The 69385-nt window shown below is 38.0% G+C and overlaps 1 pseudogene; it reads right to left on the bottom strand.

The window, feature by feature from the left end:
- Window positions 1-9250: 9250 nt before the first annotated feature.
- Window positions 9251-68223, bottom strand: LOC149144942 (uncharacterized; annotated as a pseudogene).
- Between the last annotated feature and the right edge of the window lie 1162 nt (window positions 68224-69385).

Here is a 69385-nt window from a genome sequence, read left to right as displayed (position 1 = left end):
TCTTAAGATATTTTCTTGGAATTGAAGTAGAAAAAAGTGAAAATGGTGTTTTCATTTCTCAAGATAAATATGTAGAAGCAGTGTTGAAGAGATTTAACATGCAGAACAGCAAGGCAGTTGTGACTCAGCCTGTAATGGGGTTGAAATTGACCAAAGAAAACAACAACAAGGATTTTGATCCAAAACTGTACAAGAGCATAGTTGGCAGCCTTATGTACTTGACTGCAACTAGGCCGAACGTTATGCACGTTGTGAGTTTAATCTCCAGATTTATGGAAAGATCAAAAGAGACTTATTGGTAGGCAGCCAAGAGGATTCTAAGGTATGTGAATGGAACGAAGGGGGTTGGTATTTTATACTCCTCTTATGAAAATTTCATGTTGACAGGTTACACTGACAGTGATTGGGCTGGAAATGTTGATGATAGGAAAAGCACATCGGGATATGTGTTTCATATGGGATCGGGAGCCGTCTCATGGGCTTCCAAGAAGCAACCAGTTATGTCTTTGTCAACAACAGAGGCAAAGTATGTGGTAGCAACAACAGCAACATGCCAAGCAGTGTGGCTGAGAAGAGTTCTCAAAGATTTGTGTCATGAATAAGAAAAGGGCACAACCATTTACTGTGACAATAGCTCCGCAATAGCATTGTCTAAAAACTTTGTTTTTCGTAAAAGGACAAAGCACATAGAAACCAAATTTCACTTCATACATGAATTGGTTAACAATGGTGAGATTGTCTTGCATCACTGCAGAACAGAGGATCAGTTCGTTGACATCTTGAGAAAAGCATTGGGAAAGAAAAGTTTTGATCATTTCAGGAAATGCCTGGGTATGCAGAAAAACCCAGCAGTTGAAATTAAGGGGGAGTGTTGGAATTTAATTCCAACTGCAACATAAACAGCTGGACAGAAATCTAATTTGCTATAGATATTCCAGACCGTTGGATGTCTCAAAGTCGTGCTTGATATTTTCCACATTAATGTGCATTAAATTTTCAGCATTAAATTCCCCTGCAATAGTCGACTTCATTTCTTCAAAAGGCATCATTGCTTGCTGCATTCAATACGCAGATAAGCTTTAGAAGATATTTGTATTATTTTATTGTTTAAAGCCAAATATGTTTTAACATATAAATGTAATGAACAACAGTTCTATTTTAAGTGAGAACAATGATAGAGAGTCTTTTCTGTAATGCACAGCAGTGTTGAAACTGTAATTTTCTGAGATAGTAGAAATTGGTTTGTGGAACTGAAGCGTTCCTGATGTAATCCCTCTATCAGGAGGAAGATGCTCTTCAGCATAATCTTTTGTGAAAATCCCTCTATGTGAGGAAGACGAATGTGTATCAGTTGTTTTATTGTTTATAAATAGAAGTTTTATTTGCGCATTGTTGTTACACCGTAACCATAAAATAGTCTTGATGTCAAAATAGAGTGTTGTTGTTACACCAATTTCAGCATTGCTGAAACACCGATGCTGTTACACTGCAAACAGCAACTGACAAAACTGAATTGCTGAAACACCTTATTCCGCAAACGATTTTTATTTCCGCTGTGTTAAAACAGAGTATTGTTATGTTTTTCAGTTTTGTTTAGAATTATCAGAAATTCCAACAATAATTTGGTAATCTCTAATGTGTGAAAAGCTTTAGTGAAAGAACATGACCAACATGCCAATTAGTTTTTATTCAGTGTATATCATTTTTTTTTGGTGTTTCCTGATTAACTTTCATTAATATATTAAATAAACTGGTTTGGTTGAGTGTTTTAATGTAAATGCTTTCGCATGCATTGGCTTGCATGTTTCCCTAATGATGCCAAACTCCTAACAGATATGGAGATTAGATCGGATCGGCATTACTAAGGTTAAATTGATGTATTCTTCCTCAAGATTTTGCCTCTATTTTAATAGATTATGGTCCTGCCTCTATTCTCTGTTTCCAATTCCCAAATCTATTTACTCATCTATCCCATTCATGTTTTAGGGCATCTGCATGTGTTGGTTGATGTAATAACCTGTAGAGATATGAAAAGTAAGAATTGTCCAAAAGGCGTTACTGCATTATCTCTAAATTGATGCAATATTTAACCGCATTGTCATATTGATGCAATATATTGCATGGGTTGGGTCGGGTTACCTTCTGCGAAATATATGACAATCATATTCGTTATTAATAAAGTTAGAAAATTTCTTCTGTTGTCTCTACTCACACAGACCAAATCTATTTTTCCTTGTCTATACGAGGGATTTGCTTAACCAACATTTTGAAACATTTCCTTAAGTTCTGTTTTTCATCCCTACCTGCCTTAATCTCAAAGGTATGGTCACTATCAGTCCTTTCTTAATTACTTCCAAGTTTTCTTCTATCATCCTAATGTGCATAGCTCGTGGTTGTGAGGACAACTTGGTTTCTTTTATCTTCTCTAAAGTCCTGTTTTACCATTAGGAAGCCCACCTTTAAGCTCGATTCCACGGTTTACCTTTCACTTAAATGACAATAAAAGGTAATTATTATAACCATATTTCTATAATTCTACCATCAACAAACAAGTTTATGAAACTGTTTCAGAGGTCCTTTCATCTATTCTAAAATCTACTGACCAATTCATGTGAGTAAACAAGCATGGAAGCCAGCTACTTAGGCATTTTTGTAATAAGTTATTTTCACAGACCAAACTGAATATGCTTTATTATGCTATTTAGATAAGTTATGGTGAGAAATTGTGGGTGTGTTTCTCGTTATTTTGGATATCACTGGAGTAGGTAAATAAAGTGGAGACCTCTTGGTCTCGGGTTAAACTCAACTTTGGAATACTATATGTTCACCTTCAATTAGTTATTCTCATGTATAGTTTCCAAATTTGTTGTATAGTTGTTACAATTTTCATGTGTTCTAGAGCTACCATAATCGATTACTAGCTTCCTTTCAAGCAACCTTGTTATGAACTTATGTTTTGCAAGAATAAGACTAGGAAACACATTGGACAGCTAGTAAAGGACACATCACATCTGCTAAACTGAAAGCTGCCAGTGAAACTAATCAACATACAGAAGTCAATGTAAGCATCATATGTTAGTCAAAAACTAATTTCATTATCAAATGCAGAGTATGACTCTTTAATTTCATTGGTTTGACAGTATATTTTCACTAATTCTATTAATTTTGGCTTTAAATGAAAACTTGTAACAATCATTTTATATAAAACCCTTATCGAAGTCCTGCACTTTCTATGACGTTGTCTTTTTTATATTTTATCTTTCTTCTGGCAAATACAATTGATAGTATGAAGTCTTATCAACATATATTTTTTTTTTCATTTAAAATTTTCCCAATCTATGCATAATAGTGTTGGTTTGAAATTCTACCCATTATCCATAATAGTGTTGGTTAGAAATTTTATCCATTTTTCGAAATTTATTTCTGATGTCATTTTCATTTCCCACGGTTGCTTTCTCTCAGTTTCATTTTGTATTTATGATCTGATTTTTATCTTGAAAAATAGCACTATATTGTTTTTGAACTGTACACAGAGACCTAAATATCAATTCTTATGTACTCGTTGATTATATCGATTTCTATTTGGACATTTTGGATTTTAACATAATTGTGCAAAATACAAATATAATTTTCCTAGTGGTTTACTTCCCTCTTTCTCTACCTTCCAAACATATCTATATTCCTTATATATTAGGTCTTGTTTGTTAAATCAGTTATAGAAATATATCACTTAAAGTTTATGATAAACTATAGGATAGGCCTTCTAAACATATCTATATTCCTTATAGATTGTGTCTTGTTTGTTAAATCAGTTACAGAAATATATCACTTAAAGTTTACGATAAATTATAGGATAAGAAGAAGATAGAAAATGCAAAACTCACAAAAGATTTACAAGTTGTTCTAAAGGAGTTTCAGGAAGCCCAACGGCTTGCCGTTGAACATGAGAATAATGACAGCCTATACATCTTTTGTTCCCCAAGCAGGTTTTCCTTCACGGCGATTATGAACTGTATTAGTGTTGGTTTCTCCATGTAGTCTAATGTTGTTTCTTAATTTCCTACATTGTATATGTTTTTAGCAATGTCATACCATGCTCCTTTTTGAAATCGATACATTGTTTCTTGGTTTAGCTTTTCCATAATTATGCTAATTTGAAATTTGCTATCGACAAAGCAAATTTTATAGTGTGAATCATTTTCAAGCATCGGGTTTTTCTTATTGTATATGCTAAAGCTTTTAATTGTTTGTTTATTTTTCTTTTGCGGGGACTCTTTTTGCAGCTATGTTGCAAGTGAGCTAGATTTAATTACAAACAAAACTCAGTAGCGGCAGGTTCTTCTCATAGAATTTAGGAGGTAAGCTAGTGTTAGAAGTTGTATTCTTTAACATCAATGCTTCTTTCTGGACATCCTTTTTGAAATCGATATGTTGTTTCTTGGTTTAGCTTTTCCATAATTATGCTAATTTGAAATTTTCTGCCCAAAAAGGAAATTTTATAGTGGGAATACTTTCAAGCATCGGGTTTTTCTTATTGTATATGCTTCTTCTTTTAATTGTTTCCTAATTTCTCTGGTACTTCTGTAATTCAGGTTGGCTTGGAGAACATTACAATCTTTCTAGTTTGTAACAGTTGAAAACAATGTCCCATTTATCTCAATTAGCTTGATTAAGATATAAGAGAATTATTTTTATCAATAAAATTTTGACTTGGAAAGCCGAAGAATGAACACACCATTTCATCAATGACCTGATAAAACTAAACAATTCAAACAATTAAGAATTTAATTTAAATATGAAAACATGAATTATATTTTGAAATAAAATAAGGAAATATCAACTAATGTGATTTAATTGTAAATGTGATAATCGATTAATTATATTACCAACTTAAATAAATCTTGATTTCTAATCATTTATCTAAAATAAAGAGAGATTTGATAATAAGTTTATAGGTGAAAAAACAATTTAAATGCCATACCTAGTCTTCAACTGTCTTAGAATATCCAATCCTCCTCTTCTTTAATTTGTCATTGGCATCTCTGAAATTTCATGTAGAGTGCACACAATCAACATTGAATAGGGTTTTATAGAACATTTTATTTCTAGAATTGAGTTGACAAAAAATTTGAATTACCTGACTCGGTTCAACTAATGGATCCAAGAATTGAACTTTATATGTTTTGTATTTTTTCTTTTCCTCCACAAATATACTATATAATGTATTTGTTAAAATTATTTTGTTTCTTGAATGGTGTGTTGATGTTCAACTATCCAAAAGTTGATGTTTACAACATCTAAATCTATTTCATTTACAATCTGGAAAGGGTTTAATAGTGAATTAGACTCAATGATACCAAATGGAATTATAAGTGCATCATGCACTGATGCTCGAAATATATATAAGAATAATTTGAATAATAATTTAACATTTGGATAATCTTGTGACCTCAATTTAAACACTTTGGGGGGTTCTATACATAATTGAACTTCCACTTTTCTACTAAAAAGTTTTGAAAATATTTAACAATGTTTGAATTTTTCATGAATTTCATCACATTGATTTGCCAGCTTCATTATCTCAAATTTAACTTTCATGAATTTTAGAAATTTTAGAGTAGGTTTGAAATCACTTTCTGAAATTATCTCTTTTAGATCATTTAAATATATTCTCTTCAATGCAAGTAATTAAACATTGAGTCTATCATATAATATTTTATTAGACTTTTGACCTCTTTGTTGCAAATAAATAAGTATAGATGATGTCTTTTTACATCTCACACAACGGTATTATAAAACTTTGGTGATAGATTATAAAATATTTCTACAACTCTTTACACCAAATTTAGTGAAACTTTCATAGTTAACCATCTTAACCATTGAATTATTTATTGTATTTGATGAGTCATTATTCGATTATTCAATCAACTTTGTTCTAAATTTAGACCAGATTTGATTGAAACATCAAATAATGATTCACTAGATATAATAAAGAATACAATATTTAAGTTGCATAACCGAGAGAGCTTCACTAAATATGGTATAAAGAGTTGCATAATTTTTTTTAGAATGTATCACTAATCTTCTAAAATATCATTGTGTAAGATGTAAAAAAAACATAAACTATAATTATTTATTTGCAAAAAAGAAGTAAAAGTTTGGATAAAATTCTAGATTATCAACTCAATGCTTAATTACTATTTTTGAGGAGAGTATATTTAATGAGCTGGAAGAGGGCATTGCAAAAGGTGATTTCAAACCTACTGTAATAATTCAAAAATCTAGGAAAGTTGAATTTGAGATGACAAAACTTGCAGTTCAATGCCATAAAATTCATGAAAACTTAAGTGTTGTTATTTATTTCCAATTTTTTACAGTAGAAATGTGGATGTTCAAATATGTAAAGAAGTTCCAAAAGTGGTTAAATAGAGTTCATATGATGATTTAAATGTTAATGTATTGGTCAAATTATTCCTAGTGAAATTTCAACCATCATTACTGGGTGGACTTCTATTTCCATTTGATATCATTGAGTCTGGTTCATTAATTAAATCTTTCAAGATTGTAAATTAAACAAATTTAGTTGCTGAAAACATCAACTTTTAGATAGTTAATGGTTAAAAAACATTCAAGCAATGAATTTAGTTATAACAACTCTAATATATAGTGTATTTGTGGCGGAGAAGAAAAATATGAAATACATAATGCTCAATTTTTGGATCTATTAGTTGAACCCAATGAGACAATTCAATATTTTGTCAAATAATCTTTGAAAATAAAGTGTTTTATAAAACTCCACTTGTTGATTGTGTGCACTTTGAATGACATTTCTTAAGTGGCAATGAGAAATTAAGGAAAATGAGGATTGAATATTCCAAGATAGTTGAAGACAAGGTACACAATTTTATTTTGGCACCTATAAACTTATTGTCATGTCTATTTTAGATAAATGATTAAATATCATGATTTATTTAAGTTAATAATATAAATAATATACTATCATGTTTACAATTAATTCGAATTATTTTGTATTTCCTTATATTATTTCGAGATATAATTCATATTTTCATATCTACATTCAATTCTTACTAGTTTGAATTTTTATTTTTCTCAGACCAATGATTAAATGTTGTGCTCCTTTTTTGACTATCCAAGTTCATATTTTGGTGATAATAAGATCCTCTTATATCTTGATCAAGCTACTTGGGATAAATGGGACATTACTTTCAATTGTTATAAACTAGGAAAATTGCAATGTTATCCTAGCCAACCTAAATTAGAAAAGTACATGACAAATAGTATACATAGTTTGATAGTTTATTCCCTTTTCCCTGTTAGGGACTAATGACATAACCAATTTCTTCAGCAACAAATAAATTACTTGACAAAACTATTTTTTTTTTTTGTTCTACCTAAGCATCCAACAAATGTCATAAAATAAAAAATTATTGTAATAAATTGAAAACCAACTAAAAATATTATATTGAATGGTTACATATTGTAAAATTAATGATGAGAAATTGAGTTGTATGACTCTTACGACATCCAATATTCTCGAGCATTATGAAATTAGTGATATTGCATTTTCCAACTTCTAATAAATGAATTGAATTGATTTACAATGAGAAATGAAGCTCAATAAATAATACAATTGTATTTACAGAAACAACAAGTTGCTACTAAGAAATAGAAATAACAAGTTTCTAATAAGAAACTGCTAATAATATCACACAAATACATAAATGAGCATTAAACACTAAAATAGAATTATTCTAATACCCTCCCTTGATGCTCAATCTATTTACAACACCTATATAACCTCTGAATCTTACAAACTTATCAAGACCAAGGGGTTGGTGAAGATGTCTGTTGACTACTCCATTGTAGGAACATACAGCAACTGGATGGATCTGTCTTCAACAAGCTATCAACTGTAGTGACAATGGGTTTCCACATGCTTCATTAGTTCACGGAAGACTGGATTCTTAGCGAGTTTAACCACTCCCTGATTATCATAGAATAGGGTAGTAGGACCTGCCTGGGAAACATGCATATCCACAAGCATACGTCGAAGCCACAATGCCTCACAAGATGCCTTAACTACACCCCGATACACTACTTTTGTCGAGGAGAGAGCCACTGCCTGCTGCTTCTTATTAGCCCATGTCACAGCACCAAATCCCAGGCTAAACACATACCCAGTTGTAGATTTATGTTCATCAACCAAACTTGGCTAGTCAGAATCTGTGTGACCACTAAGTGTAGGATCTGTAATCCAAGTGTACAGAAGTCCATAATCAGGAGTGCCACTGACATACCGCAACACACACTTCGCTGCTAGCCAACGATCAGCCTTAGGAGATGTCATGAAGCATGAAATGTTGCTCACTACAAAACTGATATCAGGTCTAGTGGCAGTAAGGTAGATGAGGTTGCCCACTAATTGCCTAAATAAATATTCATCCAAAACTGGTGAGGATGATTGAGTTGAAATTTTGTTCCCTGGTTCCATAGGAGTCGTGGCAGGTTCGTAATCCTGCATTCTGAAGTTGTCGACAAGACTTCTGGCATACTTGGACTGAGAGAGAAGGATGTTTTTCTCAATCTGCTAGACTTCAACCCAAAAACAGTAATCAAGAAGTCCCAAATATGTCATATCAAAAGTGATGCATAAATCCTGTTTGATCCCATGGATCAAATGTGTTGAACTGCCAGTAATGGTAAGGTCATCCACATAGACAACCATAAACGAAATATCATCACCAATATGCTTGATATATAGGTTTGCATCAGATGGACTTCGCTGAAAGCCATGATCTATTAGGTACTTATCAATTTTCATGTACCAAGACCAAGGGGTTTGTTTCAGACCATAGAGCGCTTTGACTAATCTACAGACTTTGTGTTCTTGATTGGCAACCTTGAATCCTGGAGGTTGTGTCATGTAGACTTCTTCTTGTGAGTCACCATTTAGAAAAGCACTCTTTACATCCATCTGATGGACTTTCTGACCTAACTGAGCTTCTAAGGCAAGAACGAGCCATATGGTACTCATCTTGCCTGTAGGAGCAATGGTCTCCTCATAGTTTATGCCTTCCTTTTGTGAGAACCCTCGACAAACGAGGAGAGCCTTATACTTGTCTAGGGTTATGTTAGCTTTGTATTTCTCTTTACACACCCATTTGCATTTAATGGGCTTCTTCCCTACAGGAAGATCATAAAGGGTCCAAGTGTGATTCTTTTGAAGACTCTAGAATTTAGCTTCCATAGCATGTTCCCACTGAGATATACCCTTAGCCTCTGAATAGGTTTGAGGCTCAAAAACACTGTGCAGGTTAGCCATTAGAGCAAAATTTACTATAGGCTGTTGTTTGCTCTTATTTCTGGAAGTTCTGACTTCAAGGAGCTCATTATGCTGGAGATCACCAATAGTTTTAGCCCACCATTTAGGCCGGAGAGTAGAAGAAACAATATCTGGAGTAGGTGGAGGAGGCTCAGGAACAACAGGAACAATTAGAGGCAAATTATTTTCTGGAGGGAACTCAGGTAGTGCATCATTAAATACTAATGCTACATCATCCCTCCCATCAGGTGGACCTAATAGAAGAAGAACACTATGAGATTGATCCTTAGAACACTGCTCAGAAGGAGAAGACTGAAAGAACATTCTGTCTTCATCAAATACTACGTCCTGACTGAAGATAAGATGATCAGTGTCTATATCTATCAACCTGTAGGCCTTTTGGTGATCACTGTACCCTATCATCATGAGTTTCTAGCTTTTGGAATTCAACTTAGAGTGCTTAGTAGCTGGAATCCAAACATATGCAACCGAGCCAAACACTTTGAGGTGACTGATCTTAGGCTTACAGCCAGACCAAACCTATTCTGGAGTCTTCCCCTTAACAGCCTGAGTAGTTGATTGGTTAAGAAGATAGACAATAGTAAACATTGCTTCAGCCCAAAATTTGTTTAGAACACTCTTGTGTTGTAACATGGAATGAGCCATTTCAACAACCGTACAGTTGCGACATTCGACAACACTATTCTGCTGAGGAGTGTAGGGTGTAGTTAATTGGCGTTTGATGCCATGGGTATCACAGAAGTTGGAGAAAGCAGAAGAACAAGATTGGCCCCCACCGTTATCTGTCCTAAGAGTTGTGCTATTACAGCCAGACTCTTTTTCAACTAAGGACTTAAACTTCTTAAAGATACTAAATACATCAGATTTATGTTTTAGAAAGTACACCCACATCTTTCTACTGAAATCATCTACAATAAGCAAAAAATATTTGCAACTAGTAACTGAAGATGTATTCATAGGACCACAAATATCAACATGAATTAACTGGAGTACCTTAGATGCATGCCAAGATTCTTCATCCTTGATGAAGACCGATCTTGCTTGCCAGCTTGACAGGTGCCACACACTCCCAAATGCTGAGTTTGAATATTAGGTAACCTTGAAACAAGTCCCTCCTGAGATAGTTGAGAGAGATACTAAATGTTTAGATGCCCATATCTCTGATGCCACAGAGTGCTCATGGGAGAAACACGAGCTTCTAGAGCCACTTCTGGAGAATCACCAGTGTAAAGAAGCCTGTATAGTCCATGATCCTCTAGGCCAACAACAACCATAAGACAAGTTTCCCTGTCAATAATGGAGCACTTGTGTGCACTGAACACCACATCGAGTTGAGGAGAGTTCCTCATAATCTGGCTGATAGACAATAGATTAAGTTCCATACCAGGAACATAGTACACATTCAGGAATATGAGTGTGTGCCCATCAGACTGGATCTGAACTGTACCTCCGCCAACCACTGTGTACTCCTCACCTCTGCCCAATACAACGAAATCACTGAAAGATGAGAAGTCAGTAAACCAGTCATGCATGTGAGAGAAATGACGTGATGCACCAGAGTCAATGTACCAGTTAGAAGAAGGGGCATGATCTGAGGACCTCTTAGCCACAAAGGCATAAAAGGAAGATTCCTTCTGCTCGAAATGTTTTGCAACATTTGCTTTCTGATGAGACCCTCCCTACTTCTTTTGTTCAGAAGCAATCCTCTGTCGGCAATCTTTCTTCATGTCGCCGAACTTGTGACAGTAATTACACTTGCACATTTTTCTCAAAATAGTAGATTAGCAATGTGTGGATTATAAGACCACATTCTGTCACAACACGAGCCTTTGGAGGAAGAAGCGCTAGGCCTGGAATCACCATGGCGAGCACAACACTTGCAATGATGAACTTGAAAATGGACCTGAGTGCCATACAACTAACCAAATATTGAGATCCTAGTAGTTGTGCACAACAAACCATACAATTGGCAAGCTTGTTGAGACAACAAATATGAAATAAGATGACAGGTTCTTCTTAATGAAAAACTATGATATATAAAAACCATCAATAATTGGTGCGAGCAATAACTTGAGTGGCATGCCGATGACAATCGACCCGGTTGAAGCCACCAAAATTGACAAGCCATTAAATGCAGCCAAGCCAAAAGAATCGTTAACTAGACCAATCCCATAACCTCCTACTGGAAATGCTCCTCCTAGCATGATAATTGTCACCAGCACATAGTTCCAGGGAGGGAAACATGCAAATATCCCCCGAAGGAATAAAGGACAACCCTGATTTCCAGACACACAATCAAAACCAATAGTGCAATTGCACCATTAATGATTCGAATCTGTTGAAGCAAAGGAGGATCCTTTGAAATTTACCACAATGCGACAAAAGCCGACACATATAATTGAAACAGCAAGGGCATAAAAAAAAGCAGGAAGAGGTCGTAGACAGTGGCCATGGAAGAAAAAATGATGGAATGGTGGGATCTGATGTAAAGCAACAGAGGAAAACACAACAGAGTTAGGGTATGAAGTGTGCATTTGAGTGGACCAAGAATCAGGGCTTTGTCTGCAAGCTGACCACCTTATCATTTTGTGGCATTGGTCATGAAAGACGACTGTTGTGGTAGAGAATACAGCCAGTAGAAGACGCATAGAATTGTCATAAAATAATAGGGCGCATGATCCATTCCCACGGTCGCCACAGCCCCCCACGTCTAGATTACCGACGCTGTGAATGGAATACAGGCGAACAAGAGCCACTTTAGGGTTACGACTATGGATGGATTCTCGAGCTGGAGCCACTGGAATTGAAGCGAATCCCACACAGCTATCATAAAATTCACCTCAGAGCACACGAGCACGACAAGTATGTACATAGTCCAGGAATCTATGGCAGAGAGAGTCGAACCCCTGAGCATGAATGCCAATTGTGAGACTAGCAGGGTTGACCAGATGCTAAAGAAGGTGCCTTTCTTGAGCTGCAAGGAGTCAAGGATGTAGGAGACCATAAGCCCAACCGTCAAAGTCTCCATTACTGGAATACCGCCCATTTCTACCAGGAGGGTTGTGCAGGGACCTAGGGCAATGGTGATTCGGGCATTGTAGGCAAAGGAGGCCAAGGGGGAGAAGTGATGCTGACCAGTCGAGTAAACACAAAAAATTCCGTCGCTGCTGTCTCAGATTTTAGCTAGATGGGTCTGCAGCCTTGCAGCCCCAAATTCCTCGAAATATCTTCCAATTGGGCTGTAAATCCAATAAATCAATCTGTCTCCAACGAAACTACAAATAGATTGCTTCAAATTTTCCTTAGGTAATGCCAAACTACCTCAGGAAATACCCTCTGAAGTTGCCCAGATGTTTCTGGGAAAACTAGTATTCCTAAAGAATGCTAGCTCTCTAGGTTTGGCATCTACCCTAGAAACAATAGTTTAAATAAATTCAATGATTTATTCTATGTGTAATAGGTAGCAGAAATATAATGGAACCAACCTGGAACTTGTACTTGATCGCTTGCTTGATCTCTCTCCTCTTTGACAGATGTTGCAACTCCTCCCTGTACTTAACATGCTTGGAGAGTACCTGCACAAGTAAAACAAGAACTATCAAAGCATCATGATCTATTACAACATAAACATTACAGAATCATAGATATAAAGAACAAATGATAGCATTCGCAAATGATAACATTCACAATTGCACAATCATATGGAAGAAAACTTGAACAGTTTTATTGATAGAAGGGAGAATTACAACCCAGTTGTCTGATCCAGCATCATCCTCCCAGCTTCAATCCTTCTTCACATCATGAAATAGCAAGATCACTCCAACAAGAATACAATGCTCTCTCCTCACTTACAAACTACCAGTGATTCCTTGCAATTCAACAAATTTCAACCCCTAGATCTCTTGGATGAGGAATCCATTTATAGATGTGTGCAAGGGTTGAGTCATCCATGGGGTTTGATTACTGCCATTCCACTTGTTACAATTGGTTCCATCAGAGAAGGGATAACAGATGGTTTTAGATCCCTTATTCATCCTTGGGCGAATTCGGAGAGGCAAGTGGCACAGGCAAAGTTTCTGGAAGATTCCATGAGCATCCACTTAGCAAACTGTCCTAGACATTTGTCCACCCTCACCCATCACAAGCTTAGAGATGTAATTCTAATAGTTTGTGGGCCCCGTTGGGGTTAGCTGGGTAGCTAACTTCTCGGGGTCATAACTTGGTCATATTATCTCTATTTGGTGCATATGATACCTTGCTAGAAAGGTCTCTCTGAGTATTACATGTTTTTTCTTACTCCCCTCCCTATGGTTATGGGCCTACAATGGACATAAAAAATTTCCTTTGTGGGGTCAAAACTGCTCCATAATTTCAAGAGATGAAAAACTGCTAAAAATAATAAATGTTGAAATAAAGAATGAAACAAATGAAGTTGACTTGAGGTCTAGGTGGGATAGGTGGATGGCAACCAATAACTACCAAGATGATTCCTCCCCCCTTAGAAAGCAATGGTCACCATTACATGTAGAGCCTCCAGGAGGTGAGGAGATTTCTGTTGAACATGGTCCCTAGAGAGCCACTTGCCTTAGTGTAGGAGCTGGCCAACTTTGACAACCCGATATAGTTGGATATTTTGCTAGCAAGTGTTCTTGATCTGTATGTCCATAATCCAACTACTTGTGGCTTGTTCCATGTAGTCTAGGTTTAACTCTATTGGTGTAAGTTGTTCTACAATGTCTAATATGTCCAACAATGGTGGGAAGTATGGTCGAAGGTGGTCCACATTGAATACTAGGTGCTGGCCAAGAAATGGGCGAATGTTGAGCTCAGAGGAATTGTCTCTCAAAACCTTGGTAATGGTGTAAGGACCATATCAGAGTGGCTGGAGCTTCCGATGGGCTCTGGTAAAGAAATTTCTCTGTAAATGTAAGAAAAATTTGTCGCCCACCTGTTATAGACATTTTTGTGCCTTGCAGCTCCAAGCATGAAATGTCCATAAACCAAGGGTTCCTAAGTCCCTAAAAGTGTTGTTCCAACCCCTAAAGGAACAAGGTCAACAAATTACAGCTTCTCCCAGAAGTTCTCCACCAGAAACTGCTCAGAATAAGTCAAAACAGGATCATTTCAGCTGCTCCACTGGCTAGCTGTGTTGCATAGCACCTAAACACACTAGCTAGGTGCATTGCAATGCACCTAAATGCACTATGAGGGTGCGTTGAGCGGGAAATGACAAATGGCAGTGCCATTCCACGAGGTGGAAAGACAATGGAAGCTTCCAGAATCTTCTCCTATGACACTTGCCTCACTGAATTCGACCAAGGATGAGTAAGAGGCTCAGTCTCCAAGCGGAAGCAAGAACTGACAGAGAGAAGACACTAATCAAATCACAGGCTGACTCATCCTCCTTGCATACATCTATATATGGATCCCTCATCCCAGAGACCCGGAGGCTGGAATTTTGCACATTGTAAGGAATTGTTGTTGGTTTTGAGATAGATATCAGAGTATTGGGTGATTTATGCTTTGTTGGAGGTGAAGAGGGGCTTCTTTGCTGGGAGGTTGATGCTGGATCAGGAATCATCGGTTGTAACTCCTCCTGGATCTTCTTGTATATCAATAAAAACTATTTGAGTTCTCCTCCATGCTTTTGTATCATTGATGCTTGTTACATTTGTATGGTTAGCTTAAATCTGATCCTAAGCTATTTATGAATATAGATCCATGTCTTTGTATAGTTTTCTTCTTCTATGATCTTACAGGTACTTAGTGAAGCTGTGCAAGTAAGGGAGCAAGTAGCTGGAAGCTGTCAAAGAAGAGAGGGATTGGATCAAAGGACTAGCGCAAGACACAGGTCGGTTCTTTCTATCCCCCTCTATCTTTAATTCATAAAGGAAATAGAAAAGTAGTTTTTGTCTGTTTGTTTCTAAGGCAGCTGTCACACCTTAGTGGGATAGAGCAGTTCTAAATAGACACTTTTCTCGGTAAAAAAATGCCGACTCCACTGGGGAGAATGTCTAATTAGTTTGTTTGTGTATCTTGTTGTTGTTTGTTTCATAAACGTATAAGTAGCATTCGAACTGCATTTGCCACAACAAATGCAAAGTAGACATTTGTTGCTTCAATCCATTCACTAGATCTATTTATGATTTGAACAGCTGATTCACAAATGATCTGATTGCCCTTGTGATAGCTCTTAGACCCTCCATAGGTCTACCCCTGATTGTGCATTACTGATTACTTTTACTCGGCCAAAAAACAAAGACTGAACTGTAAACCGTGACCCAGAACCCGGACAGATTCTCGTTTCTGGCCCAGCGTAGGCACTGTTAAGAGTTCCTGCATTTCAGCGCACTTCCCGAAAGGGCAACCTGTGCTGCAATCCAGTTTCTCTGTGTTACAGGTGCGCTGATCAGACTAGCCCTGTGCAGCTAAGGTTCTTGTGCTTCATTCTTTCCAGTTTTGTCACTGAATTTTGCAGCCTGTGATCAGTATATGTCTGTTTAAAAACCCCTTTACCTTACAGTTATTTCGCCTCCTTTGTACAAAAGAACTGTAGATGTTTTTGTGTGTTTTTTGAGTCATTTACAGTTTTCCATTGCAAAAGTAGAATAGTCGTACTGTCGTCCTTTGATTTAGATCTATCGCAAGTGTTGATTTCGATCATAGGAGAAAGTTTGATTACTGTTGATGGTCGATTATACTTTTACTATTGCCTTTGGTCTGAATTTGTTAGTTTCTAGTGTCAAAAACGAGTGTTCATTTCAAAATCATAAAGTGTCGTAATCGTCTTTATCTTTTGATTTCGAAAAAAAGCTTGTTTGTGTTTGTCGCTTGAAAGCAAATTCAGATTTGTACATCAACTTTCTTTTTAGCATCAATACTAAGAAAGTCGAAAACAAATACATGCATGTACATTTGCATATTGACAGTCTGTTTGGCTTGATTTAGGAAAGTGCATTTACAGTGTGCTCTTTGCTCTTTGTGAAAAGATTGTGTCTTTCTTTTCCCCTAGTAGCTAGGATTTTCATTGCAGAAAACAGATAAAAGTTTGTTTATCATCTTTAGATTGCATTTTAGGAATTACATCTACATCTCGTGGTGAACCCAAAAGGAAAACTTCATAAGAAAGGTCAACTTAAAATAAATTCAATGAATCTAACAACGCTTTGGAACTTAACACACAACATTTAGAGGTCTAGGCTAGAGACGTATTCCGGCGTCGTAAAGCCTGGTAACTGTTGTCCTCACTGATGGTTGGGTGATTCCTCCACTTTGAGGTGATAAGTGCCAGTACGGACTTGTGCTTCCACGCACCATCGAGTATATTTTGGGAGACCCCTATAGGCTTAAATCCTTTAACCATAGGAAGCAGTGTTTGTCGCCCTATCGATCGCAATGCACTGAAGACAGCATTCGGGAAGATTGACTGCCGTACCGTAAAAAGTATTCTGCAGTTTTGTGATTGGTTTGGTACTCCGTCTACCTAGATCTCCAGAGTAGTCCCTTTCGTTCCTTTCCAGAATCCTTAACGAAAAAGGTCCATCTGAGCACTTGTCACTTTAGGCTCATTAAAAATCGAAGGCGACTAGAGTCATCTTTTGTTTTTCCTCGACTCTTAAAAATTGAAAAAACAAGTTGTGTGAAAGTGTCTAAAATTTATTTTAATCGGAATAACGTCACTGTTCCCTCGTTGGTCTTAGAAGTTAGTCTCCCTTCATTGCAAAGTTCTTGTAGAATCGCTAGAAAATATTTTGGATAGACTAGATATGTCTGAACGACCATCGACATCTAGGACTGTGTCGTCTGACACAGCAGCAGTAGAACCTCCTGTTGCTACTCCAACAATGTTCGCCGGTATACCATCTGTCCTGGCAAGTTATCAACAACAAGCCGGAGTCCAATCAGGTACTATTTCGACGACATGGTCTGTTCCTATTTCTTCATCCGGATTATCATCTGGTATTTCTTATGTTGAAACTCAACAAACTGATCCAATGTGTCTTCAAATGCCAATTTACCCTTTAAGTACTGGATTTCCACCATATGGAGGGAAGTATGCCTTTTCATTGTTCCCTCCCAGAGAACAACCATATGGGAGTTTACAACAAAGTTCAGGTCAAACTGGAATTACATCCAGCGGTTGGGTACCAATACTGCCTCAGCAACCAAGGGTTGTATATTCAATGCAACCAGTCCACCCTGTGTCGAATACTCCCACTATACCTACTATGGTGACTGTGTCGCAAGTACAAGCACTACCTGTTTTATGTCAACCCCAAGTTTCTTAGTTTGCAATACAACAGCCTCTTGTCTCAACGACTCAATCACAACCTCAGGTTAGTGCCTCCCTATCTGGAGCGACTCAGGCTCAAACAAGTACTATGACTCCTCATCTTGGTCAATCATCCAGTATTGGACAACAGCAAATGGTCCAACAACCAGGGCTGGTTCAATCCCAACAACTGCAATTCCAACAATCATATCAAGGACCTGAGCAACAAGTCTTTGTAAGTAATGGGCAACTGCATTTCCAAAATGGTTATCAACAACCATATTATAATGGTTATGCCCATCAACCTTGTCAAAGTTGCCAGCATCAAATACATTATGCTGGTATGCAAAGACCCACTGCTCAGGCGATTCCATCTTATCCTGGGTATGCTTCGCCTAACCTGAATCAATAGTTGCCCTTTGTAGCAACATTATAATTACCAGATCTAAACCGGCTGACGAATGATCCAATTGCTTATGCCCCTTGGTGGCCAGCGATTCCGCATAAACTTCCGTCAGATATTCCTAAATTTAATAGAAATCTGGGTGAAGATCTGTCGAATCATGTGATGACATTTCATCTATGGTGTTCATCAAGCACCCTGAATGATGATTCGATAAGACTTCACCTTTTTCAGAGGACGTTAACTGGTCCGGTGGCAAAATGGTACATCGAATTTCCTAGAGCTTCATTCGACAACTTCAGTACCCTAGCCATAACCTTTTTAACCCATTTTCAATTACTGATAAGTTACGAAACGGGAACGGAACTCCTTACCAACTTCAAACAGACGATGGCCACTCACATATCTGATCATATACACGAATGGCAACGTCGTCATAGAATGGTGAAAACGTATGTTCCCGATCAGCTATTAGCTGAATGGTTTATTAAGTCATTACTGCCTTCCATCACGGAAGATGTGGCAAAAGGGGGAGTCGTCACAGAAGAGCAAGTTATAGCTCGTGCGCAATATTTGGACTTGATTTACACTCAGTCCGGCACGCTCTACGATAAAATACCTGACGCCCCTAGACCGGAATTCTCAGTTCCTCCTCCTCCTAAATCAAGCAATGACTCTCATGCCGGCGATGGCGTGATTGGTGCAACAGACACGAAATCGACAAAGGCTACATCTAAAAAGTCCCATAAGATTTCTAGTCAAAATGCAAATGAGGAACTTCTTGCCTTGGAAGCAAATGCGGTGTCGACTGACAAGGGAAAACAACTGAAGCAACCAGGGGGCAAGAAGAAAAAGAAAGGGAGAAAAAAGAAGCAGGATGAGTCATCTCCTGAAAAACCTTCTACAAACCCTTCTGGGCAAAGGAAACCGATGAGGATCATTGGACGAGAGATTGTCCACATAAAGCTAAAGTTAACAAACTATTTAATAGTTCAAAAACCTCAGCAGTATTGACTGATCCGTTCCAAACCCGGGAACCAAACTGGTTGCTAATCAAAATGCTTCTCGATCCCAAATTCTTATGTTGTCTATCTCAGAGCAACAAAATGATGCTTTGACAAGGAATAAAGATTACGAGAATCCACAGCTATCGAATAACAAGGCGAATGAACAACCTGGTAGTTCGACAACAACTTTGACTGAAGTTGTGCCACCCATCATTCCTGAACCAATGATAAAGTCACCAAAGGGAGTAGTACACAAATCGATATTTAATCCTCGTGCAAAAGTAGCACAGAATTATAATATAGTAGAGGACCTGGCCCAATCGCCATTCGCTATGTCGACACTTGAGGTACCGCAAAATTGCCCCTCCCAAAGGCAAGCTTTATTATCAGCAATAGGTGGGATTGGCCCAATGGATTCCAATCTTGTGGCCTTTGATCATAAAGGATATGACCCTCAATTACCAGCTCAACTAGCTTTCCTTATTCAAGTGAAAGCCCTCAACAAAACTATTCATCGAACAATTGTTGATGAGGGGGCATCCACATGTATTATGTCGATGAGTTTCTGGAAAAATTTAGGCTCACCACCCTTGTCGCGATCTTCAACAATGTTAAAAGCATTTGATGGACGATCATACACTCCATACGGGATTTTAAGTAACTTGAAAGTTGAACTAGGGGGCAAAACAGTAGAAATTGATGTTGAAGTAATTGACGGAAACCTCGATTACAACATCCTACTGGGAAGGCCCTGGATATATGCCATGGCCGCAGTTGTGTCGACCTACTTCAGGAAGATTGCATTTCCCTTCCAAGGAGGAATTACAATCGTCGACCAACAAACATTTCTCCCCAACAGTGCACAAGTTACGGGAAGCATTCCAATGATCCATGGAAGCAACCATTCGCTTCAAAATATTGGAGTAGGCCTCCTAAAAGACCCTGCCTTAATGGGTACTTTTTCCCTACCGCCTCCGAGTAATTTGGCAGAAGTGGCCACGGTGGAAACCTACAATATGAAATCTTCTATATCTAATGGATTCGGAAGATTCCTGAACATTTTGTCAGCATGGATCATCGCCATAGAAATATTGTAGCAATCAATTTTCTTGGCCTGGGGGGCAACCCCAAATCAACGCTCATCGAGTGTTTGGATAGATAGGTCTAAGGAATATGGCACCTCTTCAAATCCTTGGTCACATGTACATTCTACAAACGAAGGAATAATTCAATCAATGATGAAAGAAGAGGCACCATGGGAAGATTACCACCATCACTCCCATCTTCCGGATTACCACGAAGATTATTCCAGCAACCTTAATCATCCTTCAGTTTTTTATTTTCTATCAAATACTGTAAATACAGTGGATGCCGAGGACGGTTCTTATCTCGTGTCGACCTCGTTAAAAAATGAAATGACTCCCTTTCCAAATCGAGTCTTTGATTACGATCTCGTAAAATCAAAGTCGAGTCTTTCGAAGATCTCCAAGGTAAACCTTCATTCCAACCAACGAGTTGAATGCAATGATGCTTGGGGGGCATGCACCTCGATTTGCATTATTATGCTGGGGGCATGCAAACTTATCACGAGCAGTGTTACTGCAGGGTTCAAGCTCATTAAAAAAAATAAACCCGCCACGAGCAGTGTTACTGCAGGGTTCAAGCTCGTTAAAAAATAAACCCGCATCGAGCAGTTTTAGCACATAGTTCAAGCTCGTTAAAAAATAAACATAAGACATGAGCAAATGTTTCCAACCTGTTTAAGCTCATTAAAAAAAGAACTATTCCCCGGTAAATAACCACCATGAATGTAGTACTTCAGCCATTAAAGCCTTGGTTGTGTTTGCACCGTCACCTCCACTTTTACATTTGCCGATCATTCACCTCCATTTGATTGTTTACCCATTTTGAGGAACAGCTGCGAAGAGTGATTTCACTAGCCATCCTTGTGACACTACCGTGATTGGAAAATTCAAAACCTTACCTGGAATCAGCTGCTACCCGTTTTATCACTCGTTCCTCAGAAGACGAGTCTTCTTTAAGCTCTTTTCAACTGACTCGTAAAATATGAAAAGATTGCCAAGTCCTTGGCCTTCCATCTCGTTAAAGGGATAGGAAGTGCTATCCCTCCTCTAGATTTTAATCTTTTTGGACCTGAGGGATTATTGCACAAAAAGATCGAGCGCTTGTTTTGTTCGGCTCGTTAAAACTATCGAAAATTCATCCCTTCTGTATTGTTTTATACTTTTTCGGGCTTAAGGGATTAGATGACGAAAAAGGAATTTTGGAGTTACCTTTACGTACCTTTTCAGACTCTCTAAAAATGAAAAGGACTGAGTTATCTTTGTCGTTAAACTCGTTAAAAAGATTAATAGCGACAAACTTGTCTTTAGACGAGAACGAGTTTCACTATCGCTAGGCTCGTTAAAACATAGCGATGGGTTTGCCTGAAGGGAAAATTATAGAACAAGCATATGTTATCCCCCTCAAGCTTGACAAAAATAAAGAGGTACTAGTCAGCAATGACTGGGGAAAAATTGGGAACAAAACTCAAAGAATCTTTATTGCTAGCAAGTCGCTCTTGAACATGACACTTCCACTCCGTGTCCGAGTCGGGTTGTGTTGCTTCATTCAGCAGTCACATCGCCATGGTCACACCATACCATCCACATTTGGGGTTAATGCTACCAATCCATCACATCAGTGTCGCCGACATGTTCAAGAGAAGTCATCCAGAGAAGTCACCTGTGTCCCACCCACTACCATACATTATACTCCATTCTTTCATGACCACCACCCTGAACCATATATCATCATATCGTTTTCACCTCCATCAAAATCATTTGCTCCATTCCATATGATTGATGTGGGATTCATTAAGGCCCTCCTTTGGCGAATCACTTCTTGTCGACATCAGCTCATTATCCAAGAAGTTGGTCTAGGAACACCCCATTCAGTACTTTGAAACTTGCATGCCTTAATGGCAAGTTTCTCACTTCCGGCGACAGGTTTACATCAATGGCCTTCGACCGAAAGATTTTTTGTGGTGTTCGATGCCAAGTCCTTTATTCACACCACGTGAATTGTACTGCAGTACCTTGAGGATCATTATCATTATCGGTGATTCCTCTCGCGCTTGTTAACAGTTTACATCATTGACTGGTAATCAAGTGATGTTTGTCCATGTTCGACTTCAGAACATTTCTCACATGGATCGACTTGTACTTCGAGTGAAGATCGAACGAGATTGAAGACCCCGGATCTAGTTTCATCCATCTGGGCTGCGATATATATCCAGGGAAATAAAGACATTAAATGTACATCATTGCAGCACAGATAATCATCCTACCAAAAGGATGATGGCTCTATCAGAATCATCAGTCTACACTCAGACAATTGTCTATCCTACGTACATGAAAATGAATTTATAACGCTGAGCATGGGAATGCCCGCCTCAGCTAGATCATGAAAAACAGTATGAAGATAATGTATTTTATTGTATCTTATTACAGGTCTCCTCCCAGCATTGAAAGAACTTTGGATCCTCATAATAAAGCATTTCACCCGATTAATGGCCTCATACTTTAGGGGGCAATTGTTATAGACATTTTTGTGCCTTGCAGCTCCAAGCATGAAATGTCCATAAACCAAGGGCTCCTAAGTCCCTAAAAGTGTTGTTCGAACCCCTAAAGGAACAAGGTCAACAAATTACAACTTCTCCCAGAAGTTCTCCACCAGAAACTGCTCAGAATAAGTCAAAATAGGATCATTTCAGCTACTCCACTGGCTAGCTGCATTGCATAGCACCTAAACACACTAGCTAGGTGCGTTTCAGCGCACCTAAATGCACTATGAGGGTGCGTTGAGTGGGAAATGACAAATGGCAGTTGCATTCCGCGAGGTGGAAAGACAATGGAAGCTTCCAGAATCTTCTCCTATGACAATTGCCTCACTGAATTCGACCAAGGATTAGTAAGAGGCTTTCAGTCTCCAAGCGGAAGCAAGAACTGACAGAGAGAAGACACTAATCAAATCACAGGCTGACTCATCCTCCTTGCATACATCTATATATGGATCCCTCATCCCAGAGATCCGGAGGCTGGAATTTTGCACATTATAAGGAATTGTTGTTGGTTTTGAGATAGATATCAGAGTATTGGGTGATTTATGCTTTGTTGGAGGTGAAGAGGGGCTTCTTTGTTGGGAGGTTGATGCTGGGTCAGGAATCATCAATTGTAAATCCTCTTGGATCTTCTTGTATATCAATAAAAACTATTTTAGTTTCTCCTCCATGCTTTTGTATCATTGATGCTTGTTACATTTGTATGGTTAGCTTAAATCTGATCCTAAGCTGTTTATGAATATAGATCCATGTCTTTGTATATTTTTCTTCTTCTGTGATCTTACAGGTACTTGGTGAAGCTGGGCAAGTAAGGGAGCAAGTAGCTAGAAGTTGTCAAAGAAGAGAGGGATTGGATCAAAGGACTAGTGCAAGACACAGGTCGGTTCTTTCTATCCCCCTCTATCTTTAATTCATAAAGGAAATACAAAAGTAGTTTTTGTCTGTTTGTTTCTAAGGCAGCTATCACACCTTAGTGGGATAGAGCAGTTCTAAATAGACACTTTTCCCGGTAACACCACCTGAAACTTGTGTGGCACCCGATGTTGATCATGTCAGTACTTGCACTTGGCATTTGACTTCTCCAAGATGTCATAAACCTACTAGAAGATGTGTTGGATGCACTCAATAAATATGGTCGGCTTATCAGCCTCGAATAGTACATGTGTGGATTATGTCTGCATAGTCACATGAGGCATGGCAACATCAATAAGACAAAATGGTTAAAATCCTAGACCCACTTGAAAGGGACTATGACCAGTCGAGCTATGGAGAGCTCTATTATAACTATGGTGCACATTTGGAAGACTCTAATACCAATTTCGAGGATTCTTGGGGTTGTACATGCGGAGTATGCGCACTATCATCCTATTGACAACCCTCGTCTGGAAATTAGTCTCGGGTTGGAAGTCAGTCAATTTGGTGAGCTTGGTGCCTAATAGTGCCCAGAGGCTTGACCGGAATTTTCTCAGGAGCTTGCTATCCTGATATGATATAATGATCTATGGGATCCCAAAATGTACCCACACTCATTCAATGAAGAGTTTGGCAATGTCCTCTACTGTGACACTCTTATTAAAGGCTGCCAATATAGCCATGTTAGAAGATATGTCCATGACCACAAATACACAGTCATTACCATGCTTGGTATAAGGGAGGCCATACATATAGTCCATGGAGATGGATTCCCATGGCTAGCTGGTAGTAGGCAGAGGAGTGTACAAGCCTTTCTTCTTGATGATTGGGTTGGTGATGGTGCAGGTAGTGTTAGATCTGATATATTTCGCAACATCTTGTGACCAACTATAGTGCGCCTCCCAAATCATCTTGTTACACTCACTTGAAGGAACATAAAGTGAAGAAATTGCCATTGTAGATCAAAAAATTATGCAATATACTAAAATACAATACAAGATATACTTCTACAACACTTTGCAGAAGCTTAATCGAATTGAGAAAGATCAAGAGAACACATATAACTAAGAATGAGAAATCAAACACACATAACACAAAAGAAATAACCCAGGGAAAGCCTCAGCCTAAAACCCCAATCTATGTATTATCACACAAGTGGAAATCTTGCTCAAGTTACAAAAAGAATCAGCTCTCAAGCTATCTTTCTCTCTCTGCATTCAAACAATATTGCTCATAGATAGTCAAAGGCTCTCACAACCTTCTCCTCTACCAAGCCTCCTATTTCCTTGCGCAATTTTCCTTGGGGTCCAGTGCTTCCACTTATGTGAATTCCCACCTCGCACAGCTCACTTGGCAAAGAAATAACTACAAAAACCTGAAGGAGATAAATCCTTCTGCATGGATGAGTTTCATTTATAGGAAAAATTCATCCAACTGATAGTAAATTGTCCCTCCTCTGATCTCAAATGGATCTCTGACTGAATTCACATGCATGAGTTATTTATGAGAGAATATTCAGTTATCTGGAGAGCAGCAGTTACATGCATACAAGCATTAACTAACTAAACTCACATTTAGTTCAGCAAACTATTTCAACTAATCTAACTAGACTTGACTTAGTTAACTGAGACAGCTAATTACAACTCAATATTACAAATCATCCTTATCTCTTTAATTGATGGATAAATTCCTCAATTAGTGGAGAAACTATTGCATGTCCCCACATAGACTTCATGTTTGATTTTCTACAACTAATTAACTCAAGATGAATTAATTAATTATTTTACAAACAGCTGCTAAGATCAAATTAGAATATTACTTCTCAATTTTAGTTGAGGGACTAACTAAAATTGGAATCTAACCTGAAATGCTATTTATAGAAATGTTATTTTTAGGACTTCCATTTTTCATTCCTTGTTGCTATGTCCAACATTGGTAACTAAACTACTACTTATACAAGTGCTATTTTTACCACTTCTATTTTTAGCATTTCTTGTTGCTATTTTCAACACTCCCTCTCAACAAGAAAGGCATTCAAATCAAACCCAATCCTAAACTTTTGGAATTTTTTGCATGCAACACTTCTCCCAAGTGTTATTGCTCCAGCAACTCTAGAAATAAAAAAAACTCCCAACTAACCTCCCTGTTGGGCTAGAAACATTCTTTGATGCTGAAAGTTTCTCTGATGCTGACAAGTGCTCCCTTTGTGACCTCTGAGCTACTGCAACACTCCATGCATCTTGCACCGTTGCACACCTCATTGTGTCATCCTACACCGGTGCAACACTCTTGTGCCTCTCGAATTGTTGCAGCATGCTGGCTTTGCACTATCTTGGGATTCTTGCACTGTAGCTCTCTCTGCTGCTTCATCTGCATCTGCCTCTACCCACTCAGCTAATCCTTCTACTCCTCATTGGGGCTCCCGTAGCAAGGTCTAATCAAAGAGGTTGGGTACCTCAATGATCGTGCCCCTATTCCAACCTTCTTGAGACTATCAGCCCACATCACCCCACCTCTGACCTGGAGGTATGGATGCTTGTGATCCCTCTTCCCACTTGGCTTGAAATTCCCCCCTACTAGAGGTCTTTGCATGACTAGATGCCACCACTCAGTCTCCTCCTGGCTTCTCTAGTTTTGGCTACTCCACAACCTCCTAAAGCTGCTTCACCAATTGTGGCTCCTCCACAATTGTTTGAGACTTCTTCCAGGGCTGCATGTTGAGAGGTGATTTACTCTCCCTCTCAACCACCAAGTCTCCTACATTTTCCTTGCTACTCAAGGCTTTGCATGCATCTTGAACCTCAAGATAATACAAGTTCTTGGCTAACACATCAGTCTGTTTCATCTCTCCCACTGTCACGAATTTTCTAGAAAAAGAATTGATTTGAAATCAACAATATCTCCCTCATCCGAAATCTGATTCAAATGATTTTTTTTTGAATTTGGGTATTTTTTCACAATGAATCTAGATCAGCTATTTTTTTCTGAAAATTTTGCACAAAATTTTTCTAATTTTCTCTGCAAACTTGCGGCCCAAATTGTTTTACTTTGAATTCTCTTCTTCGTATACCGTTCACAGCTCTGATCACCTTTGGTCCGATACCATGTAGAATTTCCTATATAGATCAGCTAGCTCCAATACCATGTAGAAATCTCTACAAATCAACCTAGCTTTGATACCATGTATAAATTCCCACTGTAGATCAACAGATTATGCAATACAAGATCTACTTCTACAACAGTTTGTGGAAGCTTAATCGAATTGAGCAAGAACAAGAGAACACATATAATTAAGAATGAGAAATCAAACAGACATAACATAGAAGAAATAACCTAGGAAAAGCCTCAGCCTAAAGCCCTAATCTCTGTATTATCATACAAGTGGAAATCTTGTTCAAGTTACAAAAGGAATCAATTCTCAAGCTATCCTACTCTCTCTGCAATCAAACAATACTACTCATAGACAGTCAAAGGCTCTCATAACCTTCTCCTCTGCCCTCCAAGCCTCCTATTTCCTTGCGCATTTTTTCTTGGGGTCCAGTGCTTCCACTTGTGTGAATTCCCACTTCACAATGCTCACTTGGCTCAAAAATAACTTCACAAACATGAACGAGATAAATCCTTCTACATTGATGAGTTTCCATTATAGGAAAAATTCATCCAACTGATAGTACGCTGTCCCTCCTCTGATCTCAACTGGTTCTCTGACTGAATTGACATGCATGAATTATTTATGAGAGAATATTCAGTTATCTGGAGAGCAACAGTTACATGCATGCAAGCATTAACTAACTGAACTCACAATTAGTTCAACAAACTATTTGAACTAATCTAACTGGACTTGACTCAGTTAACTAAGCCAACTAATTACAACTCAATATTACAACTCATCCTTATCTCTTTAACTGATGGATAAATTTCTCAGTTAATGGAGAAACTATTGCATGTCCCCACATAGACTTCATGTTTTATTTTATACAATTAATTAACTCAAGATGGATTAATTAATTATTTTACAAACAACTGCTAAGATCAAATTCAAATTTTACTTCTCAATTTTAGTTCAGGGACTAGCTAAAGTTGGAATATAACCCGAAATGCTATTTATAGAAATGGTATTTTTAGCACTTCCATTTTTCATTCCTTGTTGCTATGTCCAACAATGGTAACTAAACTACTACTTATAGCAGTGCTATTTTTACCACTTCTATGTTTAGCATTTCTTGTTGCTATTTTCAACATAAAGGTGGCATAAGTAGCATAATAATGCGTCCTAGAAGTGGAAATCAAGAACTTTCTTGCTAGCTACTAGCATCTGTTATGTCGAGGCCAGCTATAGATCATTTTTTTTTAAGTTCTAGCCATCCATAGGTCTCGTGACGACAAGAGTTGAGAATAGTATTCATTGTTGCAATTGGGGGCTAGGTAAGGCAGTCTGCAACATGATTGGTGCTACCCTTTTTTTATTAAATGTTCAAGTGGAATTGTTGCAGATATGTACAACACTTCTAATGGCGATTATTTTCCAACTTCCCTTGTGTCTGTATAAATTCAATAGGTAGGTGATCGGCACGGATGACCATCTCCTTCCCCAGAATGTAGTGCTTCCATTGTCAGCAAGCTTGCATGATGGAATACATCTCTTTATCATAGGTGGGGTACCTCCAAATTGTATTGGAAAGTGTCTCACTATGATAGGCCATTGGATGGTTGTGTTGGGTGAGGATTGCACCAATAACATAGTTTAAGGCATCTGTCTCGATTTCAAATCGCTATTGTAGGTCTAGTAATGTTAGTACCAGTGCAAAGTAGAGGCGACGCTTCAACTCAACGAATGTCTTCTGTTGGGACTCACATCAAGAAAAAATTTCTTATTCCCCACCCTTAGTAATCTGAATCAAAGGCCAAGTGATATGGGATAATCCCAGAATGAACCTCTGCTAGACATTTGCAAGGCCCAAAAAGTTATGAAGCTTCGTTAGAGTGGTCGGGGTTGACCAATCCAGAATAAATTGGATCTTGGTTGGGTCCACATGCACGTCGCTGTCATCCATGATGTAACCCAAGTATTGGACCTCGCTCATGCCAAAGGTGCATTTCTCCAAGTTGGCACACAGTTTGTTATGTCGAAGGGTTTGAAGGACCTATTCAATGTGTTTTAAGTGTTCTTCCCAACTCTTATTGAAGATGAGGATGTCATCCAGATAAACCACCATGAACGAGTTGGTGAAGGGCCAAAATATGTTGTCCATTAGCCTCATAAAAGAACCAGAGGAATTTGTTAACCCAAAGGGCATAACCAACCATTCAAAAAGACCTTCCTTTGATTTAAAGGAAGTCTTCCATACATCTGTGTCCTCTATTGGAACCTGGTGATAACCATACTTGATATCGATCTTTCTGAAATACTTGACCCCCTTGAGTTGCTCTAGCAGGTCATCAATCTATGGGATTGGATACCTGTTCCTGATAGTGATATTGTTTAGTGCAAGTTAATCAACGTAGAGCCTCCAGGTCCCATCCTTCTTCCGTACAAGTATAATCAAATTCCCACAAGGCGAGGTAGTTGGTCAGATGTTCCCTTTTTGTAACAACTCTTGGATTTGGCTCTTGATCTCTTCATTTTCCATAATGGAAGGGAGATATATCAGCTCGTTGGGTAGAGGTGCTCTAGGAGTCATATCGATTGAATGATTGACCTGACAATGCAATGGTACCCATTTAGATGAGGAGAACATGTCCATGTATTCTTCCACGACTGTATCCACCTGCTTTTCCTCCTTGGAGGAACCCTTCCCAGGGGCCATGGATGTGGCTACAACCTTCCCTTACTATGAGAGTTAATTAGAAAGAAAAGAAATTTCCTAGTCTAGGAGATGACCTTACTACATTTCTTACAAGAGATCAAAGAGATGGTGGTAGCTGGGGATACCTTCGGTATCCTGTATAACTTAGTACCCAAGGAAATAATAATAGAGTGAGGTCTAGAATCATATATAGCATGTCACTTCCATTAGTATGGTTGTGCTAATAATACATCACAAACTTCAAGAGGAGCAAAACCACACAGTGCCTCATCCATGAAGGGCTTGATGTTGTAGGGAAGGAGACACTATTGGCTAACACATAGATCTTGTCCTTGGTTAAGCCATCCAATGGTATACGGCTACAGATGTGTTGTAGTTGATAGGCCTAAATTCTTCACAACCTTTGTTGAAATGAGTTTCTTTAGGTTCATGTTGTCGACATTGAACTTCAGGGGAGAAACCTTCACCCACATCTATGAGTGGAATAGGTGCTCCCCCTCTTCGGGATCTTTAGGTTCAATCATCTGGATCTTGGTGATGGCCACCATGGCACAGGGCTCTGTGTAAATGATATGCTTCCCTTTTTCATTCCCCTTGTTAGGTTCTGACTCAAAGTACGAACATGTGTTAGAGTCAGAAGTCTTCAACTGACCCACGAGTGACTACTTGGACTAACACTCACTTGTGTTGTGAGTGGAGCTCTTATGGAACTCACATCACTTTCCCATGTACTTCTTTGTCTTCATGGTCTTTTTATTTTCTTGCAGCTTTGATGGGTTATCCTACATATCATCACCTTGGCTTTGGCCTTTGCTCTATGGTCTGCGGGTGCTTTTCCCTTGATTCGGATTCGCAGACCCAAAATCTTACTTTTTCTTTTTAAGATTCTGCTCAACCTTGATAGCATATTGGTATGTCATGTGGGATGAGGAGATGTCCAGAAACTCCATCTGATCCTGGATGTACCTATGTAAGTAGCTGTGGTACTTCAGTCCTAAATGTCGCTCAAAATCCTTGACACCCAACTCCATGGAAAGGGTAAGAAAAACATTGGTAAAATTCGGCACATCTTGGTCCACTTTATGTATTTGTCCTCATAGCTCCTTATAGGGTAGTACTACTCCTTGATGACATTACGAAATGAATCCCAAGTGAGTGATGCCAAAAATAGTGTGGGAATAATTTCATCCTTCTACTCACAATAGGTTCCCCACCTATCCTTGACATGCAAGGTGGCTTTCAGAAGAGAAAAAGTAATCTTTTCCTGGCTGGAAAAGTCATGAACAAAAGATTATCCTTCTAGCAGATTAAACCATTTATCTACGACGTCGACATCTATTTGACCCTCAAATATGGAAATGTCAAAGTTAACTTGTACCTTAAAGGGTGTGGCACTTTCAGGGTAGCTACTGGAAGTAGATGTGTCACCCCTGGGTAGCCATTGAAGGATCTGGGAAAAGTTATCCGTCATCACATTCCTCTATTGCTCGAGGGCTTCTTCAACCTCCTAGCTCCTCATTTCTCTTTTCTTATGCCATGGGAGGCCGTAAGGATTGGTGAGGCTGGTCCTGCAAAGGGTCGACTAGTTCAAGCCATAACTGCTTATATCCTAACCTCGTTAGGGACATGCAAAGAGAAAGAGAGAAAGAGGAGACCTCTCTGATACCAGTAACCCAAATTTAAACAGGAACATAAAAAATTATATATATAATCATAAATACAAATATGCAATAGAAATAACACTTCATTTCATAAATATCAAATACAAAAACATGATTACAAACAGAATGGAAATAAGACTACCTCGGGTGGTGTTAGCTTATCTCTGAGAAGAGATTTGGTAGCTACATGCCTATGAACTATGTTACAATGAGGTGCAAGGGCCTATTTGTTATTGGAAAACATGAGGAAATAGTAAAAAGCTAAAACCATAACCCAGGAGATGTAACAACAAGAGTTTGTGGGCCCCGTTGGGGTTAGTTGGGCAACCAACTTCCCGAGGTCATAACTTGGTCACATTATTTCTATTTGTTATGCATAATACCTTGTTGGAAAGGTATCTGCTATTACTATAGGTTTTGTCATAACACCTCACCTATGGCTATGGGCCTATAGTGGACCTTAAAACAATGTTGTTTACGGGGTCAAAACTACTGTAGAACTTTAGGATTTGAAAAACTGCTAAAAATAGTAAATTCTAAAATAAACAAGGAAATAAATGAACTTGATTGGAGGTTTAGGTGGGATAGGTGGGTGGCCACCAATATCCACCTGGATGATATGGTGATGGGCTGGAAAAGGATTGAACTGCCTCATAAGCCAATTCAAAAGGACTAAGAAGTATCTGATCCCCATGCAAGGTTAATTCTGACTCTGAAGGCACTTTCCAACGATCTAAATATTCAAAAGTGCTTGACGTAATCATATTGACCTAGGCAACGTTATGAGTAAGATTTGGTGAAAGGAACACGAAATCTCCAATAAGAGATGAGTCTGTAAGAAGACCAACACCAACATCCTCATATGTTGTGATTGATTTTCCATCAAAAGGAATGTTACTAGTAGAGTTAGGGTTCAAGGTGTAATAGGATAGTTAGTCTACTTTCATAGTCTTGTTGTATGTATTGATAAACCTGAGGGATGAGTCTTGATCCTGGAGGAGGATACCTAGAATATCTTGGAATAACTTGAGAAGTTGGAATTTCCATAACTCCTCGGTATCCAGGATGAGCCATACTGAATTGTGGTTGCTGATGAATTACCCTAGATATGTTGTTGGACTTGAATAGGAATGCCTTAAATAGCTTGTCCAACAGGTTGTCCAACAGGTTGACCAGGTTGATAAATTGGCACTTGAGGGGAAAAAGGTATTGGCTATTGATTATATGAAGGATTCCAGACTGTGTTCATCCCAAGATAGAGAGTACCAACAATGGGTTGAGATACGACATGTTGACCTAAACTGGCTTGAGGTATTTGACCATAACCTAGATAATTTTCGGTAGGAGGTTGCCCTCCAACTATAGGGTAACATCGGACTAAAGGTTGTCCCCCAAGAGCAGGATAAGATGGTTACACCCCGGGAGGGTAATAACTTCCTATTAGGCTAACTTGAATATTACCTATATTGTGGGAAATCATATTTATATATTGATCAGATGTCAAGCCTTGGACAGTAGAATTAGCTAAACCAATTGACATAGTTGAAGGTTGACTTGAAGGAGAATGTCCTGAATAAGTTCTCGTAAGAGACTGATATGCAGGAGAAACTAATGGACCACCATATAAAATTAATTATGGAGAAGTAAAAAAATAGAAGTATCTAATGACATTTCCCTAGAAGTTATTCTAGACATATCGATGCTTGGTACAGTATAATAAGGAGTAGTGTATCATGGAATTCCTTGAACTAAAAAGTTCAACGGCATAAAATACCAACGGTTAGGTTGAAAAGCAGGAAAAAGAAGTTCTAGAGTATCTAATTGATCACTCGTAGAAACTGGTGTATGTGGCGATTCTTCCTCTTCATCATAGGTAATTTCTTCGATACTAATAAGACCAAGAGGTAGAACATTGTTAATAAAAAGTTTTACTTGTGGTGAACATGAAGGAGTAGGGGCTAAAGCATCTAAAGGTGACTCATGTTCTTCGATATCTGGTTTGGTTAATTATGAATCCAAACACTCTCCAGTATCTGATTATGTTTGAATAAGTTCAGTAATTTTTGGATCAGTTACTTCTGAGTGTAATTCTAGTGTTTGAGGTTGATCAAATTCAGGTTTTGTTACCTCAGGTTCTAGAATAGTATATTTTTCTAGTCAATTTACTTTTGTTCATATTACATCAGAAGTCTCAGGTTCATCTATAGTCCCGTATCCTTTTGAATTTGATCTTTTATTTCTAATCTTTTCTAGTTGACTTGGCATATATTCAGGAGGTTGGCCTAGCATTCTACGTGATTTTCTCAGTAATTTAGCCATAATGAAATATTTTTAATTTTAAAAATTAATTATTCACACAATATCAAAATAACACCTAAATCCTCTAAAAAGTAAAAAACAAACAAGGTAACAAACACTAATATATCTATGATTTCAAACCACACAAATTGACTTGTCAGAAAGATTAATAATTACTAATTGGTGATGAAATCCAACATCGCAGAGATCAAGGTGATTTTTTTTATAGATATGAATGTTTGGAACTAGTTACATTGACAACTTTCTTAATGAAATTATCTTGGGAAAGTAACTTTGTTTCTGCCATATTGAGAAATGATTACCCTCCAAATATTCCAAGTGAGTTAAGCAACATTTGTTCCAAGTATAACAGGACCTTCCCTGATCCAAGATATTTTGCTTATAGATGTATTAAATATTACATGCATAAATTGTAACTTAAAAATAGAAATTTAATTTGCACCTAAGAGAAGAGGAGAAACACATAAAGCATGAAAGAAGACAAGGGACTTGATAATGAAGTTCTTCTGATTTGGACTACATCTCTGGGCTCTGCTTGATCAATGGGGAGGCCTTAATTTATTACGTGGCATGAGAAAGAATAGTACAATCATCATCTACAAAAAGGAGTCTTATACCTCCATTTTGGAAAATGGCCAAAAAATGCAGAAGTTTTTTGGAGAAATGGACAACACCATTGCGTTCTTGGCATCGAGAAATGTTGAAACCATATAAAATTTGTCGAAATTTGACAAAATGAAAATCTTAACCCCTGGAGAAATTGCTAAGATCATGGATCTGCCCCCCTCTCTGCACTGCTCATGGTTCCGCCACCTGCAAAATTAATGTGCCTCAAACTACGTGTGCACTCCTCCTCTGCCTGGGTGCACTGATGACTCAATTTAAATATAAAAAAGGTGGGTGTCATGGTTAGAGATCTGATGTTTGTGGAGGGGATCATGCAATCAAACCCCACCCCCTCCCATTTTACATAACCAAATATTAATTTTAAAAGGGAGGTCGGGCTTGACTTGGCTTGGGTGACCCACCCATCTCACCTGTTGCTGGCTCCAACTGGGTTTGTATCCATATCAATGTGGTGGTTGTTTGTGCTTGGTTCCGTGCCCCAAGGGTTGGCCCACACATTCCTCCACATGCAACTATAATGGCCTACCCCTTTATAATCTATATGTGATAACGATTTGGGCGCTAGGGTTGATGGCTCGCCAACCCCTTTTTAATATTATTTTTTTATTATAACAATATGGCCCGTTTTGAAAATTTAGAATTTGGACCAAAGGAGACATTTTAATGAGGTGACAATTTCACCCAGAATCTAGCTAGAGATGGGCGTATTCCGTCCACTTGAAAACATCCAAATTGTGTCTCTGTTACACTAAAAAATGTCACCATGAATATTTGCAGTTAGTATGGCTCCATCCACTGTCATACTATCCTCCTTGGCAAGTCTCATGCCTCTACTCTTCATGTCAAACTTCAAGAAAGAGAGAAAAGTCATTTAAAGTCAATTATCTCTGGTACGCAGTTTCTCTTAGCCTTACCTGCGTATACGCAACCCAAGTTCACAATACCCGCGTACTTGTACGCTCTGTATGTAAAGCAATGGGTGCGTACTCCTGTAAAGGTCAAAAGGCGCAAGTTTCACTCCAAAAAAGTTACTTGTGGTCATTTCTAGAGCATTCTAGAAGCTTGTTTGACGTGTATGAAGCGCCTCCAGATGGTTCATGTATCCCTACCAAAGAGGAACTTATCCCATCAAGAGGGGAGCTATCCCATCCAAAGAGGGGCTTATCCCATTGATGGTGGACCTAATTAACTTCCTCTAGAGCACTATAAATACAGGCATTGGGCCAAAGGGAGGGGAGGTTGAAAGCTGAACATTCCTAAGTGTAGATGCTGCTAGAATTAGGACTTCCTTGTAGAAGCTTGTGAGGAGAGATTACCATCTTTGCTTGTTTCATTTGGAAGTGGGTGAGCTGACCAGAGTAAAGGAGAACTCTTGTGGACCCTGGGAGGAACCTGCACAACACCAAGGCTCAGGTTGTAATGGCTCCTTTTGTTACCTTTTAATACAAATAAGTCCATTCTTCTCAACAATTTGTTATTTATGAGTTGTTTCATATACTCCTTGGTCTATATGTTAAATATGTTTTATTTTATGTGATATTCTGGTGCTATTTAATCGTTTGATTGTTAGTGAATGCAGGTTTCGAAGAGAAGGAGGAGCTCATTCGGATCAACGAAGCTGGACTACTACAACAACATTGGGTTACAGGTAGGATCTAAACACTTGATTTCTCATATTGTAAATGCATATTTAGATAAGGATTGCTCTTATTTGTCTTGTTTGTCACTAGAAAGTCTTAGGCTTCTAGGGAGGTCAGTTGTGTCCGCACCAACGACTCTTTCCGCATGACAAAATGTTAGTTAGGTTAATTTTTCTTTCTAGTCGGTGTGTTTGTTAGTTTAGACAGTGTGCTTAGCTTAGAGAGTGTGTTTTTCGTCGTTATTCTGGCTTATCTTGGCTTTACTCTTGATATTACAGATGTCGACGCCTCTCCAAACATACATTGGATTTGCTGATGGTGCTTGTCGTAGTACACGAAATATCTCTTCCGCAGCTTGGGTTATCTATTCGCCCTCTGACGAGTTAGTTTCTATGCATGGGGTGAGCCTCGGTCAAAAAACAAACAACATTGCAGAATACAGTGCAGTGATTGAATTATTATCTAAATCTATTTCATTTGGGATTCAGAGTTTGATAGTGAGGTTAGATTCTGAACTCGTTGTATTACAGCTTAATAGAGTCTATGCCATTAGAAATCCAGTGTTATTAAGATTGTTTTTGAGGGTGCGTCTCTTGGAACGTGAATTTGATTATATTGAATATCAGCATATTCCAAGGTCTTTAAATACATTAGCAGATGCAATGGCGTCTCGAATGTTAAATAGACATTTGTAACAATCATAAATGTAAATTTATAAATATTTCATCACACATGTTTAACAAAATAAGCCGGTAATAATGATATATATATAGATAGGAGTGTGTCAAAAAATATACATTGTCTTCGATCATAGGTTGAAAAACACCTTATGATCGGCAAAAATGATAAGTACAAAAAACCAAAATGTCACATGTGTCTACAAATGACCATCCAATCACTGGTGGTGCTCTCTATACGACACCACTGCACGGGCTACTCTACACAAAAACCTCCTAAAAGGTCATGGGACTGCGACTACGTAGCGCTGAAGTCTGATAGGAATATCATCTATAGTAGTCTCTGGTATACCCGCCGTCAGACGCTCTATATCCTGCTCCAACTCAGCTAGTGTCTCTGTAGCTGCATCCTATGGGGCTGGTGCCGGTGCAGCTGGATGTCTCCTCTCAAAAGCCCAAAGATTGGCCGGACGCCGTGGGCCTACATCTGCATTTTGAAAATTTTTGCTGTCAGTTTTGAGATGATATATAAAAAACAAAAAAAATAGATAATTTAAAAACTTGTGAAAAATGAAGTACCTCTGTCATCCCATTGTTCTCCCTGTGGAAGAACCATGTCTGGATCATTGCAAAAATCCATTCCGGCATAAGGAAAATCCTGAATTGCAAAGACCTGGTCCTCCAACCAGTGAAAATAACCCGCAGGAAATCGGACAGCTCCCGCTCCCTCATCAGGATGCCGGGCCATTACCAAAACCCACCGCGTCAACTTAGGCTCCCGAGGAGGCCCAACTGGAACAGTAAGATGCTGGGGGATCAGCATTGGAACTCTCTCTAGGGCAAAGCTCACAACTAAAGGCCCATATCCAAAGGTCTTCAATTGTCCGTTCTTTTCCCTAGTTAGTTGGCCCTTCATATTGGCCAACACAGCATCGCACTAGTTGAAAATGGTGCCTCGGAAGCAATCTATAGCCATCCGCATTTGGGAACCAGTGGCTATGTGCAAAGCGGCAGCACCGCAAAGTCTGGTAACTGTAAAGGCAATTACCATAAGTTCAGGTCGGGATATGTATTTGATTTCTATCCCCTTCTCCTGGTTTTGATTGTTGCACCACTCTAGTCGGAGACTAGCAAGGGATTGGCCACCCGGCCTAGTCCCGAATAGAGACAGTTGCTCGCCCCTGTTAGGCAAGCCAGTGAGAAAATATATGTCGGAGGGCTCTATCTCGAGCTGGTGTTCTCCGATGTAGAAACATTGATCCTGAATGTTCCACCTTTCAACCAGCCACTCTAAGAATGGCACCTGGGCCCTCATGTCAGGTATGGCCCATTACTTGTAGAGACCGCATGCCTTTAAAGCATCAAAGGAAGGTTGATGACCTATTGCGGCCAAATCGACATATTCGTGTTCTCTTTCGCGCCAATCTAGCATGGTGGGAAATCTACACACCAAAAAACATTGATTAGAATTCATTAAATCAAATTTTGATGGTTAGGTTTTGAGTTTGGGTTTTGAAAATCCGCTTTGCACGGAGTACGTACCCCACGTTCAGAAAACAGAGCATGGGTACGCAGCTGTTCTGAAGGTGGGCTGCGTACTCCGACCATTTTCCCATATACGAAAATGTCGGGGTACACAGGTCACCCATGGGGCACCTGCGTACCCCGAAAAGCAGACCCTAAAACTCCAAACCCTTCAAAAAATCAAACTAAAGCTTAAAATGAAATTCTAAACGGATGAAATTGAAGAGGAGGATGTTGTGAAATACCTGAAAGAGACGGGGCTCGATTCCGATGGTCGGATTCTTCGCAAAGTCCACGGGAAGTTTCTTGTCAAAAGCCCTTTTCTCACCCTCAACAGTAAAATGGTAAAAATGACATGGTAAGAAGTCTTTTTATAGGTTTTTTGGATAAATGAATGCTAAGTTTGTTTATTTTTCACCATGAAAGGATATTTTTCAATGTATTTTTTCCCATCTTAAACAGGTATGAGTAATGTGTTGTTTTTGTGCAGGACAAAAGGACTTTAGGGTAAAATCATCATTTTTCACGAACCAAGACATCAGAGTCATCTTTTAAGCCCTTTTCTGACTCCTAAAACATGAAAAGATTGCCGAGCGTTTCTTTTACACTCGTTAAAATGGAATCAAAAGACGGTCCTCTTATAACCCTTTTCTGACCGTAAAAACAAGAAAAGATTTCTGGATTTTTGTCGTTTCAAATTCGATACTGGAAATAAAACGACGTGTCCTTGATTGCTTTTTACTTTTCAGGTCAAAGAAACTAATCATGAAAGTACTCCTTGGTCGCAAGATCAAGCGGTTCTTTCAGGTATTATTTTATACTTTTTCGGGCTTGAGAGACACAAATTTATGAAAAAGTTCACCTTGGAGTCTTCTTTACTTTTTTTTCAGACTCTCTAAAATTGAAAAACGCTGAGTTTCTACTATACTGGACTTGTTAAAATTTCACAGTAAAGGACCTGTTCGATTACAAACAGGAACAGACCACTCCTTCTTAGGGTCCGAATCTAAACTAAGTTGGACTCATCTGAAGGATGAGCTTATAATCAAGCATATGTTATCCTCCTCAAGCTTGTAAAAAATAAAGAGGTACTTGCCAGAAATGGTGGGGGAAAAGAGAGAAGAATGAACTTATTTGTTATCCTTTGTTACAGAAGAACCTTATCACCGCTCTTGGACACGACACTTTTCATTCACCTGGGTTGGGAAATCATTTGCCTTAAAGTTTATCAAACCACTTTGAAAGTCCTCAACTGTTTCTGGGTATTAACTTTGGGTCAATCTTCGCCAAGCCATCTGTCGTGTCGTTATGTGTTCAAGAGGTCTCTGCAAATAAACCATTCATATGCAAAATACTTGTCATCCATTTTGACCATCCCTGAGTCAGTCCTTACAGCAACATTTCTTCAACTTGAACAATGATTTGGTGTTGTGGGCTTGCCTGCAACGGGTCGCTTTCTATCGACATCAGCACATTATCTAGAGAGATGACTTAGAAATCGTCAGTACCTTGAAGTCTGCATGTATCAATAGCAGGTTTCTCGCCTTTGATGATAGTTTACATCATTGACTTTCGATCAAAGGATTCCGTGACGTGTTCGACATCAACCCATTCATTCACATTTCATGGATTGTACTGGGTACTTTGAGAACCATTGACATCACTGGTGGTCTCTCTCACACTTGTTAACAGTTTACATCATCGACTGGTAATCAAGTGGTTTCTACCATGTTCGACATCAACTCATTTATTCGCATCGATAGAATCATACCAATTCAGGAAGTAGAGATGAAGACCCTGGATCTAGTTTCCACCATCCAGGCTGCGAGGAGTTTTGTATTTGTTATATAGTAGACTAACCATAAATAGATGGTTGCGTCCATACTGTGTCTACAAAAGTCTATGATTGTAATGTACTACAAAATCATTCTTGTATCAGAGCAGTAGTTAGATTGTTAGTTAAAGTTTTCAATCTGAGTATGGGAATGCCTACCTCAGCAATGATATCATCTTATATATGTCTTTTGTGTTGAATATTTGCAGGTTCTGACCGGGCCCTCCGCAAGATACTCCTTGAAATGATAAATTACTTCACCCTTCCTAGATCATATAAAACCCGCATCTACTACAGGCATCGCACTTTAGGGGGCAATCTGTTACACTAAAAAATGTCACCATGACTATTTGCAGTTAGTATGGCTCCATCCACTCTCATACTATCCTCCTTGGCAAGTCTCATGCCTCTGCTCTTCATGTCAAACTTCAAGAAAGAGAGAAAAGTCATTTAAAGTCAATTATCTCTGGTACGCAGTTTCTCTTAGCCTTACCTGCGTTTACGCAACCCAAGTTCACAATACCCATGTACTTGTACGCTCTGTATGTAAAGCAATGGGTGCGTACTCCTGTAAAGGTCAAAAGGCGTAAGTTTCACTCCAAAAAAGTTACTTCTGGTCATTTCTAGAGCATTCTAGAAGCTTGTTTTACGTGTATGAAGCGCCTCCAGATGGTTCATGTATCCCTACCAAAGAGGAACTTATCCCATCAAGAGGGGAACTATCCCATCCAAAGAGGGGCTTATCCCATTGATGGTGGACCTAATTAACTTCCTCTAGAGCACTATAAATACAGGCATTGGGCCAAAGGGAGGGGAGGTTGAAAGCTGAACATTCCTAAGGGTAGATGCTGCTGGAATTAGGAATTCCTTGTAGAAGCTTGTGAGGAGAGATTACCATCTTTGCTTGTTTCATTTGGAAGTGGGTGAGCTGATCAGAGCAAAGGAGAACTCTTGTGGACCCTGGGAGGATCCTGCACAACACCAAGGCTCAGGTTGTAATGGCTCCTTTTGTTACCTTTTAATACAAATAAGTCCATTCTTCTCAACAATTTGTTATTTATGAGCTGTTTCATATACTCCTTGGTCTATATGTTAAATATGTTTTATTTTATGTGATATTCAGGTGCTATTTAATCGTTTGATTGTTAGTGAATGCAGGTTTCGAAGAGAAGGAGGAGCTCATCCGGATCAACGAAGCTGGACTACTACAACAGCGTTGGGTTACAGGTAGGATCTAAACACTTGATTTATCATATTGTAAATGCATATTTAGATAAGGATTGCTCTTATTTGTCTTGTTTGTCACTAGAAAGTCTTAGGCTTCTAGGGAGGTCGGTTGTGTCCGCACTAACGACTCTTTCCGCATGACAGTCTCCATTAAGTGTGCCTAGTCAGTAAAAGTCAACTAAAACTTTGAATCCCCCTATCTTCCTCATCCGGACTCGGATCAAAGTGTCGTTTGCATCGTTGGAATGAGGGCAACGAGAACTTCGATCTAATTTCAAGTTAATTGACTTTCCTCCACTATGAATTTTGAGCCTTTTCCATGCCACTAGTGTTTAGAGATCGACCTGGATCAATCCTCCCCATTGAGGAGTGTTGGTGAGGTAAATCCCCTCTGTGGACAGAGGCGATCCCCAGTAGCCTAGAATGGGTCTAGCAACAATCAAACAATGCTAACACGCAAGTTCCTAATTGCAAATTAAAGGTGGATGATGAGAGCCTACTTGGATTCCAACGCTAATATTCGTATAAGAGTCTCCGCTCTCGTTCCTTTGCTTCGGCCGGTCACGATCCCCACGATCTCTGTGAATGGACACCTGCACATGCAAAGAACAACACAAATACAAGCATAAAATCCAATAGATGCAATTATATATCAGTCAGAAAAGATATAACTCAAACATTATTACAATGAATAACAACAGTGGAACCATAATGATAGTCATCTATTATTGATAAACAACAAAGAAGAATACAACCATAGTTCTGACGTCAAATCAGCTACATATGCCTTGCAAAGCTTGTCGTGATTGGGAACAAGCCTCTCTCTCTTTGATTATGAATGCAAAGAAGACTCTTACAGCAATCTCTTAGACTTCTGAAAGTATAATTCTCCCTATGCTCGAACTAGCTTTTCAAAGGCAACGAACAAGCTTTTATAGATGGAGGAGAAGGAGATAAGGTCAATCACGAGATAAGATTGGGTTTATCCTCAAAAAGCTATTATGGATAGAGGAAAGGGAGATAAGATTAATCATGACATCCATGGGATTGGCATTATCCTTAAAAAGATTCATGAGTCCAAAGGAAAGAACCTTCGCGCTTGCATTCGTTAAAAAGCTTTCCCAAACTCGGTTGGCACGAGTATATCTCTGAGACAGAGCGCTTACTGGCACGTCCTCTTTGGAGGATTTCCCCTATTGGCGTGAGTAGTGCACTGTGGATCTGCGCTAATGGAAAAAGGGAACTTTTTAAGGATATTCTGCAAGAGATGTCTTCAGGGCATATGAAGTCCATACTTAGAGGAATATAATGCAAGTGTTTTCAAGTTATGTCACTTCTCACAAGTCCCGGAATGAGTCCTCTAAAGTGCGGGAGAGGGGTGGCATGGATGGTGACAAATGGTGACAAATTACTGTGTAACAGATGCCCCCTAAAGCATGAGGCCCGAGAGAGAGAGGGGTGAAATGCTTTACAAGAACACATGCAACTAAAAATGTTGTCATCGGAGAATCTGCATAGAGAGGTACAACTGATATCTCAAGTACATGATATATGTGGTATGGGCGCAGCCATCCATAACAGAGTACATAATAATCTAGATCCAAGGTATGGGCGCAGCCATCCAGTGAGGATCAATGAATAGACTCAGGCATGGTCGCAGCCATCCAGTGAATGAGTCATGTAATAATCACAATAATCCACAAAATTGTAGCCTGGATTCCAACAGACAAAATCCAGGGTCTTACGCTCCATCTCGACCCAAACAAAAGTACAAGTTCAAGCATGCGAATACATGACTTGAAGTCGAACATGCACGAACATCGTCTGATTACCAGTCGATAATGAAAACTGTTAACAGGCGCGAGAGGTACCACCAATAATGACAATGGCCCTCAAGGTACTATAGGTACAATCTACGGCGTGCGAATCAGTAAGCTGGCATCGAACACCCGTAGAATCATTCGATCATAGGGCAATGATGAAAACCTCACGTCGAACATGAAGAACCTGCGATTGAGGCATGTAGGCTCCAAGGCACCGGAAGGGAGTCTCTAGATCAGCTTCCTGGATAATGAGTTGAAGTCGACAGGAAGTGACCTTGATCGAAGGTGGGCCATAGTGTTTCCCACATAATCGACACGAGACAGAGGAAGAATGTTGTGGTGAATCAAAATTATGTGAGCTATCAGAGGGGGGTTGTTATTCTGCAGAGGTCAACTTCTCTTGAACATATTGGTGGCACGACAGTGGACTTGGCAGTATTTGACAACAATGGATCAAAGATCATGGTGATGATGTAATGAGTAGATGAGAGGTCAAACAGGATCACCCAAACCCACGAATGCAAGTGAAAAACGAGATGAGATGTCCCCACCCAGACATGAATGCAAATAAAGTGCCATGTTCAAGAGCGACATACTGCCGACATGACAATAACTATGGTTCCATTTTCCCCCACCATTTCTTGCGAGTACCCCTGTTATTTTTATTAACAAGCTTGACGGGGATAGCATATTCTTGTGAGGCATCATTTCGATGGAATCCAATGTCATCAGGTTTTAACGAGTCTGACAGAGGAAGAACTCGGTGTCTTTTCATGTTTAGAGAGTTTGAAAAGACAGCAGAAAAGAAAACTCTGGGGGTGTCCTTTTTCGTAAAGTTGTGTCTCTCGAGCCTGAAAAAGTATAAAACAATGCTTGAAAGAACCACCCGACCATTACGATCGAGGAGTACTTTTCATGTTTAGCGATTTCGACCTGAAAAAGTAGAAAAGTGACCGAAATCACATCGTTTCATAACCATTAACGAGCCTGAAATGACAAGGACCCGACAATCTTTTCATTTTTACACAGTCGGAAAAGAGTTTAAATACGACCACCCCTTATTTACGTTTAGCAAGTCAAGAGGAATAACTCGATAATCTTTTCGTCTTTAAATGGTCGTAAAAGCGCTGAAAGCAGACCTCCATTTTTATTCTCTTTAACGAGTCAAAAAGGGAAAAATACTCGACAATCTTTTCATTTTTTATGAGTCAGAAAAGAGCTTAAAAGGAGACTCGTCCTGGAGGAACGAGTGGTATAAAGGGTAGAAATTGGTTCCAGAAATGTTGGAATTGCTCAAAACATATAATGGTCAAGAGGTTGGCTAATAAAACCACTCATCATTGCGGCTCGTCCAGAAAGGATAAACAACCAAGTGAAAGCATATGATCAACCAAAGAGAAGGTAGCAATGGAATGAAACAACCAAGGCTCATCTAACAAAATTTAGCAAAATAACGACAATCACGAGATGTAAAATGGGTATGGGTTCATTTTTACACAAGCTTGAACCATGGAGAACTTTGCTTGGATTCGGTTTCATGTTTACACAAGCTTGAAACGAAAAAATATGCTTGTTATAACTTCGCATGCCCCCAGCATAATAACCCAAATCGAGGTACATGCCCCCCAAGCTTCATTGCATTCAACGAGGTGGATGGAATGAAGGTTCACTCTCGAGATCTGTGAAAGACTTGACTTGTATTTTACGAGATCTTAATCAAAAGACTCGATTTGGGAAGGGAGTTGTTTCATTTTTTAATGAGGTTGACAGAGGAAAAGAACTATCCTCATAACCCTCGTTTCATTTTTTAACGAGTTTGACACAAGATCAGGAACTATGCTCGGCACCTAGTTTCATTTTTTAAGGAGCTTGACATAGGAAAACGAAGTATGCTCCGACCAGAACTAGTTTCATTTTTTAAGGAGCTTGACATAGGAAAAGAACTATGCTTCGTCCAAGCCTAGTTTCATTTTTTAAGGAGCTTGACACAGGAAAATGAACTATGCTCCGACCAAGCCTAGTTTCATTTTTTAAGGAGCTTGACATAGGAAAACAAACTATGCTTTGACCAAGCCTAGTTTCATTTTTTAAGGAGCTTGACATAGGAAAACGAACTATGCTCCGACCAAGCCTAGTTTCATTTTTTAAGGAGCTTGACATAGGAATAAAAACAATGCTCTGACCATGCCTAGTGTCATTTTTTAAGGAGATTGACATAGGAAAACGAACTATGCTCCGTCCGAACTTCATCATAATAAACAGGAAGTCGGGGCTTCCAAGAGTGCCACTCCCGATGGAAGTCCAACATCTTGGAAGTTAGGGCCCAATGCCCCCAGGACACTATGCACGATGGCGACATCACTGGATATAGGCACGGGATAAGTGGCCACGTAGTTGATGTGTGGTGGGGTAGATGCAACTGGTGGAGGAAAGCCAGGAGGGGATGACAACTGCGCAGGAGGCACCCGGGGACGAACGAACGATAATTGATCTATAGTCACGATTCTTCCATCGTGTGGAAAGAAAACCACATGGAAAAGTGAAGAGACAAGGGGCCCCATGGCATAAACATAGTCACGACCAAGGAGAAGACTGAAATCTAAAGCACCTTGGGTAACCGATACGTCTATATAGACGGTTTTGCCTCCAAAAGTAATAGGGAACTTTGGAAGGATCCCTAATGGTTAACTAGTTCCTCCGTCAAAAGCCCTCAGATTCGGTGCGACGGGCACAAGTTATGGGGAACCCAAAGCTTTCCAAGTAGTGGCAGGCATAATACTGACAGATGCACCCTCATCCAAAAGAGTGCCAGGTATTGCCTTATTATAGGCATGTACCGTGACCTAGAAAGGCACATGTGATGGAAGGCGGGAGGTGGTCAAACGACTCTAGTCGAAGGAAACAACTGAACTACTTGGGGGGGGGAATCGTATGATTGCCCCCTGCTCTAAAGGGACCGAAGCAGGACTCTCAGGAGTAGCTGGGATAGGAGAGTCATTTCCGTACTCAGGAGAATCTGAGGAGACGAGAAGAACATGGGAATGATGCTCTTCCGAAACAGAGTGGTCGACGGGTGGTGAACTCGAGTCGACACTCTTTTCGACCAATGGTTGGTCTGGAACAGGCTTGGCATGGCCAAGTTCGGGAAGAGGGGCCTGGACAAGAGAAAAATTTGAATCAATCTCTTTGTCAATAGGGGGACGATCTGCGGCTGCAGAAAGACGTTGATAACCAACGGGTAGTTGGGGTGAAGGAGCTGTAAGACTTTCCAAGACAACAGAGGCTTTATCCATGAGCGGACAAAGGTGAAGGGGATGATTGCCTTCACAAAGTCTACAAGGGATTCGAATCTTCCCTTTTCCCTTACCATTTCTAGCTAATAGAGTAGCATCGCCATGAGCTTCAGAGGACAATGAGGGGCAGGCTGGATCGTGAGACCATACTTCTAAGACCCTGGGAATGCCAGGAAAATCGCGCAGAAGATGGTCATCCTTGCATAATCTACAAGGAAATTTGACTTTCCACGGAGAAGCAGAAGGTGGCACGATGGGAGGTGTACTTGAGGGACTAGATGCACTTTTAGCCTCTCCCTTAGGATCCTTCTTCTTCTTCATCTTCTTCTTCTTCTTCTTAGCCACTTGGTTACTCGAATCGAGACTTTCACCAGGCGAAGTAGAAGATGAGGACGTAGAAGCAGGTGAAGAAAGGGAGAGGTCCACCTTAGAATCAACATGATGTTGTTCAGGTGGAGGGACTGATTGACTAGAAGTTGAGACGGCAGGGACCAAAGAGGTTGGGAACAACCAAACAGGCAACCCAACAGTTAACCCTGGGAGGGACAACGTTTCCATGTAAGGAGCACCAACATTCCCAAAAGGAGCGAAATGACCAGGCTTTCCATTGGAGGGGATCCTTGGGTTGGTGAACCTTGAAAAAGTTGCCATCGAAAAAGAAGCCTATTCAAGCTAACGCAAACAAGATCTAACCGGGTAAATGTGAATCGTGGCCGAATAAATTTTAAGACAAAGGAATCGAACTTGACCTTTTGACTTTTTAAGAGTCAAGAAAAGGACAAAAAGATGACTCTAGTCTCCTTCAAATTTTTAATGAGCTCGAAGTGACAAAATGCTCAGATGAGTCTTTTCTTTTAGTGAGTCCGAAAAAGATCAAAAGTGACTACTCTGGATAACTAGGCAAAGGGTTTACCAAACAAATCCGTAAAACTGCATGCACACCTTGGCAATCATATGAAAACCAAGGACTTTCCATATGGCAGTCAATCTTCCCGAATGTTGTGTTCGGTGCATTACGGCTTGTAAGGCGGCAGACACGGCTTCCTGTGGCTAAAGGATGATAACCTAGTGGGGTCTCCCCATATACTCGATGGTACATGGGAGCACAAATCCGTGTTAGACCACTATTAAGTCTCAAAAGGAGGAATCACCCAACCTTAATGTGAAACAACAGTGACTAGGTTTAACGACGCCGGAACACGTCTCTAGCCTAGACCTCTAGATGTATGCGTTAATTTCCAATGCGTTGTTAAGTTTATTCAGTTCATTTTACAGTCAATCTTTGATTAGGTTTCAATTTCCAGGTCTTACCGTATGTAATCTCTCACAATTTCCTAAATGCAAGCTATATGCCAAAATATATCATTTCATTCGATGAACACTAGCTACGAGAGAGTTGAGATCTTTCAATCAAACAAAATGATCATAAAACAATCAACAATGACTCTAATGTAGCTAATGGCAATAAACGAAACTTTTCTTTAAAGTAACTAATCTCTAATAACAATGAAAAGCTCTAATTTCCATTAACTACTGCAACACAAAAGAGATTGTTCGTTTTCTTTTCGATGGAAAAATGCACTAAACAAATTTTGAGAGATAATAAGAAAGAGTAAAAGAAACAAATTCCACTCAATGAAAACACAATCAAGTCCCTGAAACACCAAGACAATCTTTCAAACCAAGAAAAATCACAAAGACCTTAATGAGCTATGTAATCTAAGCCCAAACGAAGCCAAGCGAAATCCAAGTGAAAAAGAAGTGAGTCACTTGAATAACGCAATAAAAAGCTTAACAATCACCGAACAAGTGTAAGAGAGTAACCAAAAAGTCGACTGGATCGACAAAAGACCAAAACTCCTAAGGAAGGCTCGATGCACAAAGACACTAGATGCCCTAGAGCTGAAAATGTGAAATCAGTGGGAAAAAGCAAACATCCAAAGGGTGAAGGCCAAAAACCAATCAAAAAAGACTCTAACACATTCAAGTGATTGAAAAATAGTATCCAGCCACAAAAACCAAGCTTCGAAGGCTCAAAACAAGCAAACTCTAAAAGTTTCCCTGAGCTGGCGCGACTTTCAGGCTAAAAGTAGCGCCAATTGAGGATTGGCACAAGCTTTACATTGACAAGTCGCACCAATTGAAGCGACTGTCATGCAAAAAAGAGCGCCAATCAAGTTTTCTATGCTAAAATAAAAAACAAGCAATACAAGACTAGGCCAGCAGTATCCAGACAGACCAGGCAGCAAGAGACAGCAAAGAATCCAACCCAAAAAGCTATCTAAGCAATCAAAACAAGAGAAACCAAAGAGACAAGACAAACTCCAAGTTGTTTAGTTCGTAAACCAAACCGGAGATTGACTGAAGTGGCGTTGATCTACTTCGCTAATGCAAAGCAATAGCGTTTCGAAGGCTATCTGGTTGTACTTCAGGCTTCGTCTAAAGTTTACAAATCAAACAACAAGTTAACTCCCCAGTGGAGTCGCCAAATTGTTGGCGAGGTAAATCCCCTTTGTGGACAGAGGCGATCCCCACTAGCCCAGAATGGGTCTAGCAACAATCAAACAATGCCAACACGCAGGTTCCTAATTCCAAATTAAAGGTGGATGATGAGAGCCTACTTGGATTCCAACGCTAATATTCGTAGAAGAGTCGCCGCTCTCGTTCCTTTGCTCTGACCGGTCACGATCTCCACGATCTCCGTGAATGGACACCTACACATGCAAAGAACAACACAAATACAAGCATAAAATCCAATAGATGCAATTATATATCGGTCAAAAAAGATATAACTCAAACATTATTACAATGAATAACAAAAGTGGAACCATAATGATAGTCATCTATTATTGATAAACAACAAAGAAGAATACAACCATAGTTTTGACGCCAAATCCTCCTTTGGCTGGGTGATCAGCTACATATGCCTTGCAAAGCTTGTCGGGATTGGGAACAAGCCTCTCTCTCTTTGATTATGAATGCAAAGAAGACTCTTACAGCAATCTTTTAGACTTCTAAAAGTATAATTCTCCCTATGCTCGAACTAGCTTGTCAAAGGCAACAGAACAAGCTTTTATAGATGGAGGAGAAGGAGATAAGATCAATCACACCATCTATGGGATTGGGTTTATCCTCAAAGCTATTATGGATAGAGGAAAGGGAGATAAGATTAATCATGACATCCATGGTATTGGCATTATCCTTAAAAAGCTTCATGAGTCGAAAGGAAAGAACCTTTGCACGTGCATTTGTTAAAAATCTTTCCCAAACTCGGTTGGCACGAGTATATCTCTGAGACAGAGCACCAACTGGCGCGTCCTCTTTGGATGATTTCCCCTATTGGTGCGAGTAGTGCACTGTGGATCCGCGCTAATGGAAAAAGGGAACTTTTTAAGGATATTCTGCAGGAGATGTCTTCAGGGCATATGAAGTCCATACTTAGAGGAATATAATGCAAGTGTTTTCAAGTTGTCACTTCTCACAGGTCCCAGAATGAGTCCTCCAAAGTGCGGGAGAGGGGTGACAGGGATGGTGACAAATGGTGACTGTGTAACAAGGAGCTTTTGGACCACCAAAATCTTTATCAGTCAATTGGCAAGTGATGGAATTGTTCCCTCGTTCTTTCTTTTTCCAGCCATTTTTCCTTTGCTAGGGTGCATCCCCTTCAAACCAACTCAAAGGTATTCCACATCTCCTCATCATGAAGTCTTGGTTCTTCTGTCAAGGGTGATATCTTCAGGTAACTCATCGAGATACTCTAGTGCAAAGTCATCAACTGTAGGAACTGTGCCCACCTCTTCGGTGTCTATAATCAATGGTAGCTCATACAGCTTTAAGTTTTCCATGTTCACTATGTAGTACATTTGCATATATGTCAGCAAATCAAGATAGAAGGCATTGTTTCCAATCTTCTCGAATAAGGTGAATGTACCATACTGGATTGGTTGCAACTTCTTCGCTTCTCCCTTCATCTTGTCCTTGCTGATATGGAACCTTTTCTCCAACTGCTCCTGTACTGCTTGGTGAATCAACTGGATCTTCTAAATCAACTACTACGCTTTGTCCCTATCCTCACATCCACTGGAATCATCTTCCCTTCCAAAGACCATATCTAAAGGATCTTTGAGTAGGTAGCCAAAACATGTCTCAAATGGTGAACGATGTGTAAATGACTGCACTACTCGATTGTAGGAATATTGTACATATGGAAGATGCTCATCCCACAACTTAGGATGTTTTCCACAATAGTGTTGCAACAAGTGTACCATGGTGCGGTTGAAAACCTATGTATGTCTGTTACTTCGTGGATGAAATTTCATGCTTCTTTTCAACTTGGTGTCCATCATCTTCAACAAGCTTGTCCAAAACTCTCTGAGAAAGCAAGTCCCGATCTCACACAATCAATGTGGGCAACCCAAAATGGACCCAAACATGCTGAAAGAAAATATAAGAAGTCTGCTCTATAGTGATCTTATTTTTACAAGGCATTAAAATACATATCCTAATAAAATGGTCAACGATTACATACAAATAGTCATGAGTCTTTCTAGACAAAGGTAAACCTCCTACAAAATCCATCAACACAGTTTCTCATGGACGACTCGGAAGAGGGAGTGGTTTCTAAAGCCCGATTTTTCTATTAGAGGGCTTTGAAACAGAACACATCACACATCACTTTACATATCGAGTCGCAATGTTATTCATATGAGGCCAAAAACAAAATCTTTGTACATGACACAAAGTTTTTTCAACACCAAAATGACTAGACACAAGGGAGGTGTGGGCCTCCTGGATTACATGTTCCCTTCCCCTGTGGGTGTGGACAATTAACCAAGGTGATAGAATAGTTTCCCCTGCAACTGATAGTTGTCCAACTGTGAACCATGGGTTAGTTTTGCATAAATCTCCTTAAAGTCATCATAGTTAGCATATTGTTTAGGATAACTTTCAATAGATAACAAATAATTATGCAAAAGAACATAAGCAGAAATAGGAGGGTGAGATAGCATATCGACCACTTTGTTGCTAGTGTTGTTCTTATAATTTATTACCAAATGAAACTTCTAAAGAAAACCCATCCACCTAAAATGAAGAGATTGCTGCAACTTGGTTTGTGACTGAAGATACTAAAAGAGCTGATGATTTGTATGGATGATGGTCTCCTTCCCGATCACGTAGTGTTTCCACTTTTTCATGCTCTGGAGCAAGGAATATAATACCTTGTCACAAGTGGGATAGTTTATCACAACCTAAGAGAACTTCTTTGAATGGAACATATCAACTTCTTTTGCTGCATCAATACAGCTCCTATGGCATATCCACTAGCATCTGTCTCGATCTCGAATGGCTGTTGGAGATATGGTAAGGCCAAGACCGGTGCAATGCTAATATTTTCTTTTAAAGTTTCAAAGGACTTCTGCTGCTTTCCTCCCTGTTGAAAGACCTAATTTACACTTTTCAATGTGTGTAAAGGTGTTTCAATTATAGAGAAATTGGCAATAAATATCCTCCAATATTGTATTGCACCCAAAAAGCTGCGAACCTCGATTACACTAGTAGGCTTAGGCCAATTTAAAATTGCTTCAACTTTAGAAGGATCAATTTTAAGCTGACCATGACCAACAATATGACCTAGGTAAACCAAAGAGGTTTTCCCAAACTCACACTCTGACACTTTGACATAGAGTTTTTTTTTTTTTCAATACATAAAGCACTTTCTTCACATGGCATACATGTTCATTCCAACTTTTACTAAAGACAAGAATATCGTCTAGATATACAAGAACAAATTCATCAATCAAAGGCCTAAAGAGATCATTCGCGACCCTCATGAAAGTGGTTGGAGCATTGCAAAGTCCAAATGGCATCACCATCCATTCAAACAACCCTTGTTTGGCCTTGAAGGCAGTTTTCCACACATCCTGCTCTGCAATTCAAACATGGTGATAACGACTATGCAAATCCAATTTGGTGAAATAGATAGCATTCTTTAACTCATCTAATAAATCATCTATGTGCAAAAGAGGGTAATTATTTTTCACCATGATTTTGTTTAGTGCTAGGTAATCCACACTCATCCTCCATGTGCCATATTTCTTCGAAACTAAGACAATCGATGAGTAACATGGAGAAGTGCTCGGTCTGATGACCCCTTGGTTCAATATTTCCTGCACCTGCTTTTTGATCTCCTCCATCTCAATGGTCGACATCTTGTACATGCCAATATTTGGTAAAGGAGCGTCTTGCTACAAATGGATCTCATGTTGGATTTCCCTCTTCGGAGGTAATCCCCTTGGTTCCTAAAACATCTCATCATAGTTAGAAATTAATTCACATAATTCCTTTTTATGCACATAATCACAACCTTGGAAAGCATCGGATAATTCTACATCTTTCCCCCTTACAACCAAAATCATGCAACCCTTACTGGAATTCACCAAACTCTTCATTTGTCCTGCACTTAAGAAGTTTCCGTTGATTTTAGTTTGATAAGCCCTTACAATATATTCTACCCATCTTTTATGATTTGGCATTTGTTTTCATGACGAAAGAAGATTGCCTTTGTATCATATATGTATGGACTCCCTAACACCATGCCACAGATATCCAATGGTATCACATCAAGTTTTACCTCATCCACTAACTTAGAAGTGATCACAAATTTAACCTTGCACTTATTAGGTACATTCAATTTTTCTTTATCATGTATCCATCCAAGTGGGTAAGGTTTTGGATGTGGTTTGGTTTCTAAGCCTAGCTTCTTTACGAAGGACTTTGAAATTAGATTTGCTTGGAATTCCGTATCAAATAGAGTTTACAATTTTGTATGATTTATTATCTCTAATATGAAATAGCTCAATTCTCTTTCATTCATTAGGAAGAGAATCATTATTGAACTAGTGCCTTCATGTGATTCAGAATTACCATGAGGTCTAAGAGTTCATTTTTTTCCTACTCCTGTGACTAATGCTTCATCTCCAGAGTTGGATCTAAGGTCTTGATGTACAGTTGCCACTATCTTCTAATTCCCTTTTCCTCCATACTTATTTGGTCTCTTTCCCGGGTATAGTTTCCAACAATGATCGTCATCATGAACTTCCTTTTGGTAGTGAGTGCAATAAGGCCTTTCTCCTTCATCTTTCTTGGTTGATGTCATCCTCTTCTCCTTTCCTCTTCCTTTCACTTTGGGTTTTCCATTGGGAGGTTTGAAAGGTGGCTTCTTGAAATGATCATCTCTTTCATTATTGACCCTATTCTGAAGATGGATGGCCTTTACACTGGTCGAGTCACTAGTATTTGGTTCAAACAATAATAATGAATGTCTAAGGTAACTATGCAATGATCTAATATACTTAGTTACTACTTCAGGTGAGTCAAGTGCAATGCCCAAATTAAGTGCTTGTTTTCTAAACTCCTTTGTAAAGCTTTGAACATCTTGACCTCTACCTTGCCTTAAGTATTGCCAATCCATTAAGGCTTTTTTCTTATAACCCAAGGGATAAAATTGTTCCTTTCTTTCAGAAATGAAACTAGGCCACGAGGAAAGAATATTACCCACACTCTTACTGCTTCACAATTTTCTCTCCCACTAGATGAGAGCAGTGCTACTCAGTCGAAGAGAGGCTAGTTGAATCTTTGGCTTGTCCTCTTCAATCTGTTGAATCCTGCAGTAAATTTTGATCTGCCTAATCCAGTTATTAATCCTTTCTACTTTACTTTCACCATTAAGCATGGGAAGCTCAAATTTGACATCTAATTTAAAGAAAGGTTTCTTAGATGCATCCCTTGAATTTATATGATGACGGTGATGAGATGAAGAAGAAATTTCACTCATGTAAGGAGAAGGAGGGGGTTATTCTTCACCATTTCCATGCACTGAACCTTGTTCTTCGACCCTTTTCCCTTCTGCTTTCTCCAGCCTTGAAAGAAATTGACTAACATTTTCTGCTATTCTATAGAAGGTTTTGTGGAAATTGAGCTCCTCTTCATAATGAGCCTCTTCATCTGCCATGTTTCTCCTTCAATGTGCACTTCCCACTTCAGGATCGAAAGAATTTAGTTTCCCTTCGCCTCTTCAGAGCCTGTTTCTTATTAGCATACAAACATGTAATTCACACCTGAAAAGACTTGATATGATACCACTTGATTCAAGATCCTGTTCCTGTAGATGTATCAGAGAATTATATGCATAAATTGTAGCTTAAACATAGAAATTTAATGTGCACATGAGAGAAGAGGAGAAACACATAAAGCATGAAAGAAGACAAGAGAATTGATAACAGAGTTCGTTTGATTTGAACTATGTCTCTGGGCCCTGCTCGATCAATGCAGAGGCCTTCATTCATTAAGTGGCATGAGAAAGAAGAGTACAATCATCCTTTATAAAAAGGACTCCTATACCTCCATTATGGAAAATGGCCAAAAAATGCAGAACTCTGTTGCAAAAACGAACAATACCATTGCATTTGTGACATCAAGAAATGTTAAAACCATATAAAATTTGTCAAAATATGACAAAGTGAAAATTTGCCCCACTGGAGAAATTTCTCAGATCATTGTTCTGCCACTTGCAAAATTAATGTGCCTCAAACTACTTGCACACTCCTTTTCTACCTCGGTGTAGTGAAGAATGAGTCTAAATATAAAAAAGGGGTGGAGTTTACAAAATCTCTGTTGGGCAGAGTGGTTAGAGATCCGATTGTTGTGGAGGGGGTTGGGTGGTCAAACCATGCCCCCTACCATTTTACATAACCAAATACTAATTTTAAAAGGGAGGTTTGATTGGGCCCACCTTGGGTAGCCCACCCACCTCACCTATCGCCAGCTCCAATGGGGTCCATATCCCTATCAATGTCGTGGTTGTTTGTGGTTAGGTCCGTGCCCCAAGGGCCCGCCCACACATTCCTCTGTGTGCAACTATAATGGCTTGCCCATAATCACAGGTTCCACTAAGTGTGGGGGGAGGGGTCAAGGGTAGTGGCCCGCCCCTCCATAATTTATATGTGATAAGGATTGGGGTCGTGGGATTGATGATACACCACCCGTTTTTTTAAATAATTTTTGTTTTATTATATCAATATGGCCTATTTTGAAAAATCGGAATTTGGACCAAAGGAGACATTTTAATGAGGCAACAATTTCCCCCGAAATCTTGCTAGATTTGGCCAGATTCCGTCTGCATGAAAGCTTCCAAATTGTGTCTCCTTTAAGCCTGTGTAGTGAGCAAAGGTCAACCAAAAGTTTGACTTCCTCTATCTTCCTCATCCGGACTCAGATTAGAGTTTCGTTCACACTGTTAGAAATAGGGCAACAAGAAATTTGATCTGATGTCAAGTTAATCAACTTTCCACCATTTTGAATTTTGAGTGTTTTCCATTCCGCTAGTGTCTAGATATCCACCTGGATCATTCCCTCTACCTTCACCTTAGGTAGATCCCTACGATTATGGTCACTAAGTTTACCAAATATAAAAATTTTACCTTGGGGGGGTAGTTGTAAATCGAACGTACACGCTAGGGCAGAGTAACAAAGCTGAATCGCCTTGAAGGCTCCTAAACATAGTTAATTGGAGGTTTACTTTCCAGTGACCCCAAGTACCTTTTGGCACCATTGTAATACGTGAAAATTGCTCTATCATTGATCACTTCACCAAATCTGAAATGATCTCATGCTTAACTCATGCATAAGAAGATCTCCCTAGAGAAAAACTGAAATAATTGGATTTCTCTCCCTAACGCATGATTCTATTGTTTGCCTATAGATTTGGAAATTTTACTCACTTTCCTATTCCAAGGCACCACACTTAAGCTACTGTAGGCCGTAAGAGTTGTAAGAAATATAAAATTATAATTGATTTTAATTAACATTGTGTTATTAAGTTCTTATTTACTCAATAGGTAATGGGAGTGAAGCCTATGATATTATGAGTCGACTCGAAATTCTAATGCAATCGAACACGCAATTTGTAATCTATCGTTCAATGAAATCCTAATTATGGGAAAGTAAAAGTTTCTTTGGTTTTCTTTGAATAAAATGTAAAACTAACAATTTCAACAAAATTCATTTCATAAGATAGTCGATTTCACTTTAATGCAATTCAGATGCAGAAATAAACTAAGATTTCAAATTTGCCTAAGAGATCAAACAAACCCAAAATATATTTTATCATTTATCACCCAAAATTTTGAAACACACAAAAATCAAACAAGAGTTTTGAAAAAATGCAATTTCTGTAATGAATGCTTTTACTTAATGATGCCAAAATGTACTTATGAAATATTTGAAAATGGGAAAGGGACGATTTCCTTTTATCATGCAGTAGTGAAAGTAATTCTTCACAAAACATAACAATTTCCAAGAAACCCTAATTTGTGATTAAACAAGGAATTTCATCACAAATAATTAAGATTGATAACGGATTTGGTATATCTAATAGAAAAAGAGAGGAATATAGTGGTGTTGAAGACAACCTACTATCTTTATATAAATTAGTAAATAAGGTAGACAAAACCCTAATCAATTTTGCAAAAGGGATTAATTCCCAAAAGGATGTCACCAAAGCACTCAAAAAATTTCAGAAAAGTTATTGGATAGTCAAAACAAAGATGATAACATCTTTAGAAACCTAAAATCAAACTTTGGCTGAGAGAAAACCTATTTTTTCAAAAATATCTAGGAAGTGTGCAAGCAAATAGTTTAATTTAGTGCAGGCACCTAGTTGCTGAGGCGAAAACTGAGCAGATCTGCACTCTATGGGTGAACAAAAACCACGCATGTCTGGGAAGTCCAAGAAAAAATAAAAAAGAAAGAAATCAACCTAGAAGATCTGGAAGATCATAAATTTAGCAAGGCTCAGGTCCAACTAAACACCTAAGATCAGAATGCAAAACTAAGGAGAGAGAAAAGAATTGTAACATTACCTAGCGTAGTCACCAATTTGTTACGATGGATAAATCTTTATTTCTAACAAGAATGATCTCCCTAGATCCTAAAGGAAACTAGAAACAAACAGACAATTTAATGAATCTTTCCCTAAGTTTATTTTATTCTTATTGTAAATACAATATTAGAAGGATAAGCCTCTTACCTATTTGTGAAATGCCTAATGAAGATCTCTGCTCTAACTTGACAAAGCTTCCTGTTGGTAAAAATGACCTGCAATTATAGACATAAAAGAGATCAAAGGCATATGCAATCATAACAATTCAAGAAAGCTTAATCTAATGATCAAGGAGATTAGAAATTGATATTATCTTACTAAGTATCAAAATAATCATAAACCATTTATCATTTCAATAAGACAATACAATGGGAAAAAAGGATTAATTTTTATTAATTCAAGGACAAGGAAAAACATTACAACATCTGCCTTGATGTCATGAGGTTCCTCACAAATTGATCTAGGTTGATATTGGTGGCCACCCACGAAGTCCACTTAGACCCCCACCATTGTTTCTTTCAACTTTTCAGTTTCCTTAATTGTAACACACATTACTATTTTTAGCAGTTTTTTGGGTCTTGATCTTCCGGAGCTATTTTGAGGCCCTAATTGAAGTTTTTTGGGAAAACTGGGAGCAACATGGGTTTAGGGTCCAATGTTTCTCTTCCCAAATTCATCGTTCTCGGATAGATCTTTCTAACGAGATATTGTGCGTGTCAAATGGAGATCGTATGCCAAAGTTACAACCTTGGGAAGTTTATGTACCAATTTACACAAATGGGGCCCACATTTTGGTGTTTCATCTTCTCGGGTTAGTTTTTTGGATGTTTAGGGTTTTCTATTGTTTCTCAACAATAAATAGGCCTTCAAGCCTCATTGTAACATGGTTCAGAGGCATGTAGCTACCACATCTCTTTTCAGAGATAAGCTACCATCACCCTAGTTGGTTTATTTCTATTTCTGTTTGTATGCATATTTCAATATTTTACATTAATGAAATGAAGTATTATTTCTGCTATATCTGTGTATTTATGGTTGTTTCTATACTTTATTACATTCCCATTTAAATCCGGATCATTGGTATAAGAGCGGTCTATTTTTTCTCTACTTTTCTTTGCATGTCACCAACGAGGTCGGGATATAAGGAGTTAGGGCTTGAACTAGTTAAACCTTTGCAAAAACAACATCGCAAATCCTGACGGCCTCCCGTGGTAGATGAAAAGAAAGACGAAGGGGTAGGAGATCCTATCAAAATCCTGTTCAATGAAGCCCTCGAGTGACAAAGGAATGCGATGATGGAAAAATTTGCTCAGATCCTTTAGCGGCAACCCAGAGGCAATGCATCGGCTTCCAACAGCTACTCTGGAAGCGCCACACCCTTTAAGGAACAAGTTAATTTTGAAATCCCCATATTCGAGGGTCAGATAGACACAGATGCTGTAGATTAAATCTAATAGAAGGGTATTTTTTCTATTCATGATCTTTCCAATCGGGAAAATATTATTTTCATTCTTCTGAAAGTAGCCCCCCATGTCAAGGACTGGTGGGGAACCTAATGTGAATAGAAGGATGAAAGTACGGGCTCGCTATTTTCAGCCGCACCGAGTTAGGATTCATTATGGGATGCCATCAAGGAGCAGTACTACCCTGTCAAAAGCTATGAGGACAAATACATAAAGTGGACCATGTTGCGGCAGGGTAGGGACCAAGATGTGATAGAGTTCACAAACATATTTCATACCCTTCGCACACAATTGGGTATCAAGGATTTTGAGCTTCATTTCGTACTCAAATATCGCGGCTGCCTACATAGGTACATCTAGGACAAGATGGAGTTCCTAGACATCTCCTTGCCCGACAAGGCATACTGATACACTTTCAAGATCAAGCAAAAGTTTAAATAGAAGAAGTGAGACTTTGGATCTGCGAATCCGAAGACTAAAGGACAAAGCGAAGGTGGGTTGACCCAAGACAACTCATCGGAGCCACAATAAAAGAACAACACAAAGTCAAAGAAGGACAATAGAAAGTGGTGTGAGTTCCATAAGAGCCCCACTCACAACACAATTGAGTGTTGGACCAAGCAGTCGCTGGTGGCTGAGTTGAAGGCTTTAGAATCATATGCATGTTTTGACCCTAAGTCAGAACCCAACAAGGGGAATGGCAAAGGGAAGCAGATCATTGAGGTGGAGCGCAATGCCACTATTGCCACCACCAAGATCCAGAAGAATGAGCTCGAAGATACAGAGGAGGGGGAGCAACTTTTCCACTCACAAATGTGGGTGAACGGTTTGCCGTTGCAATTCATTATTGATAGTGGTAGCCAAAAACCCTCATTTTAGCAGAGGTCGTGAAGCGGTTGGGCCTACCGACTACACCACACCTGCAGTTGTACAGTATCAGATGGCTTCACCAAGGATGCGATCTCAGAGTTTGCCAGCAATGCCGCCTTCCCGACAACATCAAACCCTTCACAAACGAGGTATCGTGTGATGTTTCACCTCTAGATGTTTATGATGTATTATTAGGCCAGCCATGCTTGTGGAGGCGGCATGCTGTGTATGAGTCAAGGCCTTGTGCTGTCATTATTTCTTTGTGTATTTTATTATAGAGGATACCATATGTAGCCTCACCTACTGCCACCACTTTGATCACCGCTAAGAAATGCAGCAAGCTCATCTCCTAGACTAGGAAATTCATTTTTGTCTGGAGTGCTCCCAAAGTAAGGGGAAGATCATCGCCACATCCATGACCCTTGTGAATGGTTCCCCCATGCAGTAGCAACAATAGATCGATACGGTCATGAAAGAACAAAGGAACATCTTCTCCTCACCCACAGGGGTATTGTTGCACTATCAGGTCAAGCATTCATTCGATTTGACTCCCAGAGCACCTCTACCCAACGGGTTCAGATATCACCTCTCCATTCTGAAAAATGACAAGTACAAGAAGCAATATGTTGCTTACACCAGTACCAAGGTTGTTAGGAATAATGATTTGGAGCACAACATTCTACCATTCCTTTGCTTGCACCGAGTGTTCAATGTGGACCACCCTCTACCATCCTTCCCACCATTACTGGACACATCAGAGATTGCAAAATAACTCACTAGGGGCCAAGTTCAACATATGGAGGCACTCAACACAATGGGCACCATTGCTTCCTAAGAATGATCCAAGTGGGTATTGGTGGCCACCCACCAAGTCCACTTGGACCCCCACCATTGTTTCTTTCAACGTTTCAGTTTCCTTAATTGTAGCATAGTTTACTATTTTTAGCAGTTTTTCGGGTCCTGAACTTTTGGAGCCATTTTGACACCCTAAACGATGTTGTTTGGGAAACTTTGGAGCAACATGGGTCCATGGACTGATGTTTCTCTTCCAAGAGTTGTAGTTCTTGGATAGATCTTTCTAACGACATAATGTGCGTGTCAAACGGAGATCGTATGCCAAAGTTACGACCCCGGGAAATTGATGTATCAATTTACCCAAACGGGGCACATAGTTTGGCATTTCATCTACTAGGGTTAGGGTTTTGGATGTTAAGGGTTTTCCATTGTTTCTCAACAATGAATAGGCCTTCAAGGCTCATTGTAACACAGTTCATAGGCATGTAGCCGCCACATGTCTTCTCAAATATAAGCTATCATTGCCCTAGCTGGTTTATTTCCATTTCAGTTTGTAATCATATTTCAATATTTTAAATTAATGAATGAAGTATTATTTCTACTGCATCTCTATATTTATGGTTATTTATGTACTTTATTGCATTCCCATTTAAATCTGGATCACAAATGCCTTTGAACCTCCCCTTAGTTGATAAGCCTTCCAATCTAAATCCAACAACATAAGTGTATCTTTTATGAACCTCGTCATCCTTCTATCCTCCAGTCAATTTATAGGCCAAGAGGACGAATTTTCAAATCCAAAAGAGAAGGATGAGATCCTCTAAATGGGGGATTAGGGTTTCCTAATGAAAGGGAATTAGCTCCATGATATGAGGGATATGGATCGAATAGATAGGACCTAGAAGATTTCATTTGGGATATATTCGACCAAAAATTCTTTTGGAATTATCTTTTTATTTTTACTTTTCTTTGATTTACTTACGCGGTCTATAGTAGAAGATAGAGCACAATTCTACGCAATTATGAGTGATAGAACTTGCAAATGTATGGAAACATACTAGGAGAAGCTCGCAGGTCATAGTTAACAAGTCATAAACCCATTTAAACCAAAATTCACAACATATTCAAATGTTTTTTATTATTTGACTTCTAAGGGAGTGTAGTGGAACATGTTTATGGATGGCAGGAGATCCATTTTAGCGACCAACTATTATGGTGAAAAAATGTCGTGTAATATAAATAGTCATGCTTATAGTATATGTACTAGATCAACCCAGAAATATATTGCAAATGTACTAAGGCATTGTAATCCAATCAAGCCATAAATGAAGACATTCAAGCAACCAAAAATCTTGGCCAAAGAAGCTGCAAGAACAAAATAAGGGCATGTGGGTCTGCCAAAAAAAACACTGAAACGGAGGATAAACATAAGTTCAAAATGAGCCACAAAAAGCATAAGGATTTGAAAAAAACACCAAGAAGGTAAAACCCCCATAACAAAATATAATACTTGTGCATTGGCCGCCCAAGTAGCCATCAATACTAGAAATAGGGTTGCATATAATTTCGGGTAGAAAATCTCGAGGAACCCCAGATGCAGGGGCGAGGGTTGAGCTAGGGTATAATATGTCTATTCGAATGGGCCACAGCACTCCATGGAAAATCTAGAGAAGGAAACCACATGCACATTAGAATGCCTGAGTCTACTGGAAAGAAGGAAATGGTCAAAATAAATCCCATATGAATACATCAATAACCAACACAACCCAATGACCCGAGACACCCTTGCAAGGAGAACCCGCTATTGTGTGTATCTCCCACTAGAGAAGCAGAGTCTGTGTCACTTCTCTAGAGAAAAGGACAATAATTATTGCCACCTTGACCTCCAAACGTTCTATTATCAGGCAACCAAGATAGACCCCCATTTTTTCCTATGTCTTCGAGCTCCATGCCAGAGCCCACAACTGACCCCACAATCTCTGGTATCTCTGACATATCCAAAGCTACAACCAAATCCACATCCTCTAACGACTCTCCATTGAAAAGTTCTCCCTAAGCCTCCACTCCTACATTTGTCAAACCCTAGAAACACTCAACATTCGCAGAAAACCCTTGAAGCCTCGAGTAAGTCAAACCCTCGGTGCTTGTAGAAAAACCTCCCAGTTGTGACGCAGAGTGTAAAATGTGTGCCTATCTATTAGATGCACAACTAAGACCCATTACTTAATGACCTACATCAACTACACTTATCCTTAAAGTTGTCATTTAGATGTTTATAAAATATATATGTAGATGTACATGCAAGGCTCAGAAAGAGTGATGTCGGTTACATTTTCTTTTATGATAATTAAGGGTTGGAAAGGGTCATTGTTACTTTTTCTTCTAATTTAATTAGAGGTGTGTAAGAGTTTTGTTGGAGTTTTTTTTGGGCTTTATGTTTTTATTTTTTTAAATATGTTATGTGTGATTTAATTTTTAATTTTGAGATCTTTAGCTATTTTATTTTATAGTAAAATGTTATTTTGTAATTGAATTTAAAATATTTTTTAATTTATCCAAATCTTATAATGTTCCTTTCTATGTGGTGAGGTTAAACTAGAGAAAAAAACGATTTTTCATGGCTTGGGAACTTTCTTTTTCAGACCCAAGCTTAGGAATGGCTTGTTTTAAGAGATTGATCAACCTTACCACCATTTTAGGAGCCAAGATTTGGACTCGATGGATGCAGGGAAACCAAGACTTATGGAAGCACATCTAGCTTAGAAAATATACAAGACACATTCCAATACAATATCTCATTAGAACATTTTTTAAATGAGAAGTATCATATATTTGGAATTTAGCGAAACGGGGCATGCACATAGTCTAGTAACATTGCTTCTAGGAAATTCGAGACAGTACAATTTCCCTATTCTAATATGACTTATGGAAAAAACTACCCAAGCTCCAATATCAGAATGATTTAAACACTCTTCGACTTAATATGATCACTTAGGGCTTGCATAAAGATAAAGATTATTGGGATAATCCCAAATTGCTCTCTACATGGAGACAATGGTTGAATCTAGAGGACTAGCATCCCAAGCGTAGTGAGAAAATCTAGACACAATTCTGGTATAAGCTCCCAAAAAGGCTCATCTTAACATCCACTTAGGCTAACAAACATGGAGATATGGGTTCAGATGTACCTTCTCCATCAGAGAATCCTACAACCTGAAATGAAGGTTCAAAGAGATCCCAAAAGCCTCCAATTATGGCCAAAAATATCAAAATTCCTATGGTTCCTAGTATAAAGGAAAAAACCAACGTGGGATAATATATAAAAGCATAATTATATGAGACCCTCTAGATGTTCCTTCATCCTCGAATCTAAAAATGTGAAAAACCTAATGCATGCTTCTGTACTAGTTATCCATTGAAAGCATTGGAGAGAAGAATGAGAAACAAATTGATCCGTCAAGCATCCCTCAAACCATCTACAATTGGAGGACACAAGTTTTTCATATCCCCATTCTATATAGGATCTGAATTTTACTATTAGGCTTTCTTCTTTGGGCTACCTTGAAAGAAAGGAGCAACTACATATTTCGCAATAACTCTTTTTCGCGAGATAATCGATCAAATTTTAGAGCCTAACAAATTTTAGAAGGAACAAATTTTAGAACCTAACAAAGGTGTTAGATGTTAGATTTTTTATAAATATTTTTTAATTTCTATTTTTCTATATTGTAATTTTTTTTCTATTAATAAAACTACGAACCAAAAATTCATAATATACATATCACATCAAAATATATAACCCTTAAATTATACTTATACTTTAAAATATATTTTACCATATAAATTAAAATAATGATTCCACAAACTTATTTAAATTTAATTAATAAACACTTAAAAATTTAATTTAATACTTACAATATAACAAGATTTTTAATCATAAATATTCCACCACATTTTACCATGATATTATTAATTTCTAGGTTTTGTTACAATACCATGGGCCAATTCCATGTCTTTATCAATATCACATGCCAAAAAACAATAACTCATTCCAAAATAAAAATATTTTATAAATATTTAAGTCTATAACATTTTTGAAATTAAAACTTAATACTTACAATATAACAAGATTCCTAACCATGCAAATTCCATGGCTTATCAATATCATATGCCAAAAAACAATTACTCATTTCAAAATCAAAATATTTTATAAATATTTTATTTTAATTTAATTTTATAACATTTTTGAAATTAAAACTTAATACTTACAATATAACAAGATTCCTAACCATTTAAATTCACTCTCAATTTACCATGCATAGTATTAACTTGTAAATAAGTTTTGTAACAATATCATGGATGAGTACGTGGCTTATTTAAAAATATTTTTGCGGGGGCTCTCTAGCCCAGTAAACATTTTGACACATTAGAAAAAATAAAATAAAAATATCCATATGTTAAAAGGAATGTTATAAGTTATTATTTTTTGCATCAATTTTTTTTTGGGTAGTTAAAGTGAATTTGAAATAAAAATAATATTATATTAAAATAAAAATCCTAGGTTATTACTTTTTTACTATTTTTTGTTAGATAGTTAAGGTAAACTTGGCTTGAAATTACTAGCATTTTTTGAGCTAGATCCCTCTTGGTGTTTAAAAGATCCAAAGTTAAATGGATCTAGGCTAGTTTATATTAAATCTAAAAGGAAAAGTATATGGGGAGGGTTTATAGTGGTGTAAATTTACATGTGGAATCAATTAAAAAATAATAAAATTTTAAAAGTGCTAAAAATTGCAACCATAATAAAGAAAATTCTAATTTAATTTGTCCTTAAATTATATTAGGAATAATTTTTTTTTTCACATCTCATGACAACTTGTATTATTTAAATAAGTTAATTTGACTTTGTTGGCTTAGTTAATTCAAGTCTTTGTTGAGTTTATTTTGAGTTGTAATTAATTAATTCAGTTCAACCGAGTTAAAGTCAGTTAAACTAATTCCAACTCTTGAAGGAACTAGTGAGAGGTCTAGTAGTGTGGTGTTGCCTACAATATAGTGTGGTACAAGTACAATGTGGTGTTTCTTGAAGTAAAATGTGGCCTTGGTTGAAGTACATTCTGGTGCTGCCTAAAGTACAGTGCAGTCCTTCATGAAGTGCAATGTAGTGTAGTGTAGTACTGCCTGAAGTGTACTGTGGTATTGGCTACAGGGGAGTGTGGTGCTCCCTGGAGTGATCAACTAGTTAAATGAATATTCACTCATAATTAACTGATATATGTTATATAAAAGAAAGACCCACATAAGATTAGATTTAAGGGAAAATGTACTATCAGTTGTATATATATCCAAATTTTAAAGATGGTGCATGTAGTAAGAGGAATAGCCCAAAAAAACATGGAAGAATATTCCTATTAAATAGGGGTGTAATTCCTCATTGATTAGTGAAAGGAAATAAGAGCTTGGAAGACTAGGAAATTGGCTAGGTATTAGTCAAGGCTTGCATAGGAAGCAACGAGACAAATACAGATATGTAGAGGTTGCTCCTAGTCCTGAGTGAAGTGCAGCATAGTGTTGCCTGAAGTGTAGTGTGGTGTTACATGCAGTGAAGTGTGGTGCTCCCTCCAGTGATCAACCAGTTAAATGATGATTCACTCATAATTAACTCAACCAGTTAAATGATGATCCACTCATAATTAACTCAGGAACGTTATATCACAGAAAGATCGAGTTGAGATTAGACTTCAGGGAAAATGAAATATCAATTGTTTAATTATCTAAACTCACTCATAATTCACTCAGGCATGTTAGATCAAAGAAGGAACCAGTTAAGATTGGAGTTAAGGGAAAATGTACTATCAGTTGTATAATTATCCAAACTGTAAAGATGGTGCATGTAGTAAGAGAAAATTCCTATTAAATAGGGGCCTAATTCCTCATTGCTTAGTGAAAGGAAATAAGAGCTTGGATGGCTAGTAAATTGGCTAAGTATTAGTGAAGGCTTGCATAGGAAGCAATGAGATAGATAGAGATACTTAAGAGGTTGCTTAGGATTGAGAAAAGCATTGTAATCTTCTCATATTTTATGACTAATGCAATATATAGATAACAATGGTTTTTATCATTGTGTAATGTGTTTCTCTTTTATTCTTTGTGATTTCCTAATTGTTTAATTGTTACCGCTGATGAGTAGAGTATATTCAAGTTTTTTTTTTTAGAAACTCACATAACCACTTTGAATCTACAAAGAATTTCTACAAGAAAACCACTTCGCTGTATATGTAAGCCGCCCCAAATAAAATTTAAATTTAAAAAATCTAATAATAATAGTATGAGTAAAACATTTTGACATTGACAAATTACATACAACTAAAACTAAAAAGAAAAAAATTATAATTATAATTAATTTTAATTATAAGTAATAATAAATCCAACATAAATCTTCCATATATTTTTTCTTTTAGATTTATTTTTAAAAATGTAATAAAACAAATGCTAAGTAGTAGCTAGTACCTTTTGCTTAGCTTAATAATAGATAAATTGAAGTGTCGACTGCTGACAAGTGTAAAACCCATTTCACATGAAAATTGCAAGCTGAATAAAGTAATAGGAGAGAAACATAGAGGCTAAAGGAGATGTTGAGTCCACAGGGACAATTCACAATGTGTGCGGTGGGGAAGGGAAACTTTCTTGTTTTCCATAAAGTTTAAAAGTCTGATTGAATATGTGGTTATTGGAGTAGTTCTCATGAATATTAAGTTACTGAAGGGTTAAAAAAAGTCAAATAAATTTATTTATATACATCCAAATTTATGTAAAGTATATGCAGAATATTAATGTTCACAAGAAAATTTTTATATACACAATCTTTTATAGATTTTTAAATGAGTGATTGAAGATTTTATATAGTGAAATAAATTTAATAGAAATTTAATTTTATGTAAACCATTATTTAAATAATAAAGCTAAAATTAGATTGAAAATGTGGTTATTGGAGTAGTTCTCATGAATATTAAGTTACTTAAAAGTTAAAATAGAGTTAGCTAGATTTTTTTATATTCATGAAATTTTATGTAAATTATTAACAAAATATTAAGGTTTACAAGCAAAATTTTATATACATAATCTTTTATAATTTTTTAAATGACATTGAAAATTTTATATAGTTAATTTTTTTTTTTTTTTTTATAGAAACTTAATTTTATATAAATCATTATTCAAATAATAAAGCTAAAGATGAAGTAATAGGAATGAAATTTAACTTTATATAAACTTGTATATGACTTTGATATAAAAATTAAAAATACTTAAGTTTTGAAATTACATTTTAGAAATATTTAAACTAATAAATTAATATTAGATCAAACTAATATTGGAAAGTAATAGTCATATACATTCCCCTGTGTAACTTTAACCTTTGTAAAGGATTAGCTAGTGCAAAATGAGGAAGGGAAAAATGAAACTTTCCCCAAAATTAAAAAAGAAAAATCCAACTTCAATTATAAATATGTAATGATTACATAGTAAAAATGTAACCAATCAAAGTTAAGATAAATAATATTAAAAAATAATAAAATTTAATTTGTAATGTTAAACTATAAACATCAAATAAATATTTGTAGTTTAAACATAAATAATGATTATTCAAAAAAAATAATTAAATGCTTAATTGTAAAAAGTTCCAAAGCAATAAACATAATTACATTTCATTATGAAATGAAAGAGTAAAACCTGAAATTCTAATAGAAAAAAACTCAAACATTTAGCTTCATGACATAAAATTTAAGATATCGTGCACTTACCTTCATGGCTTGACATCTCTCGTGCACCTGAAACAACCATATCGAAAATAAAATTCATCTAGTCTCAGTTTGGAGTCCACAACTCATTTAAGAAATAAGAGATTCTTGGAAGAATGAGTGAATTGGGAAGCATTGGAGCACGTCTCTAATGAGCTACGGTCACACAATATAGTGGTCTCAATGACTCTAGTCCCACAACAGGTTCTCCTGGCCTTTGCAGTAGTTAACCCACTCATAAACATTAAAACTCAAACACAACTAATTCAGTCACATTACCAATACAATTACTAGAACTGCAATAATGACTCTAGTCTCACAACACGCTCTCCTGGCCTCTGCAAACATTGTAGTAATGAACCCACTCATAAACATTAAAACTCAAACACAACCAATACAGTTACATCACCAATACAGTTACAATGGTGGTCTTACTGAAGGATGCTGAACGAAGTTATATAATGATATATAATTGTCAAATACTACAATTTTCATCCTTGGTAGGTTTTTTTCGAAGTTGTTTAATGTAGCTTTCAGGAGATTGTTATAGTCTTGAGAATTTTGTTAATCTTGTGATTAAAATAAATTTTCATTGTGGCCAAATAGAGTGATCGCATCTGGAAGCCACCCTAATGAAGGAAGCTTAGTCACACTAACTATGTGAGCCCTTAACCAATACAACCTCTGAGAAATATAATAACAATTCCAGCTTTATGAATCAACAATTTTGGTGTCAGAAAACAACAGTGGAAAATAATAATTTTTTTTATCTATAAGCCATTGTTAAGGGAGTAATGTAGTTTTAACATAAAGGGCCATATTTATGTCCATTGCATTAAAATGTAATTTGATTGCATATTTCTAAATATTTTGAAAATCCAGACATGGACATGAATGAAATCATCAATAGAATTTTTAAATTAGTCTAAAATTTGCAGTAGAAGTAAATATGTTTTTATGTCCAAATTAAATTCCAAAATACTCTGAAATTTGTAATGGCTGTCATCATTTTGCTGACTGCCCTTTCCAAAATAGTTAGAAAAAGTTTTTGAAATAAAGGAAATTAACAATGACATTTAGAACTATAATAGATATTTATAATTTAGATTTCTAAAATATTCTGAAATCTATAATAGCTAACTCGCCACCCTTATGTCAATTTCATTATATTTTTAAAAAGTGTTGAATTCTAACCTATCATTTTGATGATTGTAGATTTCACTAAAATATACAATGCACTAGATGGTCATTGTCACGATCCAACGATAAATATGCAAAATAATAAAATAATAATTACAAGACTCATTAACCTTACCCCATCCATCTATTCGAACATAGAATATACATATGTAAAGCATCGTTCACAAGTGTTAAACGTGCTGCGGTATATATATATATATATATATATATATATATATATATATATAAACCTTAACAACACAAAGTCTCACTCTTGATTTAATACTATATGACTACACTTGGCAACCTTCACGAATTATTGGCTAAGTCA

This window comes from Pinus tabuliformis, chromosome X (genome assembly GCF_031772625.1).
Source record: "Pinus tabuliformis cultivar Carrire ecotype Pingquan chromosome X, CPIR1, whole genome shotgun sequence".
NCBI classification, from domain to species: Eukaryota; Viridiplantae; Streptophyta; class Pinopsida; order Pinales; family Pinaceae; genus Pinus; species Pinus tabuliformis.
Note: the sequence above shows the minus strand (reverse complement) of the source record. Positions and strands in the feature narration are given on the sequence as shown.